The sequence below is a fragment of the Trematomus bernacchii genome, unplaced genomic scaffold (assembly GCF_902827165.1).
Source record: "Trematomus bernacchii unplaced genomic scaffold, fTreBer1.1, whole genome shotgun sequence".
Classification (NCBI taxonomy): Eukaryota; Metazoa; Chordata; class Actinopteri; order Perciformes; family Nototheniidae; genus Trematomus; species Trematomus bernacchii.
The window spans coordinates 781,685-853,773 of NW_022987584.1; the positions used below are offsets into that span (position 1 = coordinate 781,685).

The 72,089-nt window shown below is 41.8% G+C and overlaps 5 protein-coding genes across 7 annotated transcripts in view; 2 read left to right on the forward strand and 3 right to left on the reverse strand.

Annotated features, from left to right (window-relative positions):
* Nucleotides 1–2,329, reverse strand: part of LOC117480787 — a 13,910-nt gene extending 11,581 nt beyond the window's left edge. For all 3 annotated transcript variants that reach the window (XM_034128246.1, XM_034128247.1, XM_034128245.1), the window contains exon 1: nt 2,150–2,329. The gene's annotated coding sequence lies outside the window, so the exon portion shown is untranslated. The remainder of the gene's footprint in view (nt 1–2,149) is intronic.
* Nucleotides 2,330–3,576: 1,247 nt separating this feature from the next.
* On the forward strand, nt 3,577–9,752 carry LOC117480838 (low affinity immunoglobulin gamma Fc region receptor II-c-like). The gene is made up of 5 exons (XM_034128323.1): nt 3,577–3,601; nt 4,347–4,601; nt 7,638–7,880; nt 7,955–8,116; nt 8,704–9,752. The coding sequence occupies exons 1-5, from the start codon at nt 3,577–3,579 to the stop codon at nt 8,814–8,816; spliced, it is 798 nt and encodes a 265-aa protein (XP_033984214.1). The 3' UTR covers nt 8,817–9,752.
* Nucleotides 9,753–15,513: 5,761 nt separating this feature from the next.
* On the reverse strand, nt 15,514–26,192 carry LOC117480815 (polymeric immunoglobulin receptor-like). Its single transcript, XM_034128300.1, has 4 exons — nt 26,071–26,192; nt 23,398–23,733; nt 16,071–16,403; nt 15,514–15,885 (listed from the first exon to the last, which is right to left on the reverse strand). Exons 1-4 carry the CDS (start codon nt 26,138–26,140, stop codon nt 15,770–15,772), a joined length of 855 nt encoding a protein of 284 aa, XP_033984191.1. The 5' UTR covers nt 26,141–26,192; the 3' UTR covers nt 15,514–15,769.
* Nucleotides 26,193–36,311: 10,119 nt separating this feature from the next.
* Nucleotides 36,312–39,802, forward strand: LOC117480812 (Fc receptor-like A). Its single transcript, XM_034128295.1, is given in 7 exon segments — nt 36,312–36,381; nt 36,720–36,755; nt 37,160–37,417; nt 38,055–38,140; nt 38,142–38,298; nt 38,373–38,618; nt 39,205–39,802. Coding segments are annotated over 7 exon segments (894 nt in total). The 5' UTR covers nt 36,312–36,350; the 3' UTR covers nt 39,285–39,802.
* Nucleotides 39,803–47,965: 8,163 nt separating this feature from the next.
* Nucleotides 47,966–51,864, reverse strand: LOC117480809 (CD226 antigen-like). The gene is made up of 4 exons (XM_034128291.1): nt 51,728–51,864; nt 50,190–50,525; nt 48,575–48,907; nt 47,966–48,375 (listed from the first exon to the last, which is right to left on the reverse strand). Exons 1-4 carry the CDS (start codon nt 51,819–51,821, stop codon nt 48,188–48,190), a joined length of 951 nt encoding a protein of 316 aa, XP_033984182.1. The 5' UTR covers nt 51,822–51,864; the 3' UTR covers nt 47,966–48,187.
* Nucleotides 51,865–72,089: the final 20,225 nt, after the last annotated feature.

Below are 72,089 nucleotides of genomic sequence, written 5' to 3' on the forward strand. Positions count from 1 at the left end.
ATAACCGAATCACAACCCCACCTTCACTAGTGTCACATTGACATTGTGTCAGGTGAGCTGAAAGACGTGCCGGTAGCAGCCGAACGCCCAGCGGGGTGGAAAGAAAGAAGAAGAAAGGAAAGGAAGAGAGAGTAGCGGCTGCATTAAAACATTTCCCAACAATAAATAACTTTTTCAAAAAAAGCTAAAAGTGAAGATTTTGGAACAGCAGCCACAAGGACGGTCACGGAGGGTGTTGTTGAGCTAGAGAGCAACGTTAGGATTCTGATGAACTCATCACAGACTTTGCAAAGAAAAGGGACACACACACACACACACACACACACACACACACACACACACACACACACACACACACACACACACACACACACACACACACACACACACACACACACACACACACACACACACACACACACACACACACACACACACACACACACACACACACACACACACACACACACACACACACACACACACACACACACACACACACACACACACACACACACACACACACACACACACACACACACACACACACACACACACACACACACACACACACACACACACACACACACACACACACACACACACACACACACACACACACACACTTGTGTACTTGTACAGCCAGCCAGTCATATTGGCATTTGAAGTGGGGTGCTGCTCTGAGCTTGTGAGTGATATCACCTCGGTCTTCTTGAGCCATACACTGTCTTGAGATCTGTATCTTGGTCTTGTGATGTTTGACTGAGAGGGCGAAAGGCTAGACCTACTTTGGTTGAACGATGTGGCTGCGTCCCTGCTTTTCACAAATAGGTGTGAGATTGACATGCCGGACTGAATGAAAATGTAAAATAGTGGTCATGTTGGGTAGGCGTGTTGTTACGAGGGTTGAGGGACCCTGAGCTCTCAGTGCCCAGGGGCCCCTGAGCTCTCAGTGCCCAGGGGCCCCTGAGCTCTCAGTGCCCAGGGGCCCCTGAGCTCTCAGTGCCCACGGGCCCCTGGAGGCACTAATCCGGCCTTGACAGTGTGGGCATGAAACTGATATCTCCTGGAAACAGACCTGAGATCAGATCAAACTTTATCTAGAGTGCACGAGGTAAACAAAGGAATACACAGGGTTATGAAAATGGTATACAGAGAAGTATATAGTGCTTTATTACACAGGCTAGTAGAATACTGGTTTCTGATTGGTCCATCTGGACATTTCAAAGGTTATTAATACCCAATAGCACACCGCTGCTGAGCTTAATGACTGTTACTAAATGGAGAGAAGAAAGTAAACACTCACTAAACTTTATTCAAATGTATCTCAGACGGTCTAAAGCTTTTTAAATATATAAATACTGGAGGGTCTTTGATTTATTCTGTAGTAAAATGACTTTATTACAGATTTAAAGCTTAATATCAGATCATTTGACAGCAGGGAAGGTCAGTGATCACACCCTCTCTCTGGCATTGGGTTATTCATCCAGTTTAAATCACACCTCAATGTGAGTGCTGCTGTGGGACTAATGGAGGATTTCTGATTTCTACTTTCAGTTTGGGAAACATAGTACTGACCCAGTGAAAGCTTTGTGTTGAGTGTGAGTGTTACCTGCAGCAGGTGAACAACACAGTGACTGAGGTGTAAACAGAGATGTAAACAAACAGATGTAAACAAACACAGATGTAAACAGATGTAAACAGAGGATCTGACCGCATGTCCTTCTCTCTCTGCACCAGAACAAGCTAGCAGAAAGCTAAGCTAGCAGTTAGCATGTTTTTATTTCCTGTTCTCACTTCATAATTTCTGGGTTTAGCTTCTGTGTGTTTCACAGACCGAGGAGGGGGAGGAGCTTCAGGAAGTATAATGTGGATGTTGTGAAGTGATGAGAACACTCAACTCACATCAGAACCTAGTATCTTTTTAACTATTTAGCATTCAAATATAACACTTTCTTTTATAATCTTTATATTTGTGACCTTCTCTTACAACCTGTGTCCTCATCTCTGCACCAGGAGACCCACAGGAGACTCTTTGTGTTAAAAACTGGATAAAAACTCGGTTCTGATTCTGACATTAGAGACAAATACTGGCTGTTAGCCGGTTAGCTCCTGTTAGCTCAGTGTTAGCATGTTAGCTTCTCTGTACCTGATTAGCACCGCTTCTCCGCCCGGTTCTCTCTCTCTTTTCTCCCGGATCTTCCTCCCTCTCCCCCGGGTCTCTCTCCTCCTCCTCACCGTCACAGGCTCCGGTTCTCCGGTCCTTTTCACGCAAATTCTCCCGGTAGAAACGGAGACATTTCACAAACACAGCTGGATCTATAGAGCTGTCGCGGTGGCTGATGGGAAAATGAATTTTTTTGTGTTGTTGGGTCAGAGATCGTGTGTTTGGAGAGATGACGCACTCTCCTTAGTATAATAATCACGTTATTACCATATATTACAATATTAGTATGTTATAACAACATATTTGAATCTCATAACGATATATTTTCATGTTATAACAACATCCTTTAACGTTATAACGAGATATCTTAGTGTTATAACGAGATATTGTCACAATATAAAAAGATATAATGACTTTATACCATATTTTCATCTTAGAACAAGATATTTTAGTGTTATAACGAGAAATCTTTGTTTTAACGTGATAATTTATATATATATATATTTTTTACTAATTGTAAATTAGCGCGCCGCATTTTCGGCTCAGATGAGGCCCCCTCCGCAAGGTGAGGCCCCACGCAGTCTGCATGATCGGCCTGTAGGGAGGGACGGCCCTGAGTGTACCTTACTCTAGGAATTAACATTCACACACCGTTGGCCATCGGGAGCAACTCAGGGTTAAGTATCTTGCCCAAACATCGACATGTTGGCTGCACGGGCAGGGATCGAACCCACAACCTTCTGGTTGAAAGACGACCGCACTCCCTCGCAGCCACAGTCGCCCTATAACAACATATTTAAGCGTATTAACGTGGATTTGTCACAATATTAAAAGATATAGTGACTTTTTACCATATTTTCATGTTATAATGATATATTTTTGTAATAACAAGATGTTTTTGTGTCATAACGAGATATTGTCACAGTACAAAAGATATATTGACTTTATACCATATTTTAGTGTTATAATGAGATTTAGATGTATTCACTTAATAACTTTACAACGACATATTTTTAGTGTTTAGTGTAATAACGGGATATTGTATTGTTATATTAAGATATTTGGTGTTATAACAAGATATCTTGTTGTTATATTGATATCTTTGAGTTATAACGAGATATTTTATTGTTTTTTAAAAGTGTATTATTGTTGTTGTTGTTTTGGTCCAAATTGAAGCTGATAGTTGATAAAAAATATATAGGTTTAATTGTTTTCTGGTATTATAATGACATATTTGACATACAATTGCTAAATAATGACTCATTTCAGTTTCATTTCCGTTTTAACAAACTAAAGGTGTTTTTATCAGAGAGATAACCACACAGCCAGTGAACAAAAGCACAAACAGGAAGTGGTTTCACTGCTCGGACAGAAGAAGAAGAGTTGATCTCATTGTGCCAAGAAGAAGAATGAAGGACACATCTCTCCTGCTCCGTGAGTAACCCTGAACATATAGATGCTTAAAAGTGGGTTTTTGTGTTCGAAAAACTAAATATCATTCAGCGAATAAGAAGATAAAACATAATATTTATGATTAGGGGAATTGTTCTGTAGCAGCTGCAATAAAATGAGAAATTCAGATTAAGTAGGAAAGAAAACATTGAGCCGCAACATTAAAGTGATGAACACATTAATGCTTGAATATCATCATTATTATTATATCACTCTGCACGATGAGTACTTTGATTTTGGGTATATTCAAAGTAATAATTGAAGTTGAAGTGAAGTGTAGGATGCAGGAGTCGTACAGAGTGTTTGCACACTGTGGTGTTACTGCTTTACTGATATCTAGTTCTCTGGTTTGTGTTCAGTGCTGTCCTCCCTGTGCTGCTGCTCAACAGACTCAGGTCAGTACGTTAACCTGCAGCCGGTCAGACTGGAATACATTCAATACTTCATTCAGACATGTTCCCTTATTTTGCCTTTACTGCGATTTGGATATAGCACGAGTCCATATTGTGATTTAGATTATTGATCAAATGCAGCCCTTTTCACCATTATAACCATTTACTTGAATCAGTCAAACTCTATCACTCTGCTGGATAACCAGTTTCTCCTGAGGTTAGCGTGACAGAAGCTAACGAGGCTAAAGGGTTTATCAGTGACTCCATACTGCTGTGAACTTTATTCTGGGACGGGTTTTATAAAGTTTGACTCAGAATCCAATAACTCCCTGCAGCTCGTCTCACGGTGACTCCCAGCAGCTCTCAGGTATTTACAGGAGAACCTGTCTCTCTGAGATGTGAGGACGCCTCTGATGGATGGACTGTGAGGAGAAACACGAGCAGGGAAAGAAGAACTGAGTGTGAAGACTGGGGAAGATCTGCTGGTTCCTCCTGTAACATCAGCTCCATGGACCCTTTGGACAGTGGAGAGTACTGGTGTGAGTCCACAGAGGGATCCACCAGTAACACCATCACCATCACCGTCTCTGGTAAGATCAGCCTCTCTGTTTCCTCATCAATACTAAAAATAATTTAAGAAGTTCATCAGAAAGAGGAAGCTGGACGACCTCAGAGCTGCTAGCTTGTGCTAACCACAGGGTACAAAACACACATTCTCACACAACACACAGCACCACACACACACACACACACACACACACACACACACACACACACACACACACACACACACACACACACACACACACACACACACACACACACACTATCATCCCCTAAAATACACCTCAGTACAGTCTAATTCTTTAGGGACTGGGAAACACTGATTTTATACGTTTTATTGTGTTCTATATTAATTTAAGAGAAAATGCTCTGAGAAAGTCTCTTAATTAGTAAAACTCCAGTCGGTTCTCAGATGCATACAATAACAAGAAGACACAACACACACACAGTACCTGAAAACCCATCATTACCTTGGCTCCGTCTGATTGGCTGTTGCAGGGTTTTTTTAAATGTTGGCATCACTGTGTGACGTCTTCTCTAGTTTCCACTTCAGCAGCTGGAAAGAACAAAAAGGAACAAACATTATAATCAATATAATCTCATTTTTTAATGTGAAATGAGAATATAAAAACATTTTCAAACTCCTTCTTCTTGTCTTTGTTGGAGCTGCTGCAGAGTCTGACCTGTTGGAAGAAACATGAAGATACATCTTGTGTTGCTAAAAGTTTACCTTTAGTGGGTAGAAATATATTATATAGAGTTTATCCTGTCAGAGTAGATGTTGTTTCTGTCTCTGTGTTCAGGTATAGAGTTTATCCTGTCAGAGTAGATGTTGTTTCTGTCTCTCTGTTCAGGTATAGAGTTTATCCTGTCAGAGTAGATGTTGTTTCTGTCTCTGTGTTCAGGTATAGAGTTTATCCTGTCAGAGTAGATGTTGTTTCTGTCTCTGTTCAGGTATAGAGTTTATCCTGTCAGAGTAGATGTTGTTTCTGTCTCTGTGTTCAGGTATAGAGTTTATCCTGTCAGAGTAGATGTTGTTTCTGTCTCTGTGTTCAGATATAGAGTTGATCCTGTCAGAGTAGATGTTGTTTCTGTCTCTGTTCAGGTATAGAGTTTATCCTGTCAGAGTAGATGTTGTTTCTGTCTCTGTGTTCAGGTATAGAGTTTATCCTGTCAGAGTAGATGTTGTTTCTGTCTCTGTGTTCAGGTATAGAGTTTATCCTGTCAGAGTAGATGTTGTTTCTGTCTCTGTGTTCAGATATAGAGTTTATCCTGTCAGAGTAGATGTTGTTTCTGTCTCTGTGTTCAGATATAGAGTTGATCCTGTCAGAGTAGATGTTGTTTCTGTCTCTGTGTTCAGGTATAGAGTTTATCCTGTCAGAGTAGATGTTGTTTCTGTCTCTGTGTTCAGGTATAGAGTTTATCCTGTCAGAGTAGATGTTGTTTCTGTCTCTGTGTTCAGATATAGAGTTGATCCTGTCAGAGTAGATGTTGTTTCTGTCTCTGTTCAGGTATAGAGTTTATCCTGTCAGAGTAGATGTTGCTTCTGTCTCTTCAGGTATAGAGTTGATCCTGTCAGAGTAGATGTTGTTTCTGTCTCTGTTCAGGTATAGAGTTTATCCTGTCAGAGTAGATGTTGTTTCTGTCTCTGTTCAGGTATAGAGTTTATCCTGTCAGAGTAGATGTTGTTTCTGTCTCTGTGTTCAGATATAGAGTTTATCCTGTCAGAGTAGATGTTGTTTCTGTCTCTGTGTTCAGGTATAGAGTTTATCCTGTCAGAGTAGATGTTGTTTCTGTCTCTGTGTTCAGGTATAGAGTTTATCCTGTCAGAGTAGATGTTGTTTCTGTCTCTTCAGGTATAGAGTTGATCCTGTCAGAGTAGATGTTGCTTCTGTCTCTTCAGGTATAGAGTTGATCCTGTCAGAGTAGATGTTGCTTCTGTCTCTTCAGGTATAGAGTTTATCCTGTCAGAGTAGATGTTGTTTCTGTCTCTGTGTTCAGGTATAGAGTTTATCCTGTCAGAGTAGATGTTGTTTCTGTCTCTGTGTTCAGATATAGAGTTTATCCTGTCAGAGTAGATGTTGTTTCTGTCTCTGTGTTCAGGTATAGAGTTGATCCTGTCAGAGTAGATGTTGCTTCTGTCTCTTCAGGTATAGAGTTGATCCTGTCAGAGTAGATGTTGCTTCTGTCTCTTCAGGTATAGAGTTTATCCTGTCAGAGTAGATGTTGTTTCTGTCTCTGTGTTCAGGTATAGAGTTTATCCTGTCAGAGTAGATGTTGTTTCTGTCTCTGTGTTCAGGTATAGAGTTTATCCTGTCAGAGTAGATGTTGCTTCTGTCTCTTCAGGTATAGAGTTGATCCTGTCAGAGTAGATGTTGTTTCTGTCTGTGTTCAGGTATAGAGTTTATCCTGTCAGAGTAGATGTTGTTTCTGTCTCTGTGTTCAGATATAGAGTTGATCCTGTCAGAGTAGATGTTGTTTCTGTCTCTGTTCAGGTATAGAGTTTATCCTGTCAGAGTAGATGTTGTTTCTGTCTCTGTGTTCAGGTATAGAGTTTATCCTGTCAGAGTAGATGTTGTTTCTGTCTCTGTGTTCAGGTATAGAGTTTATCCTGTCAGAGTAGATGTTGTTTTTGTCTCTGTGTTCAGGTATAGAGTTTATCCTGTCAGAGTAGATGTTGTTTCTGTCTCTGTGTTCAGGTATAGAGTTTATCCTGTCAGAGTAGATGTTGTTTCTGTCTCTGTGTTCAGGTATAGAGTTTATCCTGTCAGAGTAGATGTTGTTTCTGTCTCTCTTCAGGTATAGAGTTTATCCTGTCAGAGTAGATGTTGTTTCTGTCTCTGTGTTCACATACAGTTACATACGTTATTTTTGTCAAGTGTATTTTAATGTGAGTAAAGTCCATTGTTCTACTTATTGGACGTGTAAGACTTCAGCATGCTAACGTTAGCTTTTCAGTTAGCTACACAACAGCCTCACTTGGCAGGTAGTGGGTTCATTCATAATCTCTGCCATGTGTAAGTTATTGATCACCTTCATTCTCCATCTGTCTCTGTGTTCAGGTGGATCAGTGATCCTGCAGAGTCCTGCCCTCCCTGTGATGAAGGGAGATGACGTCACTCTGACCTGTAGAACAAAGATGGCCGACCCCCCCTCTGCTGATTTCTACAAAGATGGCGTCTCCATCAGGACTGAGTCTGATGGTCACATGACCCTCCCCCATGTTAACAGGTCTGATGAAGGCCTCTACAAGTGTAGAGTCCAGAATGAAGGAGAGTCTCCAGAGAGCCGGCTGTCTGTCTCAGGTGAGGAGCTTTCCTTTGGTTTCAGGACTCATTCCTTCAGATGTTCACCTGACCAGGTGTGATTCTCTCTGCAGAAAAACCTATGACCACTTCCTCTCCTCCTACATCCACCATGGACCTGCCTCCACCTTGTGCCTCCTACTTCCCCCTTGTGTTCAGGCTGATCTGCCACCTGGTGGTTCTGTACTGCATCTCCACTTTCCTCATGGTGTCTTTATATCGACAGAGGGCCAGAGGTAACACATTTCATCAGTTTCTACATCTAACTCACGGGTGTCCAAACTAGGGCTCCAGGGCCAAATGCGGCCCGCGGACCATTTTGAATCGGCCCTCAGCTAATTCAAAAAGTATAATGGAACATGGCACAAATGAAACGTGCGCTTGTCTTATATTGTACTTCTTAAATATAAATGTAAACATATATCACAGTAGTATTCATGTGTTAATGAAACCACTTTTCAAATACATTCAGTCAATTGAAGTTGGAAACATTTTCTAACAAATCTTAGTTGATAAGAAAAAAGCCCAATGACTTATTTCCACAACAAGCTTGAAATAAACCTTCATATTTCCTCTTATTATAATCAATCTGAGGATCTGCTTTAAGGGATGAGCTAAACACTCACAAGCATCATGTACCTACATTTGATTGATTTTACTAACTGAACTTACGAGGTAATAAACCTCTAGTGAGCGGCCCAGCCCTTCGTATATTTTTCTGTATGCGGCCCTCGTGAAAACAGTTTGGACCCCCCTGATCTAAAGGGATTTAATATCCACCAAAACTCTTAATACATTTTCTACATTTTCTTTCTGACAACAGGAAGTGACCCGTCTGTCTCCGTTGTGATGACTCCGCCCACCCACACTGAGCAGGGATTGGACGATGACTACGATGATGTCATGTCTGCTGTCACCACGGAGCATCAGTTCTGAAACAGTGGAGGACCCAGAACGCTTCCCTGAGGAACGCCATGTTTTGAACTCAGTGTAATTACATTCAATCATGTATTGACTGATATCGTGCCCATGCAATATTATTCCCTTTATTTCTGAAGCAGTGGTCTATTAGCATTAGCAGCTAATGCTCAGTACAAAGAAGAAATTCAGATACAAAGAAAACATTTCCTGAAGTTAAACAATTAAAAAGTTGTAATTTTGGCCATTTTCTTTCACATTTCAGGAAAATCTACTAAACTTTTAAAATCATTGAATTCATTCAGGATTTATCCCAAAAATCTCCTAAAGCTTTTCACAAACATTACAACAGTGATGTATGTATTAAATGTACATCACCATATGTAGAAGTTGGAACATTGTTTATTTGATAGAAATCTTGTAGAAAATCAGCTCCAGGATCTTTATTGACTTATTGACGAGTGGAAGGTGAGTCTAGTTTACAGTTACATTAAATAACTCTGCGTATAAACTCTTATTCATTATCTGTTCACCAGACTCCGTTAGAAACCCTGTTTTTTAAAGCTTGCATCCTCAAAATGATTTGCAGGTCTTCTGGGACGGGTCTGCTTTCTGTCCCAGAACTAAACCTGGAGAAGTTCAGTTATTCATCTCCAAATATCTGGATCAAACCCCCAGAAACCTGCAGGTCCTTTTAAATCCAGACTGAAGACTTCCCTGTTTGCTTTGAACTGAACTATTCTTATCTCACGATGCACAGTAACTGTTATTCATGTGTTGTATACCTGAGTTATTCTATATCAGCTAGTTTCATGGTTATTTTAGTCCCTCTGCTTTTGAATGATCTGCTGCATTATTTCTTAATGTCTTTCAGTTGTGTAACGCACTTTGAATCGCCTTGTGTTGAAGAAGCTTTAAATAAACCTGCCTTACAGGAACACTTGTATTTCATCATTAGGGTTTGTTGTGTTGGGTTTCCTTTCCCTCTCAGAGCAATTATATTAAATACTCCTTCCAAAAAAATAAAGTTTAGCTTATTATTTATTCTGTATTAGTATATTTTCCTTTAGTTATAATAGTGTTTTTTGGAAAAGGTAGTGTATCATATATCCAGTAGTAGGTGGTAATGAAAAACCTGAGCACATTAATCTGAGAGAGATGAGTTATTGTTTTCACAACGTAACTCCTGATTATTTGAGAATCCTTTGAGTGGGTTAAGATCATTCTTAGATTAAGTGAGGAATGGATTTAACTTCTGAATGTCTGCATCAATGGCATTAATAATTAATATCTCATTCTTAACTGTGAATGGTTTTCTTTTATTTAACATTAGAAATGTTTTAGTCTGGCCAAACTTTCTCTGTTGAGATTCCTGGAAAAGGGAAATGACATAAAAGATTTTTCATAAAACACAGAAGAAGAAGAAGCAGAGTGTAATTGATACAGAGAGGCGAAGTCCAGCCCATCTACTTCCGACCCATGGGACCTTATTTCGTAAAAAGTATGCATTGAAGTCAATGGGGAGAGAAAGATTATCTTTCGATCCCGTTTGAATTGTGCCACAAATTACACATATGATGTTTGTCAATCTTAAAAAATCATTTCCATGTCAAAAAAGTCACAGTTTGTCGTAAAACTGTTGAAATATAAGACTATGAAAAATACGCAACTAGAAAGACTACAAATCCCAGAGTCCCGGTCCCGCATGCTGGCTCTTATGAACCGACTAACTCCCCTTGTGTGTATGCACAGCTCTCAACATGCCCAGACTTGGAGTGATTTTCACCTCTTTTAATACTTTCCGCCTCATTCTGAAAGAAAGAAGTGAAACGTGCCAACGTGACGGCCGTCTTGGTGTGTGGTGCGAGACGGGAGATGGAGTTCACACAAAAAAAAGTGTTACTTCACAGTTTTACGACACATTTTAATTTTTTTGACTTCCAAAATTATCTTTTAAATTGACAAACATCATATGTGTAATTCGTGGCTCAATTCAAACGGGATCGAAAGATAATCTTTCTCTCTCCATTGACTTTAATACATAATTTTTCCGAAATAAGGTCCCATGGAGCTCCCCCGGAAAGGGAGGGACTTCGCCTCTCTATTGAAAAGGCTTATGACATGCTCTGGAAGGAAGGACTACTAATCAAGGAAGTTAAAATCATTGGGAATTGGTGGTAAAGCATATCATTGGGTTATGAATTTTTTAGTGGACAGAAAAATCCAAGTAAGAGTATAGGTGCAGAAAAGTGTTTATGCTGTGGAGAATGGTACTCCACAAGGTAGTGTATGCAGTCCGTTGCTATTCAATATAATGATACTGTATTTAGTTTTGGTTTTGTTGTGTGCTTTTGTTGTGTTTTCTTCTGTCTCCCCCCCCCCTTCTCTGTTTTCCTCTGCAGGGCTGGTGTGTGACAGGGAGTTGGCTGGTTCCTCCCAGTAGCAGACGAGGTACACCTGTTTCCACCCACCTCTTCACCTGTTGATATAAAAGCCCGGTCCTCATGCCACTTCCCTGCCAGATCATTCCTTTGTGTTCGACCCTCCGGTGTGTCTCGCTGCTCTCCTCGTCCCTGTGATCTCTTCGCCTGGATTTTTGCCTCCTGTCCCTGACGTCTCCGTGCCAGCCAGCTTCCTGCCTCCACTGCCGTTTACTGTGCCTCTGCTGACTCAACTAACATAACACGTTCTCCTTCTATTTGCAGCCTTGAAAAAGTCCTGGAGGATAAGCAGCCATAAGAAAATCATAAAATCACCAATCAATAATACAATGTGTATTTCATTTCATTTTTCATTTCCATCTTTATTTCGAACAGATTAAAAAACAAATAAAAAATAACAAATGTGAAAAACAGAATACCCTATTATTAGAATACAGTATTCATCAATATTCATAATAATAATAATAATAAATCCTATGTGTCCAAAGAGAGCAGGAGAAAGCAGATGCTTATAATTCCCACCCCTTACTTACTGCTGATCAATGATTATCCTTTAAATCATTTCTGCAAGTTATTCCTACTTACATTTTTACATATTTACATTTATAAATGTACATACATTTCTCATCTTCAATCACCTTTCTTCATTCTCATAGTTTTCCAAAGAAGTGTTTCTGTACATCCTTTCCATTCATATATCATACTTGATGTCTGCAAACCTTTTTTACACATATTGGTGCACATTGTAGCAGAAACCACAAATATCAACAACAGAGGCAAAGTCCTTCGGCGGGACTCGATGACGTAGCATCCTTGAAATAGTGGAGGAGCCTTCCTTGACATTGAGAAACACCCTCTGTCGCTGTTTCTGCGTCAAAGTGATAAACTAAGAGGATGCTGAGCTCCAGCAGACGGGATGTTACCATTACTGTCTTCTCTCTGGTACCGACACTAACGTTAAACTTCACCCGTTAATCCCCGTTATCCGTTAAAATGAAGAGATTAGGTGACCGATAAAAGCTAAGCTAACGGTTAGCCTGTTTTAGTGACTCTTTATAAAGCTTATAGTCAGCGGTGTAAAGAAACTAAAGTACTTTTTAACTCAGAAATCAGCTTTAATTGGTTTATTTGTATGTGTACAGACTTGCTGCTGTTTTTATTTAATCATGTTTGTACTTTTTCCCACCTTTTAAAGATTACAAAATTGGTGCTTTAACATACAATTATTTCACATTTTGGGAAAAATAAAGAACTATTTATCTTTTTACTGAGCGTACACTAAATGAGAAGAGCACGAGTTGTGGTAATAAGTAGAAATAAAAGGGGTTGGGTGATTATTGGAAGTACATTTACTCAAGTACTGTACTTAAATACAATTTTGATATATTTATTTTATTTAGTATTTACATTGTATGCTACTGTGTACTTCTACTCCACTACATGTATTTAATACCTTTAGTTACTTCACCAGCTTTGAGAACACGTTAATGATCAATCATTATAAAACATATCATATATATTATTCTGAAATGGACCAATCTGCACAATGACTACTTTTAGTGTACTTTAACTATATTTTGATGAGAATACTTTAATGCATCAATCATTATAATCAGACTGTAGTTACTCCTGGTGAGCCTGTTTTAGCTTTTCTTTCAAATTAATCTTAAATGAAAATAAAAAGGTTACTTTAATGTTATAACCCTTATTTACTGGGGGATAATTAAGGCTGAAGTGTTTCCATCTCAGCAGCAGCATGGTAAGCAAGGCACTGGACACTATGTGGAAATAAAAACAGTAGAACAATGAACAAATATAAAATATAAACATTTAAAACATTTAAATATATATAATTACATTTATTTATTTAATTTAATTTATTTAATTTATTTTATTCGAGGAGTCGAGGAGTCAGAGGTTATTATACTCAAAACATATAGAGGTATTTCTGTCTTTCTGCTTAAAGTTTCTCAAACTATATGTTGAATATTTCTTCCTGTTTAAGTTTAGGTACTTCATTATGAACATTTAGTTTTGATAATTACACCAACAGATAACGCATGATATCTGCTAGAGGCGTGGAACAAATCTAAAGATAACCATGAAAGCTGCACAATTTGGAAAAAGAGAACGAATGCAGTCATTTTTTACTGATTTTCAATATCAGAGGAAATCTCAGTTTTTGCATCATTATTCTCAACATCATAGAAAATGTACTAAAGTTATCATTGTGTGATTTTTTTAAGAGGTTCTGTAAACTAACAAGGTTTTTTAATTAAGTCTGTAGAATACCTCATTCAGATATTTCACATATTTTGTCTTCACTGCTATTTGGATATAGCATGAGTCAATATTGATATTTAGATAACACTTTGGTTAATTCTGCAGCTGTAGTTACAATTATAACCATTTACTTGAATCAGTCAAACTCTATCACTCTGCTGGATAATGAAGTAAAAAGATATGATTCTAAACTGTATTGAAGTAAACATGTATTATTTTGAATTGTATTTTAGTGAACATGTATTGTTTGAACTGTTTTAAGTAATCACATATATAGATATTATATTCTCACTTACAACTCACTGACCCAGAGATCCTGTTACACACACATACACCTCCTTCACTAAGCACACACACACATATTCTTTTCAAGGTTCTTTCTGGGCATCATTATATTTGTGTGCAATGTTTAATTGTCTGAGAAGGAATAGTTTATGTGAAAGATCCCATGGGAAAGTAAGGGAGTGGATATCGGGGCAGAGATAAGATTGACTTTGCCCTTGAGGAACTTCAGAATCTCACGTTCTGGTCAGAACTCTGATTCGCTGTATTGAACCCGACCAGAAGTGAATCCAACCAGTAAAAACACCTGGGGGATGTGAGCAGCTCACACAGCTCCTCCTCACGGACTCTCTAATTCGCTTCGGAGTAAAATGGGAAGGAAGAAGTAAACACATCTCCGCCCCAAAATATGAATATGAATACTGTTGTTTTTGTATGTAAAATGCTTTCTTGTTTGATGAGTGGTCCCGATACCTGTGTCCGCATCGCATTACAAACCTGAAGTCCATGCTTCTTGTTTGCTGAGTGGTTGGTCCCGATACCTGTATCCGCATCGCATCACAAACCTGAAGTCCGGAGTACTCTGTAAAACTTGTATACGTGTTTTGTTTCCTACCAGTAAACTCAGATAATTGTTATAACTTTTGATTCCGGTGTTTTCAATTCCTTTCTTTATTAAATAGAGATCAGCCTCATCCAACGAACAGCGCGTAGCAGAGGGGGGGGCTCTCAGCCACCACCCTAGGTGTTCTGCTCCAACAATAACCCAGTTTCTCCTGAGGTTAGCGTGACAGAAGCTAACGAGCTAAAGGGTTTATCAGTGACTCCATACTGCTGTGAACTTTATTCTGGGACGGGTTTTATTTTTGAAGTTTGACTCAGACTCCAATAACTCCCTGCAGCTCGTCTGACGGTGACTCCCAGCAGCTCTCAGGTATTCAGAGGAGAACGTGTCTCTCTGAGATGTGAGGACGCCTCTGATGGATGGCCGACCCCCCCTCTGATGATTTCTACAAAGATGGCGTCTCCATCAGGACTGAGTCTGATGGTCACATGACCCTCCACCATGTTTCTGATGAAGTGTTTTAACAATCTGTCATTTTTTCCCTCTGTACTTTTATAAAATGTTTAAGTAACAGAACTTTGATTAAAATACTTTTTTTTAACGTAACAGTACTTTGGCTTCAATAAAATGTCTTTAAATCATTTTCTACGTCACAAGCATTATTATATTTCGTAACTCTGAGGCTTTGGTCTGTTAGCATTAGCAGCTAATGCTCAGCACAAAGAACACATGTGCACAATATACAATAAACACATGAAAACATTTTATATAAAATAAGAACTTCAGTGTCCAGATGTTACAAAATCAGAAACGGGTTTATTGCAGGTTCACACATACGAGGAATTTGACTTGATGTCGTGGTGCATACATAAAATATAAAAAAAGAATCTCCATATAAAACTACAAATCTAATATAAAACAAAGAATACCTAACACAGTACAAAGCAAGCTTTACATTGACAGATTTAGGCACTTTCATGTTCAATATGTTCTCAAAGGTAAGTGCATTTACCTAAATAACATGTATTTCAAGTATATATATATATATATATTGGTGTATTTCAAATAAGTAATAAGATAAGATAAGATAGTACTTTATTGATCCCAAATTGGGAAATTGTTTAAATATAATATAGTAGTGATAGTACTTCAACTTAAATACAATGTATTGATAGTAGCAGTACTTTTAATAAACAAAATGTGTTTTAAGTGCAGTTACTATGGTAACATGTATTTTAAGTACTTTTTCCTGAGTCCAATATATAAACCCTAAATACTCAGAACGGTCTCTTTGGAGTTGTTATTTGTTCAGAAGCAGTTGATGGAGGACAGTCGGGTGTTAGAGGTGCGTGATTGATGAGTGCTTTACTCACTTCTTCAGCAACACACTCATCTGAACTCTACAAAGGAACACTTTTAGGTTTTAGAAAAACAAAAGGTCTAAGAGCAACACCACCAACAACAACACGACAACCCAGTAACAAAGCAACTGCCCACCAAGGGAATGGACTGGAAGCTGAGGACAGAAAGAGAGAGCAGTGAGGAAACGACTGGACCTCCCCTCATGTTGGAGAACAGCTGATCATGAAGGTGATGAAGAACAGAATCTGTTTCCTCTCCAGTCTCATGTCAGACATTATCTACCGATCACAGAGCATCAGCATCATCTTTAAACATCTCAATGGAAAAACACAAACTCACCTTCAGAGACGATCAGATGGACGGAGCGCAACAGTTCTTTTGGCATGGTGGGAATTGTAACCCAACACTGGTACGTTCCCGTGTCGTTGACGGTGACGTTCTTCAGGACAACAGAAACGTCTCCGTTCTTCATCTCTGGATCTTTCAGCTCAACACGACCGTGATAACGTGGATCCTGGTATTTTTCATACGGCCTGTTTTCTCTGACGAAGAAGACAGCATGACCCTTCAGGTCAGGTCTTTCCCACTTTATCTTTGTGATGTCAGCATCTGTGGGACTGTTGCACTGAAGAGTGACGTCTTCTCCAGGCTTTGCCCTCACCTCTCCTGGATCTGGAGAAAAGCAGAAAGGAGAAAGTCACCAACATTTCTTTAACAGTGATCAGCTCACCTCGAACGGTCCTTAGAATATTCTGCTAGTTTGTGCACAAAATCTATTGTTTTACAGGTCACATCTCTTCCACTATACATTCAGATATATAATATGTATTTCATGTGCTACACATATACTCGTATGGTAGTACTCATACTGTGATCACCCTCTGTATAATGTGTGCTACACATATACTCGTATGGTAGTACTCATACTGTGATCACCCTCTGTATAATGTGTGCTACACATATACTTGTATGGTAGTACTCATACTGTGATCGCCCTCTGTATAATGTGTGATACACATATACTCGTATGGTAGTATTCATACTGTGATCACCCTCTGTATAATGTGTGCTACACATATACTCGTATGGTAGTATTCATACTGTGATCACCCTCTGTATAATGTGTGATACACATATGGCGCAGTTCCACTGCAGCGCGGAGCTCGCTTTAAGCGTGCCGTGTCGTGCCGTCCCCTTTTTTGGTTGTGCTTCCACTAGGCCAATTACCGGCGCGGCACGGCGCGGGGCCACTTTTTCACCTCTTTTCTGGCCCTAGAAAATTGTGGTTCTATCGGGGCCAACAAACAGGGCTGAGTCGGGCTGAGTATGCTAAACTAGAGAGAGGAGCGCTGGCAAGAGGGCTAGAACTACAACAAGATGGACATATTTGACCGTGATTTAATTGTAATACACGTTTCAAAATGATGCCGAAGTAACAACATACTGATACCGGTTAGTAAAAACCATGAATTAATGCTTTGTCAAGTCTGCAGACAGACGGCAGGCGAAAAACCTTTTAAAATGCGCGTTGTCTAAATGGAGATTGGCTAAGCTAACGCAGTATATGCTCCGACCGTCCACACTCACAACAACGGCCTATACAGACATAAATAAAGCAGCGACTGTATTCACCATGACACAGGCAGTCTGTGGTTTGTACTTGTTTAACTTTTGTCTAGTTTCTGAACATATATGAGGAGCTGTGAGCTCTGAGTGCTAACAGCTAACGGCTGTGTTGTGTTTCTGGATTTCTCATTGAAGATGACGTCACGGCTCCGCCTACACTGCGTTACTATAGTAACTACCCCAGTTCCTAAACTGTAATGGAAGCGCAGCATGAAGTGAGTCGGCCCTGTTAAGGCCCAACGCGGCCAAGCCGTACCGAGCCGTACCGAGTGTGGCCGAGGCCGACCGTGTAGTGGAAATGCGCCAATATACTCGTATGGTAGTACTCATACTGTGATCGCCCTCTGTATAATGTGTGCTACACATATACTCGTATGGTAGTATTCATACTATGATCACCCTCTGTATAATGTGTGCTACACATATACTCGTATGGTAGTATTCATACTGTGATCGCCCTCTGTATAATGTGTGCTACACATATACTCGTATGGTAGTACTCATACTGTGATCACCCTCTGTATAATGTGTGCTACACATATACTCGTATGGTAGTACTCATACTGTGATCGCCCTCTGTATAATGTGTGCTACACATATACTCGTATGGTAGTATTCATACTGTGATCACCCTCTGTATAATGTGTGCTACACATATACTCGTATGGTAGTATTCATACTGTGATCACCCTCTGTATAATGTGTGATACACATATACTCGTATGGTAGTATTCATACTGTGATCGCCCTCTGTATAATGTGTGATACACATATACTCGTATGGTAGTACTCACAGTGGCGACTGGTCATTAGGGGCAGGTGGGGCACAGCCCCACCGAGTGTCAGCAGAAAGTATTACAAATAATGATTACAAAAATGCAAAAAAATAAATAAAAAAATATATAAAATATATTTTAAGATCATGTTTAATCATCTGATTCGTCTGTACATTGCTGTTTTAGTCTGTGTTCTTCTAGTTAGTGTGTCTACAGTCACAGTGTGTGCCTATTGAGCTGTTTAGAGCCATGTGGGACAAAACCTGATTATGCCCCTTCCTCTCGCTGTGAAGTCAACGGTGACTGTAAAAACTACACTGCGCATGCTCAGAGTATTTTGTAATGAAATGTGTGTGGCAAAAAAATAATGACCAGAGGGGCACGGAGCTACCATCCCCACCATACGTCATCTCACATCATTCAGAGCTGATTGGCTGTAAGTACGTGTGCCGCGAAAAGTGTGCTGTGTGAAGAGGAGACGAGAGAGCTGCAGTGACGCGTCCTAAAACCAGGAAGTAAGCACAAAAAAACAATGAGATTTCTCCAGAGGATTTTAGAAAATAGCTCCAAATAAGATCTGTGGGAAACGTACCTGTTAGATAAATGCACGTTTTGTTCAGCCGGATAACATCCACATGTCTACCCTACTTATATAATTTTTTTATCATAAATCTATGGATTAGATTTATGATAGACTTTTGAAACTACAAGAAGATAAGGAGGACTTTTACAAAAAAGTAATAGAAATGTTTGTCCAGAAGGATAGGCAAATGGACTTCATCTTCAAGTCAAGGTAAGAGCGCCATTTTATTGAAAATGGGATCTTACTAAGAGAGAACAATTCAATATTTAAATGATAAAACGACATTTTTTGGGTATCCTTTTGTTGAACTGTCTGTTTAAAATTAATCGAAGCATCAGACAAAAAAAAGCTTTTGAAAATAATATTATATTTTGGTTTAGGTCAAAATATAATATTTGTAAACCTGAAGAGTCGGTGCCAGTGCCTCAGCAGCCATGAACCTCACTGCACGTCACTGCAGAAGCTTATATATAGACATCTACGTTTTTTGTGCCCCACCACTTTTGTACATATAAAAACGCCACTGAGTACTCATACTGTGATCACCCTGTGTATAATGTGTGCTACACATATACTCGTTAGGGATGGGAATTTGAAAGCAAATGTATATTCGAATATTCGACCCCCCAAAAAACGGTTAACCGAAATGTACATATCCTATAAAAAAAAAAATTGGGTAAAAAAAAGATTCTAAAATTCTTTTTCGAAAAAAATTATTTCAATAACTTTTGGAAATAAATAAATACATGTTCAAATAAGTATAGAAACCAAGACGAATTTGTCAAATGTATTGAACTGGTGATCACAGTTTGACAGCTATAGGCCTACAGCTTTCATGTGCGGAGGCGATTCACAATCAGGCCAGCTGTAGAGAAGACCCTCTCAGCTGGAACGGAGGTTGCGGGTATAGCAAGGTATAGTATGTATATATATAAGTTTAATTTGGCATAGTTTGCACTCTACACCGCACTCACTAACCTGGTCGAAATATTTCCACACATTACTCCTTTTTGACGCCATGTCTGTTGTGTAGGACTCTTCTTAGAGTGTAAATAATTACCGGACTATGACTGGTAAAATATGTTGAATACCGCCAAAACTAAATCTCTCATGTCAAACTGTCTATGTACTTTGCCGCCACACACGGTTGCCAAGCAGCGCTTATTGTTGTTTAGGCTGGCCACTCATGTGTCGAGAGTGTTGACAGGGGGCGGGGGAGCACGCTCATGAACTGTTAGCGCCGGAACCTCGCAACGGCTGCGGAGCGCATTTGGGCATAAGATGAGGTTTGAGTCTGCGTGATCTGCGTGTAGGGAGGCGCAGCAGCCATATCATTAGCTAGAACTAGCTAGATCTGATGGATTTGGACATAAACGCGATTGAAGTACCGGACGCGAGAGAGAGAGATCAGCACCTGCAGCTCTGCCCGCTGTGAGGGACCGGTGAGCGGAGCAAAACACACCTTTAGACGTCACCTAACACATTTAGCTATGGCACTGTCGTATACATTGAATTATTCAATTTGATAATATGTAATCAATTTAGGCATCCCTCCCAAAAAATAAATAAAAATAATAAAAATATTCATAACTCATATTCGAATAATTTCGAATATTCTATTAATCGTTCCCATCCCTAATACTCGTATGGTAGTATTCATACTGTGATCGCCCTCTGTATAATGTGTGCTACACATATACTCGTATGGTAGTATTCATACTGTGATCGCCCTCTGTATAATGTGTGCTACACATATACTCGTATGGTAGTACTCATACTGTGATCACCCTCTGTATAATGTGTGCTACACATATACTTGTATGGTAGTATTCATACTGTGATCACCCTCTGTATAATGTGTGCTACACATATACTCGTATGGTAGTACTCATACTGTGATCACCCTCTGTATAATGTGTGCTACACATACACTCGTATGGTAGTACTCATACTGTGATCGCCCTCTGTATAATGTGTGCTACACATATACTCGTATGGTAGTATTCATACTGTGATCGCCCTCTGTATAATGTGTGATACACATATACTTGTATGGTAGTATTCATACTGTGATCGCCCTCTGTATAATGTGTGCTACACATATACTCGTATGGTAGTACTCATACTGTGATCGCCCTCTGTATAATGTGTGATACACATATACTTGTATGGTAGTATTCATACTGTGATCGCCCTCTGTATAATGTGTGCTAGACATATACTCGTATGGTAGTATTCATACTGTGATCGCCCTCTGTATAATGTGTGATACACATATACTCGTATGGTAGTACTCATACTGTGATCACCCTCTGTATAATGTGTGCTACACGTATACTCGTATGGTAGTACTCATACTGTGATCGCCCTCTGTATAATGTGTGCTACACATATACTCGTATGGTAGTATTCATACTGTGATCGCCCTCTGTATAATGTGTGCTACACATATACTCGTATGGTAGTATTCATACTGTGATCGCCCTCTGTATAATGTGTGATACACATATACTCGTATGGTTTGATTGATTGATTGAAAAGTTTATTAACAGCTTGTATATTGGGTACAGTACAGTACAGCTCAAAACATACAATTGTTAAGGGGATGCAGACCAGAGAAAGACTTTCGTCTTGTTTACATCAGGGTCCCCCATTTCCAATTCATCATATCATTTAAGACATATAAGACATATTTGACATACAGATGGCTTATTTACAATTTACATACAGGTGGTTTTTTACATACAGATGGCTTATTTACAATTTTCATTTTAGATTTCGTTCTAATACATCCTAACCGGACATTTAAGACATACCAAGTCTACAGATATACAGTTAGTAACAGAGTCTAAAATGCGAGTATATACATAGATGGGGGGGGGGAAGCTGTCCATTGTACGACAGGTTGAGATTTGTACCATTACCGGGGCCAGTTTTGCAATGCTTTCCCCCGAAGGTGCTCTTTAAGAGAGGTTTTGAAGGTAAGTATAGTTTTACTTTCCTTTACAGTTGTGGGAAGAGCGTTCCACCTTGATGTGGCATAATTGCGAAACGTGTATTCCCCTTTTTTTGTGCCAAATCTGGGTTTTACATGATTTGTGGAGCTCCCTCTGGTGTTATGATCATGGTATTCCTTGACCTTTGGGAAGAATTTTGACATGTACATGGGTACCATAGAGGTGTAGTGGATCTTGTAGACCAGGCCCATTGCAAGTAGCTGTACTCTGTCGTCTACTCTAAGCCATCCTAGGTTGTCAAAGTGGGCAGAGGTGAGGTGGATTCTAGATGAAAGGTCAAGCAGTAGTCTGACCAGTTTATTTTGCGATGTTTGAAGTTTTATTTTTAGCGCCTTGGAGGTGCTATGGTACCATGACGTGCAGGCATAGTCATAGTACCCTTGAATGAGTGCTCCTGCCAGAGTTTTCAGGGTGCTTTTGTTTACCAGAGAGGAGATCCGGTATAGGAATCTAGTTCTTTGATTGACTTTTTTTATTACATTGGATGCCATTTTGTCACAGGAGAGGTTTGCCTCAAGAATAGATCCTAGGTATGTAATTTCCTTCTTACTTGTGACAATAATGTCACCCACTGCAACTGAGAAGTCGTCGGATTTGCTGAGATTATGTTTCGAACCGAAGAGAATGGACTCTGTTTTACCCAGGTGTAATGATAATTTATTATCGGCGAGCCAGGTGCAGATTCTGCCGAGCTCGGAGCTGAGGGTTTTTTCAACCTGCAATCTGCTCCTGTCAGAGACCAGCAGGGCTGAGTCGTCAGCGAACAGGAACAAGTTGCAGTCACATGCTGATGATGGTAGTATTCATACTGTGATCGCCCTCTGTATAATGTGTGCTACACATATACTTGTATGGTAGTACTCATACTGTGATCACCCTCTGTATAATGTGTGCTACACATATACTCGTATGGTAGTACTCATACTGTGATCACCCTCTGTATAATGTGTGCTACACATATACTCGTATGGTAGTATTCATACTGTGATCACCCTCTGTATAATGTGTGCTACACATATACTCGTATGGTAGTATTCATACTGTGATCGCCCTCTGTATAATGTGTGCTACACATATACTCGTATGGTAGTACTCATACTGTGATCACCCTCTGTATAATGTGTGCTACACATATACTCGTATGGTAGTATTCATACTGTGATCACCCTCTGTATAATGTGTGCTACACATATACTCGTATGGTAGTATTCATACTGTGATCGCCCTCTGTATAATGTGTGCTACACATATACTCGTATGGTAGTACTCATACTGTGATCACCCTCTGTATAATGTGTGCTACACATATACTCGTATGGTAGTACTCATACTGTGATCACCCTCTGTATAATGTGTGCTACACATATACTCGTATGGTAGTATTCATACTGTGATCACCCTCTGTATAATGTGTGCTACACATATACTTGTATGGTAGTACTCATACTGTGATCACCCTCTGTATAATGTGTGCTACATATATACTCGTATGGTAGTACTCATACTGTGATCACCCTCTGTATAATGTGTGCTACACAGTAACTCAGTCCACTATCTCCCACTCCTGGGTGACTTCAGGGAACTGGAGTCTGGTTCTTCAAAATGCCTTTCCTCTGTTTTCACCACAGCTAAAGAACGAGAGCAGAACATTAGTCATTATTCACCTTTACTGACGATCAGATGGATGGACTGCACCGGCACTTTTCTCTTCCTTCGGCTATCGGAGGAGGTTCTAACCTCACACTGGTATGTTCCAGAGTCATCGTAGTCGACGTTCTTCAGGACAACAGAAGCGTCTCCGTTCTTCATCTGTGGATCTTTCAGTTCAACACGACCATGATAACGTGGATCCTGGTAGTTTTCATTCAACAGGTTATCTCTGAAGAAGAAGACGTTACCATCCTTCAGCCCAGGTCTGCTCCACACCAACTTTTCGACAGCAGCATCTGTGTGACTGTTACACTGAAGAGTGACGTCTTCTCCAGGCTTTGCCTCTAAAGCTACAGAAAAACAGAAAGTCAAAAGTCAGCAGCATTTCTTTAACGGTGATCAGCTCAACCTGCACATTTCTACTTCCTGTTTGAAACGGCACAGCTCTTAAACTTTAAAGTCTGATATACTTCACATACTTTGTTCTTTAACTTAAGATGTTGAATGCAGGACTATCACTTGTAGTTCATTTTAAGTAGAATTCCTTTATTCGTCCGACAAAGGGAAAAAAGCCATGCACATGGGGGGGGGGGGTCCGGTGCCTTGCTCAAGGCACCACGGCAGGGCAAGAGGTGAACTGGGACCTCTCCAAGTAGCAGTCCACACTCCATATTAAGGTCTGTTCAGGGACTTGAACCGGCGACCCTACGGCTCCCAGTCCCTACTGACTGAGCCCCTGCCAGGCGGCTGCACGTCGGTGTTACAGCAGAGGGTCAGAGCTCTGCTGGAGGAGGGCTTCATTTAGAAATGAGAAAGACTCTTGGCCTCCATTGGCTGGAGCGAGCAGGGAGTCAGTTTGTGTTTGTTCAGTTTCAGCCAATCACAACTCTCCGTCTCAAATGACATCAGCAGTGTTTTGGAGGGGCGTAATGTACATTTGAATAAGCTCTAAAATGAAATACTTGTTATTATATATGGACCCAACAGTATACAAAACAGTAGTAATATATAGTACAACAATTTTGATAACAAATATGTATTTACCTCTGGACATGACATAACATTCAATGCACAGAGGTGTAAAGTAACTAAGTACATTTACTCAAATTCTGTACAATTTAGAGGTACTTGTACTTTACTTGAGTATTTACATTGTATGCTACTTTTCCTCCACTACATGTATTTAATACCTTTAGTTACTTCACAGATGTGGATGAATGATGTGAAATATAATCAAGTGTTAAATCAGACTTTAGTTCCACCTGGAGTAAATCCACAAGCTACCCTGCAGTATACAAAGTCATTATAGTAGGATATATATATATATATTAGGGCTGTCAAGTTAACGCGTTAATAACGCGTTAACGCAAAAAAAAATTAACGCCACTAATTATTTTAACGCGATTAACGCATGTGTATTTTTTGTCCTCGGCCGCCGTAGTTTCAGAGCGCATCGAGTTTAAAATACCATCGACAAGCTGATGCTGACAGCCCCGCTCCTCCTGCCCGAAGTGTGGCAGACCACACTTCCACGCTCACTGGCAGGCCCGGACTGGCCATCGGGAGGACCGGGAGGGAGTGTGTATGTGTGGCGCGACTCGCGCGAGCGAGGCACACCTTACGTCGTGTTGTTGTTAGCATCTGGTGCTAGCTAGCTGCGCTAACGGATATAAGGAGCTGTTTCAATGACATTTCGCCGACAACTGCGCCGAGCACTTGACTTTATGCAGGTAGCCAGACAGTGGGACATTGTACGAAAAGTCAGCACACTCAGCACGGACAGTACGCGCAACATGATTGCAGCGTCCAGGCAGCTCCCATTCGAGCATATATGCCTTGAGCTGCACATAGCTCCAACGATCCATCACAGTGGTCCACACACACACACACACACACACACACACACACACACACACACACACACACACACACACACACACACACACACACACACACACACACACACACACACACAACACACACACACACACACACACACACACACACACACACACACACACACACACACACACACACACACACACACACACACACACACCACACACACACACACACACACACACACACACACACACACACACACACACACACACACACACACACACACACACACACACACACACACACACACACACACACACACACACACACACACACACACACACACACACACACACACACAGTATTGTATGAGAGAGGTTCCAGGTTGAATTGAGGCGAATATTTGTAATGTTCAGGTTGTTGTGTTTAATATTCATGAGAATATTTGTCATTGTTCAAATGATAATAAACAAACATATAAAGCATAGTTGTCCACTCATATGTTGATAAGAGTATTAAAAACTTGAAAGATATCCCTCTAAGGTACATTTAGAACAGATAAAAAATGTGCGATTAATTTGCGATTAATCGCGATTAACTATTTTAATTGACTGACAGCCCTAATATATATACATATCTATATATCTATATCTATATATAGATATACATATCCACACACACACACACACACACACACACACACACACACACACACACACACACACACACACACACACACACACACACACACACACACACACCACACACACACACACACACACACACACACACACACACACACACACACCACACACACACACACACACACACACCCACCCCCTCACCTCCTGCAGCCACAGAGCCCATAATCCACAGGAACATGAAGACATGTTGGGCAGATGTTAGAGCCGCCATGGCGGAGCGAGTGAGTCTGAAGTTCAGACTCTGAACACGTTTCCTTGTTAACCGGCAGCTAGAGGGAGCGTGTAGCGTTTATCAAACCCACTTCCGCATTAGCTTTCTTCTTCTTCTTTTCTTTAATGGCGAATCGCTTCCACTTGGAGCATATATCGCCACCTACTGTTGGTTTATTAAATGTTTATACTAAATCCTTGTCCTCAGACCAGTGCTTTTGAGGAATTTGAAGATCAGCTTGTTTGCTTCATTTCTTGATTTACTTTCATATATTGACTTGAAATCCATGTCCTTGACGTTGAGTTGTTCCAGTGCAGTTTTCAGAATGAGTCTTTGTCTGTTATAATCCGGGCAGCTAAAAAATACATGATGTATTGTCTCTGGTTGTTGGCAACCATCACAATTGCCATTTGGATGTTTTCCAATCAGATGCAGTGATGAGTTTAAGCTCTCTGCTAAAAAAAAAGACTAAACAAAAAAAAAGTAGAACCCTACTCTCAAACCCACTGCTCACTTTTAAAGAAATTTAGCATAATATGTGTGTTTTACAGTAACTCTATTAACTTCCTGCAGATGTGAATTAAAATGTGTAATGCATTAACAATTCAATAACACTTGTTAACAAAGGTTCAAAGGTCATATTTTGTGACTGAGGTCAAACTTTTGTTTGGTTTTATTTGTGAGATAATATTTACTTTGCTTTTATAGCTCTCGTTGGTATATGCACAGAAACAGTTAGCATCAGTTTGAAGAAGAAGAAGAAGAAGATGGGGGGAAATTCAGTTTCCACTCTGTCGTACACACACATGCGTTTTTATACAGGTACACATGCACATACATATACAAATACACACACAGTTATATGCACACATGCACATGCAGTTGAGAGGTCAGAGCGGAGGCAGGCAGTCTAGCCGGCGCCAGTGAGCAGTTGGGGGTTAGGTGCCTTGCTCAAGGGCACTTTGGCAGTGGCCCAGGAGGTGAACTGGCCCCTCTCCAGTACCAGTCCACACTCCGTATTTTTTTGGTCCGATCGGGGGACGTGAACCGGCGACCCTTCGGTCCAAAGTCCAATCCCCTACAGACTGAACCACTCCCGAGAGGTGACCGTCGTTCATCTTATTTAAAAAGGTGCTTCTCCTCAACTTTGAGACAGATACGGAGCCCTGGAGGGTTCATAGGTTGCGTCTCACTTCGGTTGTTTTTCATTTCCTCGCTCCTCGGTCTCGGTCTCACCGGAAGTTGATTTGTCTGAGCCATCTTGAGTAGCGTCCCAGTGGCCTTATTTTTGCCGGAAGAGCGAGGAGCGAGGAGCGAGGAGCGATAATGGAGGAGCGATAACCGAGGGACTACCAGACCATCCTCCGGTGAAATCCTCAGACACTCGCCCCGCCCCCTTACTGTGTATCGCTCACTGATTGGATGATGCAGCGCATGCACTGATCTGGCTGCTGTCATACGATCAGCTGTGTGGCGTCATCACAAACGGACGTCGCTTCACGTGACGCTCCGGAGGAAACGACGTCCCATTGCTCTTAAAACTAATTTCCCTGCTTCTCGTGGTTTCCTTGCGTCTCTCCATGCTTCCCTGGTGGGAGGGACTAGACGCAGGGAAACAACGCAAGTGAGGGACGCAAGGAATCCATTTAACCGAAGTGAAACGCACCCATAGAGAGAAACATTTTTTAAACGAGGCCACGTTTTATTAATTCGTGCGCACGACATATTAGGCTTGTTTGAGACAAGCGAGACCTGCGCAGACCTGCGCAATTGCGATCAACGTCTTGCTAGTGCGTTGCATGATGGTTAGTCATTTTGTCCGACTTGCTCTGGAGGCTCGCCAACATGAGACGTTGAAATCTCGCGGGACAAAGACGCCCGCAGACTTGAGAGCGAGGCGCGGCGCAGTTTCTCTCCACGGGCTGCGGAAGCGAAATGCTTGATGGGAAACGACTCGCTGGTATCTCGAGCTGAGCGCTCATTGGTGGGTTTTACCCCGTGCTGGAGATGAAACTCTCCATTGGCTCGGCAAAAGTTTGTTGTTGTTTTGTGTCAGTTTTACGTCGCCACTTCCATTCACATTTTTCATCATTGTTCCACAATGTTTATTATCATGACATTAATATCTATATATTTTATACTATACTTGCACTGCTTACCGTTGTCATACTTTATATATCTTAGCATATTCATACACACTGTTCATACTAGGCTAGGCTACTGTGTATAGTGTATTCATACCCCTCACTGTTTATTCATCATTCAATTCATTCTATATTTTATTCTGTAGATTGTGTACATTACTTTTCACTTTACTGCTTGTTGCTCTCCTGGTTAGAAGCTAAACTGCATTTCGTTGTCTCAGTACCTGTAATCTGTGCAATAACAATAAAGTTTAATCTAATCTTGAGCAGGAACAAATATATTTACTTAGTACATATCTGACATTAACGATTAAACACATTTGTCCATTCTTTATCAATCAATCAATCAATGTTTATTTATATAGCCCAATATCACAAATGTTACATTTGTCTCAGTGGACTTCACAGTTTGTACAGAATATCAGTATGACAATACGACACCCTCTGTCCTTACGTTTCACATCATACAAGGAAACACTTCCAGAGAAACCCCACAGTTTAAAGGGGAAATGGGAGAAACCTCAGGGAGAGCAACAGAGGAGGGATCCCTCTCCCAGGACGGACAGACGTGCAATAGATGCCGTGTGCATTTATAAATGCAAACCGAGTCAAGCCGACTCCGGAGGTGGCAGTATGCACCTTAAAGTTGTTTGAAATCCGCCAAAAAAACGAGAGAAGAAGAAGAAGAAGAAGAAGAAGAAGAAGAAGAAGAAGAAGAAGAAGAAGAAGAAGAAGAAGAAGAAGAAGCCGACCCCTTTCACACCAAGGCTTTTCCCCTTCTAGCTCCGTGCTAGAGCTTTTCTGGTTCAGAACCGGTTCTTCGGTTTAGCGCCAGCTCTGTTCACACCGCTCAGAGCCCGACTGGTGCTGCCGCTGCTGCGTCATGACGTCACAGTTTACGTCGCTGAGTTTCTCCCCAACGGAGCTCACCTCACAACAACAACGGGTCGATGACCGTGTTGCTTTTAATCATACGAAGCCAGATTAAATTAAATAACGACTTCTCCAACCTTATACTTTTCTCCAGAGTGCCGTGGTTCATTGTTTATTAATGTGTTTCAGCGGCATTTAGCGACCGCTGCAGTGCTAGCTGCTCTTCAACGGGAGTTTATTCTCCGGGTTAGCTCACACGGCTCTCAAGTATTCACTGTCTGACTGTCACACAAGCAGCTGATACATATCCCCAGTTCCCCTTAAGTGAATGTGTGTCAGTCTGAATTGACGCTGTTTGGTGTCAGTCTGAATTGACGCTGTTTGGCATCACAACGCTGTTATGAAAGTTTCTCTGGTATAACATGGGTGATGTTAGCATAGCAACCGAAGCTAAACTGACTACTTGCTAAGCCGTTTTCTACAGGCACATTTTACCGGCGTATTTTTCATTATGATTCTACTTGTGATAGTCGGACATGACAACCTGTGCAGCCCATGTATTGATTCCATCCGATAGCTGCTATAATAACAAACGTCTGCCTGCTCTCCACAATGATCAATAACAGCGAACGGATGGTCAAAGTAAGGTACAAATAAACAGAATCACACGAAGCCTGGTTAGTGTTGCCTGACTTTATAAAGTGTGTTTTTTTTTTACAAGTGTGTGGTTGCGTTCTAGTCACTTTGCTCAGCACTACTGCTGGTTACAACTTTTATTTGCCGTACTCGCCTTAACTGTTATCTCAGGTTAATCTCGCCCCCCTCCGACGTAAGCGTGACGTATGCGGTTCTTGCTTCTACACGGACAACTTTTTGGTGCTCGAAACGAACCGGATTCCGGAGCTTAGAGGCTGCTCCGCTGCGGTGTGAACAGGAAAACCCGGTGCTTTTCAAGCACCAGTACCGAACCGGCCCCGAAACACCGTTGGTGTGAATGGGGTATGTGAATGGGGTATCCATCGAGCTGTCCGACTTCAGGCGAGCTTTTTGAGACCTCCCCCGGCTGCGATCGGCTATTCTCGTCTACTTTCGAGGCGAGCCGCAGCTCGTCTCAAACAAGCCTACTTTCTCGTTTGCACAAGATACTTTCTCGTTCGCACAAGATACTTTCTCGTTCGCACAAGATACTTTCTTATGGTAAGACACATCGAACTGCCCGATTATTACGCCATATCATTAGTTTTATGAAGAATATGTCCGGTCGCCAGGGCGTGTGTGTGTGGGCATTTGTCTATGATAGTGTCGTTCGTTCCGGTGCACTCCGGCAGTGACATTCTGAGCTTAGACGCTCTGTTATTTATTGTCAAAAGGGTAAAATAAGGACTAACACATCCTGCATTTAGCCTACTCTGATAGGTGGTAAAAGGAATACGATTTTAGGAGGTTAAATAAACTGAATTGAAGAAGAACAGTAAATATATAAATACAATAAAATATTTATTCTTAAAAAGTATTAATTTCGATTTACTAAAAACCTTTCTAATACAATCCTGTTAATTTAATCCACTGAATATTCCTGCTAAAATGGAGGAAATAATCTTTCTTGTTACAAAGAATTCGTTTGATTTATTAAAAACATTGCTAATAAAAACTGGTTTCATTGGTTGAATACTTTCTAAAATGGAGGAAATAATATGTTCTTGTTTAGATATAATTAATTTGATTTGTTAAAAACATTTCTAGTAAAGTCCAGTTAATTAAATCTGCTGAGTTTTTAAAAGAGCTTGGGTTCAAAGAAATGTTTTCATGTTTGGATATTTCTGTGCTTAGTCTGCCCATTTGTAACATATTCAATTAAGGCAGCAGTTGCCAAACAAGTGTATTGTTTACATGCTTTATTTATCTTGATAACCTGCAAGTTCTAAATGCATCTTTCTTGTTTTCAAAGGTTTTTCAGCTACACAAAATGACCCATTCAGCAATTGGACATTTGTTTAAGTAAACTGCTGAAATAAAAGTCTGAAAGAAAAGCTGTGTCATTGGAGTGGAATCCTGTCCAGTAGATGCCTCAAGTCCCTTTCAAGTGGGGAACTCTGCACCAAAATCAGAGGAGACTTGACACATACTGTACACTCTTTATCCGTCTTATGCCAAGGGTGCCGGAAGTGGGGGGGCCAGGGGGCCATTGGCCTCCCCACTTTTCAGCCCTGCCCCACATTTTCGCAGCGGCGGATGCCGCAGAACACTGCACACATCCCGTTTCAATAATTCCCCTCTACTCTAAAGTCGCATCTAAAACGCGATCTGATCTAGCTGTGTGTATTTTGTTATTTTTGATTGTTATATTCAATCCCATTAGCTACAGGCATTTTTAAGCTTGTAAATGGAAGATGACAGCTCTACATCCAACTCACAGATGTAACCTTGCTTTGATAAAAGAAATTATTCATATAACCCTTTTAGAAGTTAAGTTGTAGTCATTTGTTTTGGGCATGTCATTTTCGAGCCTGAAACATGAAAAACAGGCTTGGTGCAGGTTAAGACAATGCGTTTTTAATTTGTTATGTAGGGTTAAATTGATGCAAAACACTGAATATATACTTCATGTTAATTCACAAAGTGACTGCTGATAACTAGATGCCCATTAATTCATCCAATCAGTGAGCTTTTGATCGTTTCACATGATATTTTCTTTTGGCTTTTAATGTGTGTTTTTGTATTGCTTTGTATTGCTTGATTTTAATTTGACTTTAACTATATATATTTGTCGTTCTTTTCTTTTCACTATCTCTATAAAGCGACTTTGAGCACCTGTAAAAGCGCTAACAAAATTAATCTATTATTATTATTATTATTATTATTATTATTATTATTATTATTTTACTGCAGTTTGAGTAAAAAATTGTAGATTTTAAAATGTTACGTTTCACTTCTGTTAAGGCGAGACACTGCAGGTGAATAGGGTAATTTTTTTAACTTAAAGATATCTCCAGTTAATTACAAGTTTTCTGAAATAGCATGTTTAAATTTGCAAATGAGCTATTATCTCATTACATATGCGACGCATATTTTAACACATTTCAGGAACACATTTCAGGAACACAATTCTGAACATTGGATAAAGCTAGGTTCAAAATGCTTGTTTCAATTTGTAGTCATATTAGAATCTAAGGCTTTTACAGAAGGGATTTTGGATATCTCTTTTTATCACAAAATAAATCAGAAAATACTGTCAACAGCCCTAAAATATCCATTTTCGCCATATTTTTAGGTATAACATTTTATATAATTCAGACTATGAATGATATATGAACAAACCCTTCTGTAAAAGCCTTCAGAATATTGATAGGAATATAACTGGAAAGTTTGGTGTATGTATGTGCTACTGAAGTGGACATTTCGGACTCAGAGTAGGAGAAAAAACTCATTTTGAGAAAACGACCTTTAAAGATTGCAGTGTGGCGCTACCTAAACTCTGCTGTTCTTTGGATGACAGCTCGACTCACTCCGTGAAGGTATTTCATGTTCGGGATAATTTGTTTATTGTCTAACATTGATTCGTTTAAGTGACAATTGTTGTTGTCTTCTCTGTGAACGTTTTTTTTCGCTGTTCTTTTGCCATTTTGAGATTTAAATTTCCAGCGGAAAGCTAACCAGGAAGTGTTTTAGCACACCACGTGACGCATCTGAACGAATCACGTTGTCAGAAATTGGCACCAGCCAATGAGATTTCGTTTCTTGGTTTAAGACCCCTTTGTACTTTCACGATTGGTTGCTGATACAAAGGAAATGACCATATTTGGATCCGATGAGATTGTTCAGGAGGGACGGAGCTTTCCAACGATATATCTAATGATATGGTGCAAACAGCGGTTGCGGTACTTTATGTTACGTTAGAATGCTAACTTTTGGTGAATTTAGGAGAAATTTACAGACGCAAATAGACAAACTATAGTAAAATAAACACCTAAATGTGTATTTTGTACATTTTCCTTCCAAAAGCCTGAAAGAAAATATGTTATGGAATCAAAATAGCACAAAATCTCAAAATTGACCAGTGCATGAAAAACGATGTTTTTGCCTGCCGTGTCTCGCCTTAAGAATCAGTAATAATTCGAGGAATATTTATGTGTATTTGTGTTTAATTTCAGCTGTTGAAGTGGAAATGGGAGAAGACGTCACATACAGCGATGTCAAAATATCCCAAAGCCGGAACAAGCCAATCAAACAGAGCTGATGTAATGATTGGTTCACTGGGACTGTGTGTGAGTTCTTGTTCATACATCCATGTGAGGACCATCCGGAAATTAAGAATTTATGAGGACACTTAAGAAAAAGATAATTTTCACTTAAATTAAGATCTTTTAGAAGGGAATAAAATCTATAAAGTCAATGTTTACTGGTCCCTAAGGTTTCAGACTGTAGTGAGGTCTATTTTAGTGGATGATGGCGTGTACTGTGTGAGAATGTGTGTTTTGTAACTTGTGGTTAACACAAGCTAGCAGCTCTGCGGTCATTCCTAAAATATTCCTTTAAATACATATACTGTTTGATATTAACAAAAAGAGTGTTACATAAAAATGTAAACTTTTAATAAACAGAATATAAAAATTAACTAAAAGCCATAAATTAAAACGGATAATAAAACTATAAATACAAGAATTTACAAAAAAAATACAAAAATCAATTAAATATTAGGATTTAAAAAGATTGACAATGTATTACTTAATTATTATTAGCTTAGAATAAAGAGTCTTTCATGACGCTTTTAGTATACAAACATACAAAATAATACATACAACAAATATTTGTTATAAAAATTAAAGTTTTACAAACATGAAATAGTATTTTTTTAAATAAAGATATTTAAAGCAAATTTACTTACTCTTTAAATAACCTAAAAAAAACGCAATTTTGTAATTTCACTAAATAATACCTTAAATGTAATAACTATTATAGATTAAATCAGTTCAGTTAGTTTAGCTCTGCACACACACGCTCGATCCTCGGTCCTCGATGTGCATTTAGAGAAATGAGATGTCCTTCAACATGGCGCGCTGAAATTCAATTCCGGGTCACTACCGGAGGACCGAGGAGTCGAGGAGGGGAAATTAATTAAATGAGGAAGGGCCTGTGTGTAGTTTATATTCTGTATATCAAATCATGATGGAAGAAGTACTCAGATACTTTACTGAAGTAAAACTACAAATACTTTGGTTTAAAATACTTCATCACCAGTAAAATAATTAACCTGTTAAGCCCGAGAGACCCCGGTACCAGGGCACTGCCGCAACATCTTGCAGGAAACAGTGTGTGAGGGCATGTTCATTTAATAAACTATGAATGTTTTATATCCATGTAACGGGAAGAAACTCATCTAACTGATCATTTTTATTTGTATTTGTTTTTAAACCCACAATGCTAACACTGAGCCTCTGAATTAGCAACGAGCGTAAAATGCAAACAGATTACTGCTCCGAAAATCACTCACAAAACCTTATTATTTATCTTTTCTGCACATCCATGACATCGTTTCACATCGTGAGGTGACACAGAATCGAAGGGTACCCTCATTATCACTCAATTATACGAAATCGTGACTTTATAAACAAAAACAGACATCAAAACATGTGGCGCTAGGTAGCTAAAAATGCTAACATGGTTACCTTGTCTCTGTAGTCTTTCCAAAGTGGTCTTCAATGGCATTAAAACGATAAAAACGCTGCTGAAGTTAATCCATAGGTTAATCCAATGTGTCTGTGTCCCTTTGAAATGATTTCTGATAATCCATGAGAAGTAAGACTGCTTTTCCATTTCTAGATGTCAGAGCGAGGGATATCTTCACTCTCATGCAAAACTACATGCGCAAAGCCCCCACCTTTTTGTTTTACAACGTGTGTGTGTGGGGGAATCTCCCTTCGATTCTATTGGCTTTAACGGTCAGAAAGAGGTGTCAACCATCAAAATTGACAAAGGGGGGCCAGAGATATGGAAAAAACCCAATTTCCACCCAATTGACCCCAGAGGTGGAGTTTCTTTTGCTAAACCTCTCTAAAAAGGTCAAATGTCACTTGTTTTGCATCAATCTTGATACAGGGTACTTATTATATCATGTACTTTGGATTCCTAAAGCTTTTAGTCTACCTTACCATCATCCAAGTAAAAAATAATTTTTGGATGGACACTATAATTTACAGTTTTTTGCTATGTAAAATCTGAATTTTCTTTAAAATAAAAAACATCTATATTGTTCTGACTTTTCTACATCCAACTCACAGGTTTATCATTACTTTGAGAAAAAATATTATTAATTTAACCCTTTTAGAAGATATGGTCATTTGTTCTGGGAATGTCATTTTCGAGCCTGAGACCTGAAAAACAGGCTCAGGGCTTAACAGGTTAAACATGTTCAGTATTTTTGAATAATAATAAAATATGGATAAAGAAACTTAAAAAATATCCAATAATTTAATTCTGTCACACAATTTGTTTGACTAAGTATTCAAATGTATATCAAAATATTATATACCATACCAAACAAATTATATTGGTTACATATACAAATAGATTCATGTAAAATGTACACAATAAAATGTATGAACCATGAATGTTGTTAAGACTTATATATACAAAAACACTTTTAACACGAAAAGTGTATTGTTGTTTATTATTAAGATCATTTTACAGGATTATAATAAGAGGAAGTGAGACAGTTTTTTGTTATGGTCAAAATAATATTGCCATCTAGTGGCGATATTATTTAGATTATTTGTGAAGTGCATGGTGAATAAAAGACTACAATTCCCATGTTGCAGCCAAATTAGAGACAGAGGTGGTCAACCTGTGTGGAAGATAACGACACAATTATTACAATTATTTAACGTTTATCATCCAACAGAATATATAAAGAGAATCTTAGTTTGCTTCAATAAAAGCTTTTTTGTTGAGTTGTGCCTCTTGTTGTTGTGTTCACTCTGACTGAAAGAGTATTTTCTGAGTCTTATTTGTGTGGAAGCTATTTTATTTTTTATTAATCGCACAAGCCGAGTAGCCAAGAGTAAAACCTATAACCTGAAGGATTAGTATATGTGTTTTAAAAGGTGTTAAGGTTGAAGGAAGCGGTGACAGGAAGGAAACGCTGCTGTGGGCTACTTTCAGAGAAACAGTTTGATGTCACATCACAAAGAGGTACAATGGATCCAACAAGTCTTCAACGCCTCGTCTGTAAGTACAATCTTTATTCTGTTAGCATGAGGGAAGACGTTCAGGTATCATGAAAACATCTGAGAGTTCACTGACCTTCACAACAAGCATCCAGAGTCTGGAGAGATGTAACTCTCTGTACTGTTTGGTACGTTCAGCAGAAACTGCAAACTAATATGATTGTTGTGGTGCATTCAAGTTCCTGCTAAAAGAGAAGTCTGGTATTTTCTCAGACTTCTATCCAGTCTGACTCGTGCTAACTTTGCACTACATTAATGTGTTTTAAAAGCACCATACAGACCTGTTGAAGTGTCCTGTGTGTCGCAGTAAACTCACACTAACCTGTGGTTTCTCCTCAGTCCTCACCTCCCTGCTGAGCTGCTCCACTAACCAGGGTCAGTACACTTTCTCCGTCTTAGAAACTCAAAGCTGTGTCTCTGTTGACCTGATGCATCACTTTAGTCTCAGAGTAACTGAACTCTTTTCTGTCCTCACATACTGAACTCTGCATCGCATGTTAGATTAATGCTGTTAAATACTCATTGAAACTATGGGTATTTATAAATGTTGATAAGTATGTAAATGTAGCTTGTAAATATATTGTATGATATCCTCTATTGTTTTATGTTGTTTTATGTTTCATGTGGAACCTAATTGCTGCAGGTCTCCCTTGAAAAAGAGATCTATGATCTCAGGGGACAATCTGGTTAAATAAAGGTTTGAAATGAAATGAAATGAATCAGTGAACATATCAGTGGCTTCTTCTTCTTCAGTGTTTTATAAATCTTCCTCCCTGCAGCTCGTCTGACGGTGACTCCCAGCAGCTCTCAGGTATTTGAAGATGAACGTGTCTCTCTGAGATGTGAGGACGCCTCTGATGGATGGACTGTGAGGAGAAACAGGAGCTATGAGAACAGAGCTGAGTGTGGAGTCGGCTGGGGAAGACCTGCTGGTTCCTCCTGTACCATCAGCTCCTCTGACCCTTTGGACAGTGGAGTGTACTGGTGTGAGTCCACAGAGGGATCCACCAGTAACACCATCACCATCACCGTCTCTGGTAAGATCAGCCTCTCTGTTTCCTCATCAATACTAAACATAATTTAAGAAGTTCATCAGAGAGAGGAAGCTGGACGACCGCAGAGCTGCTAGCTTGTGCTAACCACAGGGTACAAAACACACATTCTCACACACACTATCATCCACTAAAATACACCTCAGTACAGACTCATACTTCAGGGACTGGCAAACATTTTATTTTGTTCTATATTATCATAATTTAAGCGAAAATTCACTTTTTTAAAGTGTCCTCTTAAGTTCTACGACTCCAGTTGGTCCTGATATGTACATATGAACAAGAAAACATACACACACACACTGTCCCTGAGAACCAATCATTACATTTGGCAGGTAGTGGGTTCATTAATAATCTCTGACATTTGTAATTTATTTATCACGTTCATTCTCCATCTCGTGTTCACATACAGCGGTGTTCAGATATAGAGTTTATCCTGTCAGAGTAGATGTTGTTTCTGTCTCTCTGTTCAGGTATAGAGTTTATCCTGTCAGAGTAGATGTTGTTTCTGTCTCTTCAGGTATAGAGTTTATCCTGTCAGAGTAGATGTTGTTTCTGTCTCTCTGTTCAGATATAGAGTTTATCCTGTCAGAGTAGATGTTGTTTCTGTCTCTCTGTTCAGGTGGATCAGTGATCCTGCAGAGTCCTGCCCTCCCTGTGATGGAGGGAGATGACGTCACTCTGATCTGTAGAACAAAGATGGCCGCCCCCCCCCCCTGCTGATTTCTACAAAGATGGCGTCCTCATCAGGACTGAGTCTGATGGTCACATGACCCTCCTCCATGTCTCCAGGTCTGATGAAGGCCTCTACAAGTGTAGAGTCCAGAGTAAAGGAGAGTCTCCAGAGAGCCGGCTGTCTGTCTCAGGTGAGGAGCTTTCCTTTGGTTTCAGGACTCATTCCTTCAGATGTTCACCTGACCAGGTGTGATTCTCTCTGCAGAAAAACCTACCACCACTTCCTCTCCTCCGACATCCACCACGAGCCCGCCTACTTCCTCTCCTCCGACATCCACCACGAACCCGCCTACTTCCTCTCCTCCTACATCCACCATGGACCCGACCACACCCCAACCTCATCCCCGCTTCCTCCATATTGTGTTCAGGGTGATCTGCCACCTGGTGGTTTTCTGCCCGTACTGCATCTCCACTTTCCTCATGGTGTCTATATATCGAGAGAGGGCCAGAGGTAACTTCTCTCAGTTTCTACATCTAACTCAGGGGTGTCCAAACTACGGCCCAGGGACCAAATGCTGCCCGCGGACCATTTTGAATCGGCCCTCAGCTAATTCAAAAAGTATAATGGAATATGGCCCACAAATGAAACGTGTGCTTGTCTTATATTGTACTTCTTAAATATAAATGTAAACATATATCACAGTAGTATTCATGTGTTAATGAGAACACTTTTCAAATACATTCAGTCAATTAAAGTTGGAAACATTTTCTAACAAATCTTAGTTGATAAGAAAAAAGCCCAATGACTTATTTACACAACAAGCTTGAAATAAACCTTCATATTTCCTCTTATTATAATCAATCTGAGGATCTGTTTTAAGGGATGAGCTAAACACTAACAAGCATCATGTACCTACATTTGATTGATTTTACTAACTGAACTTACGAGGTAATAAACCTCTAGTGAGCGGCCCAGCCCTTCGTCTATTTTTCTGTATGCGGCCGTCGGGAAAGAAGTTTTGACCCCCCTGATCTAAAGGGATTTAATATCTACCAAAACTCTTAATACGTTTTCTACATTTTCTTTCTGACAACAGGAAGCGACCACGCTGAGCAGGGATTGGACGATGACGACGATGATGTCATGTCTGCTGTCACCACGGAGCATCAGTTCTGAAACAGTGGAGGACCCAGAACGCTTCCCTGAGGAACGCCATGTTTTGAACTCAGTGTAATTACATTCAATCATGTATTGACTGATATCGTGCACATGCAATATTATTCCCTTTATTTCTGAAGCAGTGGTCTATTAGCATTAGCAGCTAATGCTCAGTACAAAGAAGATATGCAGATACAAAGAAAACATATACTAAAGTTAAACAATTAAAAAGTTGTAATTTTGGCCATTTTCTTTCACATTTCAGGAAAATCTACTAAACTTTTAAAATCATTGAATTCATTCAGGATTTATCCCAAAAATCTCCTAAAGCTTTTCACAAACATTACAACAGTGATGTATGTATTAAATGTACATCACCATATGTAGAAGTTGGAACATTGTTTATTTGATAGAAATCTTGTAGAAAATCAGCTCCAGGATCTTTATTGACTTATTGACGAGTGGAAGGTGAGTCTAGTTTACAGTTACATTAAATAACTCTGCGTATAAACTCTTATTCATTATCTGTTCACCAGACTCCGATAGAAACCCTGTTTTTTAAAGCTTGCATCCTCAAAATGATTTGCAGGTCTTCTGGGACGGGTCTGCTTTCTGTCCCAGAACTAAACCTGGAGAAGTTCAGTTATTAATCTCCAAATATCTGGATCAAACCCCCAGAAACCTGCAGGTCCTTTTAAATCCAGACTGAAGACTTTCCTGTTTGCTTTGAACTGAACTATTCTTATCTCACGATGCACAGTAACTGTTATTCATGTGTTGTATACCTGAGTTATTCGATATCAGCTAGTTTCATGTTTATTTGAGTCCCTCTGCTTTTGAATGATCTGCTGCATTATTTCTTAATGTCTTTCAGTTGTGTAACGCACTTTGAATCGCCTCGTGTTGAAGAAGCTTTAAATAAACCTGCCTTACAGGAACACTTGTATTTCATCATTAGGGTTTGTTGTGTTGGGTTTCCTTTCCCTCTCAGAGCAATTAGATGAAATACTCCTTCCAAAAAAATAAAGTGTAGCTTATTATTTATTCTGTATTAGTATATTTTCCTTTAGTTATAATAGTGTTTTTTGGAAAAGGTAGTGTATTATATATCCAGTAGTAGGTGGTAATGAAAAACCTGAGCACATTAATCTGAGAGAGATGAGTTATTGTTTTCACAACGTTATTCCTGATTATTTGAGAATCCTTTGAGTGGGTTAAGATCATTCTTAGATTAAGAGAGAAATAGATTTAACTTCTGAATGTCTGCAATAATCAATGGCATTAATAATTAATATCTCATTCTTAACAGTGAATTGTTTTCATTTATTTAACATTATAAATGTTTTAGTCAAGCCAAACTTTCTCTGTTGAGATTCCTGGAAAAGGGAAATGACATAAAAGATTTTTCATAAAAAAAGTTGATTCAAAAACAAAACTCTGTTATTAGATCTTTAAGGACGTCAGATGTCCTGTTGGGTATTCAGCCCTCCAGCGCCAGGGGGCGGTGTGGAGCTCAGTAAGACCTCCATTAAACCACAGAAGAAGAAGAAGAAGCAGAGTGTAATTGATATAGAGTGGCGAAGTCCCGCCCATCTACTTCCGACCCATGGGACCTTATTTCGGAAAAATGATGTATTGAAGTCAATGGAGAGAGAAAGATTATCTTTGGATCCCGTTTGAATTGTGCCACGAATTACACATATGATGTTTGTCAATCTTAACAAATAATTTCCATGTCAAAAAAGTCAGTTTGTCGTAAAACTGTTGAAATATAAGACTATGAAAAATACGCAACTAGAAAGACTACAAATCCCAGAGTCCCGGTCCCGCATGCTGGCTCTTAGGAACCGACTAACTCCCCTTGTGTGTATGTACAGCTCTCAACATGCCCAGACTTGGAGTGATTTTCAACTCTTTTAATACTTTCCGCCTCATTCTGAAAGAAAGAAGTGAAATGTGCCAACGTGACGGCCGTCTTGGTGTGTGGTGCGAGATCAGAGATGTAGCTCATTGAGCGGGTTCACACAAAAAAAGTGTTACTTCACAGTTTTACGACACATTTTAATTTTTTTTACTTGCAAAATTATCTTTTAAATTGACAAACATCATATGTGTAATTCATGGCACAATTCAAACGGGATCGAAAGATAATCTTTCTCTCTCCATTGACTTCAATGCATAACTTTTTCCGAAATAAGGTCCCATGGAGCTCCCCCGGAAAGGGAGGGACTTCGCCTCTCTATTGAATAGGCTTATGACATGCTCTGGAAGGAAGGACTACTAATCAAGGAAGTTAAAATCATTGGGAATTGGTGGTAAAGCATATCATTGGGTTATGAATTTTTTAGTGGACAGAAAAATCCAAGTAAGAGTATAGGTGCAGAAAAGTGTTTATGCTGTGGAGAATGGTACTCCACAAGGTAGTGTATGCAGTCCGTTGCTATTCAATATAATGATACTGTATTTAGTTTTGGTTTTGTTGTGTGCTTTTTTTGTGTTTTCTTCTGTCTCCCCCCCCCTTCTCTGTTTTCCTCTGCAGGGCTGGTGTGTGACAGGGAGTTGGCTGGCTCCTCCCAGCAGCAGACGAGGCACACCTGTTTCCACTCACCTCTTCACCTGTTGATATAAAAGCCCGGTCCTCATGCCACTTCCCTGCCAGATCATTCCTTTGTGTTCGACCCTCCGGTGTGTCTCGCTGCTCTCCTCGTCCCTGTGATCTCTTCGCCTGGATTTTTGCCTCCTGTCCCTGACGTCTCCGTGCCAGCCAGCTTCCTTCCTCCACTGCCGTTTACTGTGCCTCTGCTGACTCAACTAACATAACACGTTCTCCTTCTATTTGCAGCCTTGAAAAAGTCCTGGAGGATAAGCAGCCATAAGAAAATCATAAAATCACCAATCAATAATACAATGTGTATTTCATTTCATTTTTCATTTCCATCTTTATTTCGAACAGATTAAAAAACAAATAAAAAATAACAAATGTGAAAAACAGAATACCCTATTATTAGAATACAGTATTCATCAATATTCATAATAATAATAATAATAAATCCTATGTGTCCAAAGAGAGCAGGAGGAAGCAGATGCTTATAATTCCCACCCCTTACTTACTGCTGATCAATGATTATCCTTTAAATCATTTCTGCAAGTTATTCCTACTTACATTTTTACATATTTACATTTATAAATGTACATACATTTCTCATCTTCAATCACCTTTCTTCATTCTCATAGTTTTCCAAAGAAGTGTTTCTGTACATCCTTTCCATTCATATATCATACTTGATGTCTGCAAACCTTTTTTACACATATTGGTGCACATTGTAGCAGAAACCACAAATATCAACAACAGAGGCAAAGTCCTTCGGCGGGACTCGATGACGTAGCATCCTTGAAATAGTGGAGGAGCCTTCCTTGACATTGAGAAACACCCTCTGTTGCTGTTTCTGCGTCAAAGTGATAAACTAAGAGGATGCTGAGCTCCAGCAGACGGGATGTTACCATTACTGTCTTCTCTCTGGTACCGACACTAACGTTAAACTTCACCCGTTAATCCCCGTTATCCGTTAAAATGAAGAGATTAGGTGACCGATAAAAGCTAAGCTAACGGTTAGCCTGTTTTAGTGACTCTTTATAAAGCTTATAGTCAGCGGTGTAAAGAAACTAAAGTACTTTTTAACTCAGAAATCAGCTTTAATTGGTTTATTTGTATGTGTACAGACTTGCTGCTGTTTTTATTTAATCATGTTTGTACTTTTTCCCACCTTTTAAAAATTACAAAATTGGTGCTTTAACATACAATTATTTCACATTTTGGGAAAAATAAAGAACTATTTATCTTTTTACTGAGCGTACACTAAATGAGAAGAGCACGAGTTGTGGTAATAAGTAGAAATAAAAGGGGGTTGGGTGATTATTGGAAGTACATTTACTCAAGTACTGTACTTAAATACAATTTTGATATATTTATTTTATTTAGTATTTACATTGTATGCTACTGTGTACTTCTACTCCACTACATGTATTTAATACCTTTAGTTACTTCACCAGCTTTGAGAACACGTTAATGATCAATCATTATAAAACATATCATATATATTATTCTGAAATGGACCAATCTGCACAATGACTACTTTTAGTGTACTTTAACTATATTTTGATGAGAATACTTTTATGCATCAATCATTATAATCAGACTGTAGTTACTCCTGGTGAGCCTGTTTTAGCTTTTCTTTCAAATTAATCTTAAATGAAAATAAAAAGGTTACTTTAATAACCCTTATTTACTGGGGGATAATTAAGGCTGAAGTGTTTCCATCTCAGCAGCAGCATGGTAAGCAAGGCACTGGACACTATGTGGAAATAAAAACAGTAGAACAATGAACAAATATAAAATATAAACATTTAAAACATTTAAATATATATAATTACATTTATTTATTTTATTTAATTTATTTAATTTATTTTATTCGAGGAGTCGAGGAGTCAGAGGTTATTATACTCAAAACATATAGAGGTATTTCTGTCTTTCTGCTTAAAGTTTCTCAAACTATATGTTGAATATTTCTTCCTGTTTAAGTTTAGGTACTTCATAATGAACATTTAGTTTTGATAATTACACCAACAGATAACGCATGATATCTGCTAGAGGCGTGGAACAAATCTAAAGATAACCATGAAAGCTGCACAATTTGGAAAAAGAGAACGAATGCAGTCATTTTTTACTGATTTTCAATATCAGAGGAAATCTCAGTTTTTGCATCATTATTCTCAACATCATAGAAAATGTACTAAAGTTATCATTGTGTGATTTTTTTAAGAGGTTCTGTAAACTAACAAGGTTTTTTAATTAAGTCTGTAGAATACCTCATTCAGATATTTCACATATTTTGTCTTCACTGCTATTTGGATATAGCATGAGTCAATATTGATATTTAGATAACACGTTGGTTAATTCTGCAGCTGTAGTTACAATTATAACCATTTACTTGAATCAGTCAAACTCTATCACTCTGCTGGATAATGAAGTAAAAAGATATGATTCTAAACTGTATTGAAGTAAACATGTATTATTTTGAATTGTATTTTAGTGAACATGTATTGTTTGAACTGTTTTAAGTAATCACATATATAGATATTATATTCTCACTTACAACTCACTGACCCAGAGATCCTGTTACACACACATACACCTCCTTCACTAAGCACACACACACATATTCTTTTCAAGGTTCTTTCTGGGCATCATTATATTTGTGTGCAATGTTTAATTGTCTGAGAAGGAATAGTTTATGTGAAAGATCCCATGGGAAAGTAAGGGAGTGGATATCGGGGCAGAGATAAGATTGACTAGGAATATGTGGGCGGGACTAAGGGACAATGACTGACTACAAAGGAGCAGCGGGGGGTGCTGCGGGAGTGTCTGCGTGCGCATCTCTCCCAGATGAGCTGAACAGTTTTTTTGCACGCTTTGAGAGCAGCCAGGCTGTGGAGGTACAGAGGGACCAGGAGCTACACTGCCCTTTTGTTTTAAATAGGGCAGATGTGTGTAAATCCTTTAAAAGGGTTAACCCACACAAGGCTCCTGGACCTGATGGCATCCCTGGCCGTGTTCTCAGGGTGTGTGCAGTTCAGCTGGCAGAGGTGTTCACAGACATCTTCAACAGGTCCCTGCTGCAGTCTGTAGTCCCCACATGTCTTAAACACTCCACCATCATTCCTGTCCCCAAAAAGACAATAATCACCTGCCCCAACGACTACCGCCCATTAGCACTCACCTCCATCATAATGAAGTGCTTTGAGCGGTTAGTCAAATTATTCATCACCTCCTCCCTCCCTGAATCTCTGGACCCCCTGCAGTTTGCCTACAGAGCAAACAGGTCCACAGACGACGCCATAGCCCTCACCCTCCACACTGCCCTCTCACACCTGGACCCGAAGAACAGGAACACATATGTGAGAATGCTGTTCATTGACTACAGTTCAGCATTCAACACCATTGTGCCCTCCAAGCTGGCCATCAAGCTCAGAGACCTCGGGCTCAACAGCGCCCTCTGTGACTGGATCCTGAACTTCCTGACGGGCAGACCCCAGGCAGTGCGGGTGGGAAACATCACATCCTCCACCCTGATTCTCAACACCGGTGCCCCTCAAGGCTGCGTGCTCAGCCCTCTCCTCTACTCCCTGTTCACCCACGACTGCGTGGCCACACACAGCTCCAACACCATCGTGAAGTTTGCTGATGACACGACCGTCATCGGCCAGATCACAGACGATGACGAGACGGCGTACAGAGAGGAGGTCGAAAACCTGACATCTTGGTGCCAGGAGAACAACCTCCATCTCAACATCAGCAAAACAAAGGAGCTGATTGTGGACTACAGGAAGCAGCAGGGGGAGGGACACGCCCCCATCGCCATCAATGGGACTACGGTGGAGAGAGTCAAAAGCTTCAGGTTCCTTGGGGTCCACATCACTGAGGACCTGACATGGTCTCTTCACACCACCACCATCACCAAGAAAGCTCGACAGCGGCTCTTCTTCCTCCGCAGGCTGAGGAGGTTCAAAATGGATTCCAGGATACTCTGCAACTTCTACAGGTGCACGATAGAGAGTATCCTCACTGGCAGCATGACGGCCTGGTACGGCAGCTGCACCGACCTCGATCGTAAGGCTTTACAGAGGGTGGTGAAAACTGCACAGCACATCACCAGGACGGAGCTGCCATCCATGGAGGACCTTTACTCCCAGCGGCTCAGGAAGAAATCACTACGGATTGTCAAAGACCCCCATCACCCCAGCCACAAACTGTTCTTTCTGTTGCCGTCTGGCAGACGTTACCGCAGCATCCGGGCAAGGACAAGAAGATTCGGAGACAGTTTCTTCCCGCGGGCAGTGAGACTGTTAAAAAATTGAACTGTTGAAACAACTTCAAACATTCATCTGCTACTCAGTAATATGTATCTAATACCTAATATATATATATCATTCCAATAACTTGTATATAGACTCATACTGCACTATTCCACATCATAACTTTATTTCATTTTTATAACTATTATTATTTTTGTATTGCTCTTGCTCTTATTGTTATTATGTTATGTTATTATGTTGCATTGTTGGAGAAGCCTGTGACATAAGATTTTCAACTGCATAATTACTCTGTAGCTATGTCAGATTGACAATAAAGAACCTTGAACCTTGAACCTTGACTTTGCCCTTGAGGAACTTCAGAATCTCACGTTCTGGTCAGAACTCTGATTCGCTGTATTGAACCCGACCAGAAGTGAATCCAACCAGTAAAAACACCTGGGGGATGTGAGCAGCTCACACAGCTCCTCCTCACGGACTCTCTAATTCGCTTCGGAGTAAAATGGGAAGGAAGAAGTAAACACATCTCCGCCCCAAAATATGAATATGAATACTGTTGTTTTTGTATGTAAAATGCTTTCTTGTTTGATGAGTGGTCCCGATACCTGTGTCCGCATCGCATCACAAACCTGAAGTCCATGCTTCTTGTTTGCTGAGTGGTTGGTCCCGATACCTGTATCCGCATCGCATCACAAACCTGAAGTCCGGAGTACTCTGTAAAACTTGTATACGTGTTTTGTTTCCTACCAGTAAACTCAGATAATTGTTATAACTTTTGATTCCGGTGTTTTCAATTCCTTTCTTTATTAAATAGAGATCAGCCTCATCCAACGAACGGCGTGTAGCAGAGGGGGGGGCTCTCAGCCACCACCCTAGGTGTTCTGCTCCAACAATAACCCAGTTTCTCCTGAGGTTAGCGTGACAGAAGCTAACGAGCTAAAGGGTTTATCAGTGTCTCCATACTGCTGTGAACTTTATTCTGGGATCGGTTTTATTTTAGAAGTTTGACTCAGACTCCAATAACTCCCTGCAGCTCGTCTGACGGTGACTCCCAGCAGCTCTCAGGTATTCAGAGGAGAACGTGTCTCTCTGAGATGTGAGGACGCCTCTGATGGATGGCCGACCCCCCCTCTGATGATTTCTACAAAGATGGCGTCTCCATCAGGACTGAGTCTGATGGTCACATGACCCTCCACCATGTTTCCAGGTCTGATGAAGTGTTTTAACAATCTGTCATTTTTTCCCTCTGTACTTTTATAAAATGTTTAAGTAACAGAACTTTGATTAAAATACTTTTTTTTAACGTAACAGTACTTTGGCTTCAATAAAATGTCTTTAAATCCTTTTCTACGTCACAAGCATTATTATATTTCGTAACTCTGAGGCTTTGGTCTGTTAGCATTAGCAGCTAATGCTCAGTACAGAGAACACATGTGCACAATATACAATAAACACAAGAAATAATTATATATAAAATAAGAACTTCAGTGTCCAGATGTAACAAAATCAGAAACGGGTTTATTGCAGGTTCACACATACGAGGAATTTGACTTGATGTCGTAAAATATAAAAAAAGAATCTCCATATAAAACTACAAATCTAATATAAAACAAAGAATACCTAACACAGTACAAAGCAAGCTTTACATTGACAGATTTAGGCACTTTCATGTTCGATATGTTCTCAAAGGTAAGTACATTTACCTAAATAACATGTATTTCAAGTATATATATATATTGGTGTATTTCAAATAAGTAATAAGATAAGATAAAATAGTACTTTATTGATCCCAAATTGGGAAATTGTTTAAATATAATATAGTAGTAATAGTACTTCAACTTAAATACAATGTATTCATAGTAACAGTACTTTTAATTAAACAAAATGTGTTTTAAGTGCAGTTACTATGGTAACATGTATTTTAAGTACTTTTTCCTGAGTCCAATATATAAACCCTAAATACTCAGAACGGTCTCTTTGGAGTTGTTATTTGTTCAGAAGCAGTTGATGGAGGACAGTCGGGTGTTAGAGGTGCGTGAGTGATCAGTGCTTTACTCACTTACTGTAAAAGCAACACGCTCCTCTGAACTCGGCAAAGGACCACTTTTAGGTTTTGGAAAAACCAAACGTCTAAGAGCAAAACCACCAACAACAACAACAACAAGACAAACCAGTAACAAAACAACTCCCCACCAAGGTATTGTACTGTGCTTTTGCTCCAGTTCTTCCTTCGTGGGACCTGAGGACAGAAACAGAGAGCAGTGAGGAAACGACTGGACCCCCCCTCATGTTGGAGAACAGCTGATCATGAAGGTGATGAAGAACAGAATCTGTTTCCTCTCCAGTCTCATGTCAGACATTATCTACCGATCACAGAGCATCAACATCATCTTTAAACATGCCAATGGAGGAACTCTTCAGGAGAAACACCAACTCACCTTCAGAGACGATCAGATGGACGGAGCGCAACAGTTCTTTTGGCATGGTGGGAATTGTAACCCAACACTGGTACGTTCCCGTGTCGTTGACGGTGACGCTCATCAGGACAACAGAAACGTCTCCGTTCTTCATCTCTGGATCTTTCAGCTCAACACGACCGTGATAACGTGGATCCTGGTATTTTTCATACGGCCTGTTTTCTCTGACGAAGAAGACAGCATGACCCTTCAGGTCAGGTCTTTCCCACTTTATCTTTGTGATGTCAGCATCTGTGGGACTGTTGCACTGAAGAGTGACGTCTTCTCCAGGCTTTGCCCTCACCTCTCCTGGATCTGGAGAAAAGCAGAAAGGAGAAAGTCACCAACATTTCTTTAACAGTGATCAGCTCACCTCGAACGGTCCTTAGAATATTCTGCTAGTTTGAGCACAAAATCTATTGTTTTACAGGTCACATCTCTTCCACTATACATTCAGATATATAATATGTATTTCATGTGCTACACATATACTCGTATGGTAGTACTCATACTGTGATCGCCCTCTGTATAATGTGTACTACACATATACTCGTATGGTAGTATTCATACTGTGATCACCCTCTGTATAATGTGTGATACACATATACTCGTATGGTAGTATTCATACTGTGATCACCCTCTGTATAATGTGTGCAACACATATACTCGTATGGTAGTATTCATACTGTGATCACCCTGTGTATAATGTGTGCTACACATATACTCGTATGGCAGTATTCATACTGTGATTGCCCTCTGTATAATGTGTACTACATATACTTGTATGGTAGTACTCATACTGTGATCGCCCTCTGCATAATGTGTGCTACACATATACTCGTATGGTAGTATTCATATTGTGATCACCCTCTGTATAATGTGTGATACACATATACTCGTATGGTAGTATTCATACTGTGATCACCCTCTGTATAATGTGTGCTACACATATACTCGTATGGTAGTACTCATACTGTGATCACCCTCTGTATAATGTGTGCTACACATATACTCGTATGGTAGTATTCATACTGTGATCACCCTCTGTATAATGTGTGCTACACATATACTTGTATGGTAGTATTCATACTGTGATCACCCTCTGTATAATGTGTGCTACACATATACTCGTATGGTAGTATTCATACTGTGATCGCCCTCTGTATAATGTGTGCTACACATATACTCGTATGGTAGTACTCATACTGTGATCACCCTCTGTATAATGTGTGCTACATATATACTCGTATGGTAGTATTCATACTGTGATCACCCTCTGTATAATGTGTGCTACACATATACTCGTATGGTAGTACTCATACTGTGATCACCCTCTGTATAATGTGTGCTACATATATACTCGTATGGTAGTACTCATACTGTGATCACCCTCTGTATAATGTGTGCTACATATATACTCGTATGGTAGTACTCATACTGTGATCACCCTCTGTATAATGTGTGCTACACAGTAACTCAGTCCACTATCTCCCACTCCTGGGTGACTTCAGGGAACTGGAGTCTGGTTCTTCAAAATGCCTTTCCTCTGTTTTCACCACAGCTAAAGAACGAGAGCAGAACATTAGTCATTATTCACCTTTACTGACGATCAGATGGATGGACTGCACCGGCACTTTTCTCTTCCTTCGGCTATTGGAGGAGGTTCTAACCTCACACTCGTACGTTCCAGAGTCATCGTAGTCAACGTTCTTCAGGACAACAGAAGCATCTCCGTTCTTCATCTGTGGATCTTTCAGTTCAACACGACCACGATAATGTGGATCCTGGTTGGTTTCATTCAGCCTGTTATCGCTGAAGAAGAAGACGTACTCATCCTTCAGCCCAGGTCTGCTCCACACCAACTTTGTGACATTAGCATCTGTCTGACTGTGACACGGAAGAGTGACGTCTCCTCCAGGCTTTGCCTTCAAAGCTACAGAAAAACAGAAAGTCAAAAGTCAGCAGCATTTCTTTAACGGTGATCAGCTCAACCTGCACATTTCTACTTCCTGTTTGAAACGGCACAGCTCTTAAACTTTAAAGTCTGATATACTTCACATACTTTGTTCTTTAACTTAAGATGTTGAATGCAGGACTATCACTTGTAAATTCATTTTAAGTTTAATTCCTTTATTCGTCCGACAAAGGGAAAAAAGCCATGCACATGGGGGGGGGGGGGTCCGGTGCCTTGCTCAAGGCACCACGGCAGGGCAGGAGGTGAACTGGGACCTCTCCAAGTAGCAGTCCACACTCCATATTAAGGTCTGTTCAGGGACTTGAACCGGCGACCCTATGGCTCCCAGTCCCTACTGACTGAGCCCCTGCCAGGCGGCTGCACGTCGGTGTTACAGCAGAGGATCAGAGCTCTGCTGGAGGAGGGCTCTATTTAGAAATGAGAAAGACTCTTGGCCTCCATTGGCTGGAGCGAGCAGGGAGTCAGTTTGTGTTTGTTCACTTTCAGCCAATCACAACTCTCCGTCTCAAATGACATCAGCAGTGTTTTGGAGGGGCGCAATGTACATTTGAATAAGCTCTAAAATGAAATGCTGTGAAATAGAAATGAAATACTTGTTATTATATATAGACCCAACAGTATGCAAACCAGTAGTAGTAATATATAGTACAACAATTTTGATAACAAATATGTATTTACCTCTGGACATGACATAACATTCAATGCACAGAGGTGTAAAGTAACTAAGTACATTTACTCAAATGCTGTACTTAAGTACAATTTAGAGGTACTTGTACTTTACTTGAGTAATATGCTACTTCTACTCCACTACAGTTCAGAGGTAAATGGTGTACTTTTCCTCCACTACATGTATTTAATCCCTTTAGTTACTTCACAGATGTGGATGAATGATGTGAAATATAATCAAGTGTTAAATCAGACTTTAGTTCCACCTGGAGTAAATCCACAAGCTACCCTGCAGTATACAAAGTCATTATAGTATATTAGTACTTGAGTATAACACACACACACACACACACACACACACACACACACACACACACACACACACACACACACACACACACACACACACACACACACACACACACACACACACACACACACACACACACACACACACACACACACACACACACACACACACACACACACCTCACCTCCTGCAGCCACAGAGCCAATAATCCAGAGGAACATGAAGACATGTTGGGCAGATATTAGAGTCGCCATGGCGGAGCGAGTGAGTCTGAACATGTTTCCTTGTTAACCGGCAGCCAGAGGGAGGAAGAGCAGGGCGGGAGAGGAGGGAGGTCACGTGTGTCGTTTATCAAACCCACTTCCGCATAGAGTGGCGAAGTCCCTCCCCTTCCGGTGGACCTCCATGGGACCTTATTTCGGAAAAGTTATGTATTGAAGTGAATGGAGAGAGAAAGATTATCTTTCGATCCCGTTTGAATTGTGCCACGAATTACACATATGATGTTTGTCAATTTAAAAGATAATTTTGCAAGTCAAAAAAAAAAAAATGTGTGGTAAAACTGTGAAGTAACACATTTGTTTGTGTGAAACGCTCAATGAACTACATCTCTGGTCAACAACACACGTCACCAAAATGGCCGTCACTACTGTCTTGTCAACAAAACGATTGACTATCCTCACTATCACCACAATGAAACACGTCCTGAAGAATGTCATGCAAAGCTGCCTGCCTGCCTTCCTTTGATTCTCTCTGAACTGCCTGGTCGTTTTAATGTTTAATGTCAACCATTTGTGCAGATAGCATGAAGTAGAGAAGATTGCCGATGCTAACGTTAGCGTTAGCATTTCTCCCCAGGGCTTAAATGGTGTATTATAGAATGATCACACCGGTGACAGTACTCTTCAAAGGGTTCACGAAATATGACTACTACTCTTACTGTTTAACATTTTGGGTTACTTAATGTTACTTCATGTTAAGGCTAATAAAAATGACAAGGCTGTAATGCTAACTAACATGCTAGCTACTAGCTAGGTAGCTAACTTGATCCACACACTCCTCTTTCATCAGACGGGAAGCGAAAGAACGAGCAAGACCCATTGCTGGTATAATAACAACCTGGTACTAAGCACACAGGCATCTTGTGAAAGTTATCTTATCTTAGCCAGCGCCATATAGATAGATTCTATCTATATGGTGCTGATCGTATATATACGGTATTATACGTATATCGTAGTGTCTCAATTGTGACATCACTTACGCGACTCTGGGATTTGTAGTCTTTCTAGTTGCGTATTTTTCATAGTCTTATATTTCAACAGTTTTAAGACAAACTGTGACTTTTTTGACATGGAAATGATTTTTTAAGATTGACAAACATCATATGTGTAATTCATGGCACAATTCAAACGGGATCGAAAGATAAGTTTTCTCTCTCCATTGACTTCAATGCATAATTTTTCCGAAATAAGGTCCCATTACCCGGAAGTAAGTGGGCGTGACTTCGCCACTCTATTAGCTCTCTGCTTCTTCTTCTTCTTCTTCTTATTTTCTTTAATGGCGAATCGCTTCCACTTGGAGCATATATCGCCACCTACTGTTGATTTATTAAATGTTTATACTAAATCCTTGTCCTCAGACCAGTGCTTTTGAGGAATTTGAAGATCAACTTGTTTGCTTCATTTCTTGATTTACTTTCGTATATTGACTTGAAATCCATGTCCTTGATGTTGAGTTGTTCCAGTGCAGTTTTCAGAATGAGTCTTTGTCTGTTATAATCCGGGCAGCTAAAAAATACATGATGTATTGTCTCTGGTTGTTGGCAACCATCACAATTGCCATTTGGATGTTTTCCAATCAGATGCAGTGATGAGTTTAAGCTCTCTGCTTACTGCGTCATGGGAGTTTAAAGAGATCCGCGTTAAGAACTCTGGAGTAAAACGGGGGGTTACGTATTGTAACCCTAGTTATATAAACACAGGCGGAGCCCTCTACTGGACTCTATGGGTACTACCTTATCCCGCGTGCATTCTCCCACTGAGACTTCTATAGACGTAGCCGGCCCAGGGCGGGCCTACCTGAATGCGCGCGCATCACACCGTATAAAAGGAGGCCTCGCCTCCTGACTGCTATCCTATACCTCTCTTCAGCGAGCGGAACAGGACAGACAGTGCCCTGAGTAGAGGGCTCCGCCTGTGTTTATATAACTAGGGTTACAATACGTAACCCCCCGTTATATCTCTCACAGGCTCCGCCCTCTACTGGACTCTATGGGTACAGTGGGTGGAGCCCTGATGTATATGTCGTCCAACACCAATCCACCCTACTGCCCCTGACCGGCTTTTCTGATCAGCAGCTGCTGCCCCCCCCTCTCCTTTAACCCGGTTGTGACCGAGGAGAATTCTGGGCTGCGGCTGACAGAGCACACCCTGCTGCGCTTGCCTCGCAGAAGGTGTGCTCAAAAAACAGTGCCGGGGGACGCCCCCCCCCCCCCCCCCCCCCCCGCCCCTAGACGGATGGGGAGAGCCTCCTCGGCCCCGTATGGGCTTACTACGCACCTGCCTTCCTGAATCCCTAAGGATAACAGGGAGAGCGCCAGCGCCCATGCCTCACACTCAAGCACTGACCCCCTGCAGAGTGTGAGAGGACTAAAAATGTGGGGGGGCTATCCTCCCCCCGCCTCTCGGCAGGAGGGGGGCAGCCCCTCCGCCCGTAACGGGCCAGCGCGCCTCTTGCCTATCCCGGGACCCTCAGAGGGCCCAGGAAAGGTGAAGGCGCATCACGTCCGGGGAGGGGGTCAGATGCCAACTGACCCACAACCCCCCCCTCCCCTACAAATGCTGTGTTGCCCCAGCAAGCACAGACGAGGAGAAAGAGCCAGACATGTCCAAGAGATAAAACCTTATAAAGGGGCCTGGCGTCGACCAAGACGCCGCTGTGCATATATCCTCCACACTGTTGAATAAGGCTGTTGACACAGCTACAGCCCGTGTGGAGTGCGCACGAATCCCCGTGGGGCAGGCTCTCCCTGCCAGGCGTTTCTTGGACAGAGCTTTCCCGATCACCCCGCCCCCGAAGCAACAGCTGTTCGGTGCGTCTAAGGGCAGCCGTGCGCTCTACATAGCATGCTAGCGCACGCACCGGGCAGAGGAGGTGCAGTTTAGCCTCCCTGGCCCCACCATGGGGGGGGAGACTAAAACCCCCTAACTGAATAGCCCTCGACCTGAACGCACTCCTTAGGTTTTTAGGTACAAAGGAGGGGTTCGGTCAAAGTGTCGCGCCGCTCTGGTCACCCCGAATTAGTAAACAACTCGGGTGCACCGACAGAGCAGTTAACTCGGACACTCTTTTGGCTGACGTTAAGGCAAGAAGCAAAGCTGTTTTCCACGACAATGCTTTCAGAGAGGAGAGCTCCAGAGGCTCAAATAGTCCCGAGGCCAGAGCCTCGAGCACTAGGGGCAGGTCCCACTGCGGGGTGGAGACGTGCACTACAGGGCGCAGTCTCCTAACCCCCTGTAAAAACCGCGACATCAGTGGTTGACTAAAGGCTGACTTGCCACCAAATCCCTCATGACAGGACGAGATGGCTGCTGCATACACCTTCACTGTGGAATGTGAACAACGATCTGATGCGCCGGTGAAGATGGCCGCATCATCTTTGTGCTCCTCTCCAACTTTGCCCATTTTCGTATTTTGTACATATTTATTTTACTTTTGCCGTTTTACTTTTAACATGGTTCGCAACATGCTAGCCGACCGCACTCTGCCATACACTATAGCAGAGAGGAACTTCTTCAATTGCGAAACTTCGTGGACAATAATAACCCTCCGACAATGGAGATTCACCATGGCTACCTGTTGCTGTTCTACCTGAGAGACGCAAGAAGAAGACAAAGCGCGGGTGCCGGGCTGCTGGTCAGACTGAGGAAACGAGAGAATCGACCCCCTCTTCCGAGTATTCTTCTGGCTAATGTTCAGTCCATTGAAAATGAGCTAGATGAACTCAGAAGCCGGATTGCTTTTCAACGGGACATTTTTCGTCAGGACCGGACTGCTACCTCGGGGAAAAGTAAGGGAAGCGGTGTGTGTGTAATGAATAACAACAACTGGTGCTCAGATGTGAAGATTATTTCATCGGACTGTTCCTCTCATCTAGAGCACCTCATGATCTCATGCCGGGCCTTCCATCTGCCGAGGGAATTCACATCTGTTGTGATAACAGCAGTGTATATCCCCCCGCAGCCGCTCGCCGACAACAACACGGCACTCGATCAGCTGTTTGGGATTATTGATAAGACCGAGACTTCACGGCCAGATGCGGCGTTCGTTGTGGCCGGAGATTTCAACACCGCCAACATGAAGAAGGTTTTGCCAAAATATTACCAACATATCAACTTCCCGACGCGCGGGGGAAACATACTGGACCATGTTTATTCCCCTTTTCGACATGGATATAAGGCTCTCCCTCGCCCTCCCTTCGGCAAATCAGACCATATCTCACTACTGTTGTTGCCTGCTTACAAGCAGAAACTTAAAAGGGACAGACCGATAACAAGGACAGTACAACGATGGAGCGAGGAGTCAGATTCAGCACTGCAGGATTGCTTTGCATCCACGGATTGGAGTGTGTTTGAGGACAATAACATCAACACACACACGGACACTGTCATCTGCTACATTGGGAAATGCATCGATGACGTGGTACCGAAGGTTTCTGTACGGACATTCCCAAATCAAAAGCCCCTGGATCCACTCGCACGCAGAGCTGGAGATTTGGAGGAGTACAGGAAGTCTAGGTATGATCTCCGGAGAGCAATTAAAAATGCAAAGAGACAGTACAAAGAAAAGGTGGAATCTGACTTCAAAGGCTGTAACACTAGGAATATGTGGGCGGGACTAAGGACAATGACTGACTACAAAGGAGCAGCGGGGGGTGCTGCGGGAGTGTCTGCGTGCGCATCTCTCCCAGATGAGCTGAAACAGTTTTTTTGCACGCTTTGAGAGCAGCCAGGCTGTGGAGGTACAGAGGGACCAGGAGCTACACTGCCCTTTTGTTTTAAATAGGGCAGATGTGTGTAAATCCTTTAAAAGGGTTAACCCACACAAGGCTCCTGGACCTGATGGCATCCCTGGCCGTGTTCTCAGGGTGTGTGCAGTTCAGCTGGCAGAGGTGTTCACAGACATCTTCAACAGGTCCCTGTTGCAGTCTGTAGTCCCCACATGCTTCAAACATTCCACTATCGTTCCTGTCCCCAAAAAGACAATCATCACCTGCCCCAACGACTACCGCCCAGTAGCACTCACCTCCATCATAATGAAGTGCTTTGAGCGGCTAGTCAAATCATTCATCACCTCCTCCCTCCCTGAATCTCTGGACCCCCTGCAGTTTGCCTACAGAGCAAACAGGTCCACAGACGACGCCATAGCCCTCACCCTCCACACTGCCCTCTCACACCTGGACCTGAAGAACAGGAACACATATGTGAGAATGCTGTTCATTGACTACAGTTCAGCATTCAACACCATTGTGCCCTCCAAGCTGGCCATCAAGCTCAGAGACATCGGGCTCAACAGCGCCCTCTGTGAGTGGATCCTGAACTTCCTGACGGGCAGACCCCAGGCAGTGCGGGTGGGAAATATCACATCCTCCACCCTGATCCTCAACACCGGAGCCCCTCAAGGCTGCGTGCTCAACCCTCTCCTCTACTCCCTGTTCACTCACGACTGCGTGGCCACACACAGCTCCAACACCATCGTGAAGTTTGCTGATGACACGACCGTCATCGGCCAGATCACAGACGATGACGAGACGGCGTACAGAGAGGAGGTCGAAAACCTGACATCTTGGTGCCAGGAGAACAACCTCCATCTCAACATCAGCAAAACAAAGGAGCTGATTGTGGACTACAGGAAGCAGCAGGGAGAGGGACACGCCCCCATCGCCATCAATGGGACTACGGTGGAGAGAGTCAAAAGCTTCAGGTTCCTTGGGGTCCACATCACTGAGGACCTGACATGGACTCTTCACACCACCACCATCACCAAGAAAGCTCGACAGTGGCTCTTCTTCCTCCGCAGGTTGAGGAGGTTCAAAATGGATTCCAGGATACTCTGCAACTTCTACAGGTGCACCATAGAGAGGATCCTGACCTTCTACAGGTGCACCATAGAGAGTATCCTGACCTTCTACAGGTGCACCATAGAGAGCATCCTGACCTCCTACAGGTGCACCATAGAGAGCATCCTGACCTTCTACAGGTGCACCATAGAGAGGATCCTGACCTTCTACAGGTGCTCCATAGAGAGCATCCTGACCTTCTACAGGTGCACCATAGAGAGCATCCTGACCTTCTACAGGTGCACCATAGAGAGCATCCTGACCTTCTACAGGTGCACCATAGAGAGCATCCTGACCTTCTACAGGTGCACCATAGAGAGGATCCTGACCTTCTACAGGTGCACCATAGAGAGCATCCTGACCTTCTACAGGTGCACCATAGAGAGCATCCTGACCTTCTACAGGTGCACCATAGAGAGCATCTTGACCTTCTACAGGTGCTCCATAGAGAGCATCCTGACCTTCTACAGGTGCACCATAGAGAGCATCCTGACCTTCTACAGGTGCACCATAGAGAGGATCCTGACCTTCTACAGGTGCACCATAGAGAGGATCCTGACCTTCTACAGGTGCACCATAGAGAGCATCTTGACCTTCTACAGGTGCACCATAGAGAGCATCCTGACCTTCTACAGGTGCACGATAGAGAGCATCCTGACTGGCAGCATCACGGCCTGGTACGGCAGCTGCACCGACCTCAATCGTAAGGCTTTACAGAGGGTGGTGAAAACTGCACAGCACATCACCAGGACGGAGCTGCCATCCATGGAGGACCTTTACTCCCAGCGGCTCAGGAAGAAATCACTACGGATTATCAAAGACCCCCATCACCCCAGCCACAAACTGTTCCTTCTGTTGCCGTCTGGCAGACGTTACCGCAGCATCCTGGCAAGGACAAGAAGATTCGGAGACAGTTTCTTCCCGCGGGCAGTGAGACTGTTAAAAAATTGAACTGTTGAAACAACTTCAAACATTCAACTGCTACTCAGTAGTATGTATCTAATACCTAATATATATATATATCATTCCAATAACTTGTATATAGACTCTATTACACCATTCCACATCATCACTTTATTTTATAACTATTTTTCTTTTGTATTGCTCTTGCTCTTATTGTTATTATGTTATTATGTTGCATTGTTGGAGAAGCCTGTGAAATAAGATTTTCAACTACATAATTACTCTGTAGCTATGTCAGATTGACAATAAAGAACCTTGAACCTTGAACCTTGAATGCGCCAGCCCTCTATCCACCAGTAACTGTAAGAAGGACAAAATAGAGCCTAGCTCACAAGATAGGGGCTCTATTCTCCGCTCCTCACACCATCGCTGGAATCCCAGCCACTTCGGCCTGTAACAGGCTGTGGTGGATCCAGCTCTAGCTGCCTGGATAGACTGAATAACACTGTCAGACAATCCACCCTGTCTCAGCCTGTCCCTCTCAGGAGCCAAGCCTGGAGAGGTTGGCCGAGCGTGGGTAACGCCCCGATTGCACCTGCCCCTTGAGACATCGCCCCCCAGAACTGGGTGATCGCCCAGGGCTGGCCCACCTTCATCTGTGTCATTTCTGAGTACCACGGCGCCCCAACGCGATCCGGTGCCACCAGAATGACTGCCAGACGTTCTCGCCTCACTTTCCCCAGGAGAGGGAGAATGAGACGCAGCGGTGGAAAGGCGTATAGCAGCTTCCTTGGCCATGGCTCGTGTGCAAACGCGTCCACCCCCAAAGGCGGGTCGTCGCTCAGGGCCATGGAGAACCACAGGGCACAGTGGCTGTTGCGCCAGCTGGCGAACAGATCCACTTCTGCTCTCCCGAACTGGGCCCAGACCTGCTTCACCACCTCCGGGTGAAGCACCCACTCGCCTGGCAGGGGGCCGCCCCTCGACATGAGGTCGGCCCCTCTGTTCTCCAGTCCCGGGACATGGAGGGCTCTCAGAGATAACACCACCTCTGAGGCCCATAACCACAGCTCCTCCGCTGTGGTCAACAAGGAGGCGGAGCGGACTGCCTGTTGATATAAGCCACTGTGGTGCTGTTGTTGCTCCTGACCAATACATGTCTCCCTTGAATTAGGGGCATGAAATGCCGAAGGACAAACACTACCGCCCGTAGCTCTAGGAGGTTGCTGTGTTGAGACTCTGTCAGAGCCCAGCGGCCACCTATAGCTCTCTTCAGGCAGGTCCCTCCCCATCCTGTTCTGGAGGTGTCCGTGAACACTGTGATGTAGGAGGTCACCCGTCCCAGTGGACACCCCTTCCGGAGGTGGTCCGGAGACCCCCAAAACCGGAGGTTGCCCTCCACTGAGGGGGGGATGGTCACCAGCCGTCGTTTGTGCCTCTTGGGGTCCAAACGCAGCCTGGAGAACCACCTCTGCAGGCGGCACATATGTAGTAACCCCAGCGGGACCACCATGTGAGCAGCCGCCATGAGACCCAGAGTCTGCATGACAGTTAAAGCTGTCACTGTTGCCCCCTGTCGCAGCCTGTGCACCGCCCTGAGAAGGGACGCACGTCTGCTCTCTGACAGGGTGGCACGCAGCGCGTCTGCATCGAGCACCACACCCAAATACAACGCCTGTTGGCGAGGTATGGGGGTGCTCTTTTTCCAATTGATCGCAAAACCTAATTTGGTTAGGTGCGTGATCAACTGTGCTGTGCAAAACATTGCCTGTTCCCGGGACCCAGCCATGACTATGAGGTCGTCTATGTAAAGAAAACTCTCATGCCGTGTGCGCGCAGCGGTTGAAGCGCTGTGGCCACATATTTGCTGAATGTGCGTGGGGATAGGGAATAACCGAACGGCAGCCTGTTGTACTCGTAGGCTGTTCCCTGGAAGGCAAAACGCAGATACTTTCTGTGCTCTGGAACAATTTCCAATTGGTGGTGAACCAATCGCCTGGCTGCACAAGCCCTAGTAACTGTTTCACAGTTACCATGCGGAATTTCCTGCTGGAAATATGACGATTCAGGCATCGGAGATCTAGAATAGGTCTGAATTCCCCTGTTTTCTTGAGAACCAGGAAATACATGGAATAAAGACCCTTCTCTCTGTGCTGAGGCTGCACAACAGACACAGCCTGTTTCTGCACCAGAGCCTGAATCTCTGCTGAGAGGAAACCCATCTCCTCCTGGGAAGACAGATTTACCACTCGCATGCCCATAAAAGGAGGTGGGATGCTGCAAAACTGGAGTGAATAGCCCCGTTTCAGCGTCCTGTCCATCCACCTTGTCAGTACACAGCTGAGTTTCCATTCCCCATAACATTGTGTTAATGGGGAAGCCCTCAGCTGTGGGGCCGCAGCTATAAAGCTGTGATACTCTCTGATGACCCGCTCCGCCGCAAAATTCCCCGTATGGAAGTATGGAAAACAGCATTAACCGGAGTTCTTACAGGCGTAGTGTGTTTTACTAAGGCCCCTGAACGCACCGCCACGCGCCTCTTTACAAGTGCGGGCGTTGCTATAATGCAGCCCCTATCACTGAACAGCATTATTTGGAGTCTTAGTTTCAGGCATAGAATGTTTTCTAACAGAAAAACGTCGGCCATAATGTCCCTGTACCCGCACCGCACTATAACAGTGCTGCCTGCGGTTTATCACTCTCACCTGCGCACTCCCACTAGCCTCCTCCCTAACGGGAGCTATAGCTGGGGCGGCGAATGGGGAATTTGTACAGTCATCAACATGTGCAAGTGTATTGTGGAAACAAAGGACACTCAGACTTGGATACAGATCAACACCATCTTCATTTTCAAAGGTTTTAACGGGGATCTGGGCATTAAACAGGGAGGATTCGCCCTCGCGTCCCCGGTAGAGGAAATCTCTTCCCCCACCGAGGCGCTACCTCCACCCGCTAGTCAACTCCGGGAAGATGGAGCACCCCACCCGGGCGCTCTCTGCTGCTGCGGAGCCCCCGGCCGGGCAGCCCTTCCCCGTGACTGGCGGTACGCCGGTACCTCGGGGCGGGCCGTGGAAGTGGGGGGCGCCGCCACTCGGCGCCTCTCCCTCCGTTTCACTGCTGCACTGCGCTCCCTCACCTGTGTGTGAGGAGCGCGTATTGGGGCCTGAGGAGGGGCCAGCGGTAGCATGCGGCTAAGCTGGACCCTCTCCTCCTCCAGGCGACTGAAACGCTGGGTGACCGAGGAGATCGACCCAAAGAGCCCCTCCGAAGATACGGGGGCTCCGAGGAGATCCTCTCGGTCCTTTTTGGACAGCGCGGTGAGTCCCAGCCACACGTGACGAGACGCCACTGTGGCCAGAGAAATCACTCGCCCTGCTGCTGCGGCCACGCCACAAATCAGATTATTCATCTGACCCACAGCGCGGTCCGGATAACCACTCTCGTTCTGAGGCGAGAGGGCGGGGGCGTCTGCCGGAGGTTTCGTGATCAGGGAGACGCCCAACACGCCAAGATTATTGGCCGCAGCTGCCATCTGAGTACCGAGCTTGAACATCTTATCGAGATATTCCAGGGTGTCTCGGTCCCGGGGCAGCGGGGGCAGAGGGCGTTTACCCTCCGCCCAACCCGCCGCCCGCGGGAGCAGATGGACCGCCAGGCTCTCATCGAGGGGGGGCACACCCGTGTCCGAGCGATCCACCACCTTAATGATACCCGCCATGGCGGCTACCGGGGCCTTCGTTTTCAATGGCTGGTGCCATGTCGCCTCCACACACCGCCATACCTCTGGCAGCTGGGGCGAAATGAAGGTCGGCTGCGCCGGATGCACCGGGCCATAAACCCCCGATCTCAGGCGGTTTACAGGCCTCGTGGCAGCGGTGGGGGGAGCGGTAAACCTCCCACGCTGGGAAATCCATCCGCGCAGAGCTGAGAGTTGGACCTCCGGATAGTGAGGCGTCCTCGTCGTCGATCATCGGAACCGGGGCCGTCTGGCCCCACGGCAGGGAGAACCGGAACGATGTCCCCTCGCTTCCCGAATCGCCCATGTCCACGACGTCGAGATCCAGCTCCTCCGACTCCTCCTGCGGGGCAATCTTCTCCAGGAAGTGCTGCCCACGATGCTCCCTCGTGCACCGCGGGATCGCCTGACAGGCCGAGCACGCCGGCGTCGAGCCCATACCGTTCATCGCGTGGTCGGGCCCCAAACACGTGAAGCAGAGGGGGTGCGGATCGGCTCCCGAAATCAGGTTCGGACAATTCGGGCAGGTCCTATGGTCCAGTACTGGCTCCATACTCTCTATCACTTTCACTTTAATACGTCTTACGTCTTCGGTGGAATCACTTCCGCTTAGCTGAAGAGAGAAAGGATGGCAGTCAGGAGGCGAGGCCTCCTTTTATACGGTGTGATGCGCGCGCATTCAGGTAGGCCCGCCCTGGGCCGGCTACGTCTATAGAAGTCTCAGTGGGAGAATGCACGCGGGATAAGGTAGTACCCATAGAGTCCAGTAGAGGGCGGAGCCTGTGAGAGATATAACCCCGTTAAACTTTCCACACGGACACTGCTCTCAGTCCGGTGGAGGTGGACTGACTCGTCGCTCCGCTGAGGAGATGAAGAGCAGCTGAACTCCGGAACCCCTCCTCTCCATACACAAGGTGGGAACTAAAAAAAACAATGATACAACAAATAACTCATTAATAAAACAAAATAAAAACAACAATCATATTAAACAAATTAGAAACAGTGAAGAAACACGTGACCCTGGGGAACAGCACATGTATGCACTAAACAAATGTAAAGACTAAATAAAAACAACAACAATGATACACAAAGGTAGAACCCTACTCTCAAACCCACTGCTCACATTTAAAGAAATAGCATACTATGTGTTTTACAGTAACTCTATTAACTTCCTGCAGATGTGAATTAAAATGTGTAATGCACTAACAATTCAATAACACTTGTTAACAAAGGTTCAAAGGTCATATTTTGTGACTGAGGTCAAACTTTTGTTTGGTTTTATTTGTGAGATAATATTTACTTTGCTTGTATAGCTCTCGTTGGTATATGCACAGAAACAGTTAGCATCAGTTTGAAGAAGAAGAAGAAGAAGAAGAAGAAGAAGAAGAAGAAGAAGAAGAAGAAGAAGAAGGGGGGAACTTCAGTTTCCACTCTGTCGTACACACACATGCGTTTTTATACAGGTCATGCAGTACACACAGTACACACTTTTTACAACATGCACGTACATATACAAATACACACACAGTTATATGCACACATGCACATGCAGTTGAGAGGTCAGAGCAGAGGCAGCCAGTCTAGCCGGCGCCAGTGAGCAGTTGGGGGTTAGGTGCCTTGCTCAAGGGCACTTTGGCAGTGGCCCAGGAGGTGAACTGGCCCCTCTCCAGTACCAGTCCACACTCCGTATTTTTTTGGTCCGATCGGGGGACGTGAACCGGCGACCCTTCGGTCCAAAGTCCAATCCCCTACAGACTGAACCACTCCCGAGAGGTGACCGTCGTTCATCTTATTTAAAAAGGTGCTTCTCCTCAACTTTGAGACAGATACGGAGCCCTGGAGGGTTCATAGGTTGCGTCTCACTTCGGTTGTTTTTCATTTCCTCGCTCCTCGGTCTCGGTCTCACCGGAAGTTGATTTGTCTGCGCCATCTTGAGTAGCGTCCCAGTGGCCTTATTTTTGCCGGAGGAGCGAGGAGCGATAATGGAGGAGCTATAATCGAGGAACTACCAGACCATCCTCCGGTGAAATCCTCAGACACTCGCCCCGCCCCCTTACTGTGTATCGCTCACTGATTGGATGATGCAGCGCATGCACTGATCTGGCTGCTGTCATACGATCAGCTGTGTGGCGTCATCACAAACGGACGTCGCTTCACGTGACGCTCCGGAGGAAACGACGTCCCATTGCTCTTAAAACTAATTTCCCTGCTTCTCGTGGTTTCCTTGCGTCTCTCCATGCTTCCCTGGTGGGAGGGACTAGACGCAGGGAAACAACGCAAGTGAGGGACGCAAGGAATCCATTTAACCGAAGTGAAACGCACCCATAGAGAGAAACATTTTTTAAACGAGGCCACGTTTTATTAATTCGTGCGCACGACATACTTTCTCGTTTGCATGAGATACTTTCTCGTGCGTACGAGATACTTTCTCGTTCGCACAAGATACTTTCTTATGGTAAGACACATCGAACTGCCAGATTATTACGCCATATCATTAGTTTTATGAAGAATATGTCCGGTCGCCAGGGCGTGTGTGTGTGTGTGTGGGCATTTGTCTATGATAGTGTCGTTCGTTCCGGTGCACTCCGGCAGTGACATTCTGAGCTTAGACGCTCTGTTATTTATTGTCAAAAGGGTAAAATAAGGACCTATTTTAGTTATAATTTAACATCCTGTGGTGTCTCGTCAAATGTGTTAGTTGTTGTTAAGGAATAATTCTTCTAGATATCTAACCTTTTGCTCTGTGACGTTTTATGATCTACTCTGACGTCTGTTATCTCCTTTAAGGAAAGGCCTTGGTGCCATATGTGTTGTTGTCACCAGTGTGAGACCGGTCAACTTGTCTGGCACGAAGGGTAATTGTTGTGAGAACGCTGAGGCACTTCTTTATCGGTGTTTGTGGACTCTAAGATGTGAAATCTTTGAGGCCATGAGTGTCGGACGCAGGTGGCTCAGTGTTCCCAGCTGTTTAGTCTACTCCTTCAGAGATGTTGATTACTCTCTGTGAACCTGTTAAAAGGTCTAACATAGAGAGAGGCTCTTCAGAATTGACGTGGCAACTCTACCGTGAAGTCAGAACCTCTGACTCTTTGACTTGTGATGTGAATCCTCCGGCCGAATACTCTGAATAAACCCATCAGTGTTTGACATCAAAGCTCCAACTCTCACCGTGTCTCCTTCCTGAGTCGGTGACTCCATGCATTACTACACAGAAGTTTCCCCCACAGTTGTCTTTGTTTTATGTCTGTCATTTCATGTTTAGTCAGGTATTTATGTAGAGTCAGGTTTTCATGTTACTTCACGTCCCGTCTGTCTATGTATGTCTGTCATCTCTAGTCAAGTCCCCGTGTTTCATGTCATGTCTCGTTTTCCCATTTCCTGTTTTATTTAGTACTTACCTCTTGTCTTTCTTTTCAGGCCCTGTTACTTCCTCCCTTTGTGTGTTTTCCCGCCATCGTCAGCATCTGCCCCGCCCCTGATTGTTTCCACCTGTTCCCACTCACCTCATGTTTAAATAGTCCTTGGGTGTTTCTCAATCGCGAGTACGCTTGCTTGGTAGCACATGTCTGCCGAGCATCTTGCTTCAGAAGCGAGGCAAGAATACTTCCTGACATTCGGAAAACAAAGAGTGGAACAGGCTAGCAAGTGTGCAGGTGTGCGTCATATGAGAGGCCCCGCCTCTTACATCTTCTGCCACAGATTTGGGGAAATTGGTCCGTGCGCAAAGCATTGTGGGGATTTTAAGACCGCGAAGTCTACTCATGTGCAGACTCGATATTTCTCCAAACGGAGTACGCCGGACTCGGTAGATTTCCAAGTATGCTGGAGATTGGAACAGTACTTCGGCGGCACTCGATGACGTAGTATGCTTGAAATAGTGGCTCTGAAGCAGCTTTACTCGCGATTGAGAAACACCCCCAGTCTCCCTTTGTCTTGTGCCAGTTCGTCTTGTTTCAGTGTGCTTCACATGTCCAGAGACCCAGCGTGTTTCCAGAGAGGTTGTTAGAAACCAAGAGCTTTATTTTGTCCTCGCAAGAGTGATCTTTTGTTTGAACTTTGTTTATTTTTCTCATTAAAAAGTGAGTCGTTGCATTTGAGTCCAGTATTTTTGTACCTCGTTCTAACACATCCTGCATTTAGCCTACTCTGATAGGTGTTAAAAGGAATACGATTTTAGGAGGTTAAATAAACTGAATTGAAGAAGAACAGTAAATATATAAATACAATAAAATATTTATTCTTAAAAAGTATTAATTTCGATTTACTAAAAACCTTTCTAATACAATCCTGTTAATTTAATCCACTGAATATTCCTGCTAAAATGGAGGAAATAATCTTTCTTGTTACAAAGAATTCGTTTGATTTATTAAAAACATTGCTAATAAAAACTGGTTTCATTGGTTGAATACTTTCTAAAATGGAGGAAATAATATGTTCTTGTTTAGATATAATTAATTTGATTTGTTAAAAACATTTCTAGTAAAGTCCAGTTAATTAAATCTGCTGAGTTTTTAAAAGAGCTTGGGTTCAAAGAAATGTTTTCATGTTTGGATATTTCTGTGCTTAGTCTGCCCATTTGTAACATATTCAATGAAGGCAGCAGTTGCCAAACAAGTGTATTGTTTACATGCTTTATTTATCTTGATAACCTGCAAGTTCTAAATGCATCTTTCTTGTTTTCAAAGGTTTTTCAGCTACACAAAATGACCCATTCAGCAATTGGACATTTGTTTAAGTAAACTGCTGAAATAAAAGTCTGAAAGAAAAGCTGTGTCATTGGAGTGGAATCCTGTCCAGTAGATGCCTCAAGTCCCTTTCAAGTGGGGAACTCTGCACCAAAATCAGAGGAGACTTGACACATACTGTACACTCTTTATCCGTCTTATGCCAAGGGCGCCGGAAGCGGGGGGGCCAGGGGGCCATTGGCCCCCCCACTTTTCAGCCCTGCCCCACATTTTCGCAGCGGCGGATGCCGCAGAACACTGCACACATCCCGTTTCAATAATTCCCCTCTACTCTAAAGTCGCATCTAAAACACGATCTGATCTAGCTGTGTGTATTTTGTTATTTTTGATTGTTATATTCAATCCCATTAGCTACAGGCATTTTTAAGCTTGTAAATGGAAGATGACAGCTCTACATCCAACTCACAGATGTAACCTTGCTTTGATAAAAGAAATTATTCATATAACCCTTTTAGAAGTTAAGTTGTAGTCATTTGTTTTGGGCATGTCATTTTCGAGCCTGAAACATGAAAAACAGGCTTGGTGCAGGTTAAGACAATGCGTTTTTAATTTGTTATGTAGGGTTAAATTGATGCAAAACACTGAATATATACTTCATGTTAATTCACAAAGTGACTGCTGATAACTAGATGCCCATTAATTCATCCAATCAGTGAGCTTTTGATCGTTTCACATGATATTTTCTTTTGGCTTTTAATGTGTGTTTTTGTATTGCTTTGTATTGCTTTGTATTGCTTTGTATTGCTTGATTTTAATTTGACTTTAACTATATATATTTGTCGTTCTTTTCTTTTCACTATCTCTGTAAAGCGACTTTGAGCACCTGTAAAAGCGCTAGATTTGTTTTTAAATATTGAAGTTAAATGCATCAATCTGGTGCACTTTGAGAGCAAAATGAAGAGATCTATGGATACCTCTCTCAACACCCATATGAAGCAGAACTGTAAACAGATGTACTTTTTCTTTATGGATATTTTACTAATCACTCCCCTTTTAAACTCTATTCTTGTTTTACTGCCATATAGTATTTCATAACTGTTTTTCCTTTATTCTCTTATTTTTAATAACTATAATGATCATATGAAGGTGTGCCGCGGAAATAATCTTTTGAATAATTTGTGACCAAACCGTTTGAGACCCACTGAGATAACTTAGACTAAAGTTAAGTATCTAAACACTCAGAGAGTCCTTTAGCTCACCTGAGTCTCTCAGTCTGAGAGGAGAGGACTCTCCTCCAGCTTCTTGTGGAACAAACAGCTCCTTATGTCCGTTAGTGCAGCTAGCTAACCAGATGCTAACAACACGGTCCATGCTGACACCGGTCTCTCCCTCCCCCTCTCTCCCTCTCTCCCCCCCTCTCTCTCTCTCACATGCGCTATTGCCACACACACACACAGAGCCGAGCTTGAATGACACACGTTTATTTCCATGCAACTCTCTGATTGGTCTGGTGTCATGCCTCTGTTGCATTCACTGAACACGGGAAATTACAGTGCTGCCGTCCTCTCTTGTGTCATGATGAGGTTCACGTAAAGCACGGTTAATGTATTATATTATTGAGGGAGAATTGTCCGGGGCTACAGAAAAAACATTCGGGGCTAAAGCCCCGGATGCCCAGGCCAGGCGACGCCACTGGTGGCGCTACCTAAACTCTGCTGTTCTTTGGATGACAGCTCGACTCACTCCGTGAAGGTATTTCATGTTCGGGATAATTTGTTTATTGTCTAACATTGATTCGTTTAAGTGACAATTGTTGTTGTCTTCTCTGTGAACGTTTTTTTCGCTGTTCTTTTGCCATTTTGAGATTTAAATTTCCAGCGGAAAGCTAACCAGGAAGTGTTTTAGCACACCACGTGACGCATCTGACCGAATCACATTGTCAGAAATTGGCACCAGCCAATGAGATTTCGTTTCTTGGTTTAAGACCCCTTTGTACTTTCACGATTGGTTGCTGATACAAAGGAAATGACCATATTTGGGTCCGATGAGATTGTTCAGGAGGGACGGAGCTTTCCAACGATATATCTAATGATATGGTGCAAACAGCGGTTGCGGTACTTTATGTTACGTTAGAAAGCTAACTTTTGGTGAATTTAGGAGAAATTTACAGACGCAAATAGACAAACTATAGTAAAATAAACACCTAAATGTGTATTTTGTACATTTTCCTTCCAAAAGCCTGAAAGAAAACATGTTATGGAATCAAAATAGCACAAAATCTCAAAATTGACCAGTGCATGAAAAACGATGTTTTTGCCTGCCGTGTCTCGCCTTAAGAATCGGTAATAATTCGAGGAACATTTATGTGTATTTGTGTTTAATTTCAGCTGTTGAAGTGGAAATGGGAGAAGACGTCACATACAGCGATGTCAAAATATCCCAAAGCCGGAACAAGCCAATCAAACAGAGCTGATGTAATGATTGGTTCACTGGGACTGTGTGTGAGTTCTTGTTCATACATCCATGTGAGGACCATCCGGAAATTAAGAATTTATGAGGACACTTAAGAAAAAGATAATTTTCACTTAAATTAAGATCTTTTAGAAGGGAATAAAATCTATAAAGTCAATGTTTACTGGTCCCTAAGGTTTCAGACTGTAGTGAGGTCTATTTTAGTGGATGATGGCGTGTACTGTGTGAGAATGTGTGTTTTGTAACTTGTGGTTAACACAAGCTAGCAGCTCTGCGGTCATTCCTAAAATATTCCTTTAAATACATATACTGTTTGATATTAACAAAAAGAGTGTTACATAAAAATGTAAACTTTTAATAAACAGAATATAAAAATTAACTAAAAGCCATAAATTAAAACGGATAATAAAACTATAAATACAAGAATTTACAAAAAAAATACAAAAATCAATTAAATATTGGGATTTAAAAAGATTAACAATGTATTACTTAATTATTATTAGCTCAGAATAAAGAGTCTTTCATGACGCTTTTAGTATACAAACATACAAAATAATACATACAACAAATATTTGTTATACAAATTAAAGTTTTACAAACATGAAATAGTATTTTTTTAAATAAAGATATTTAAAGCAAATTTACTTACTCTTTAAATAACCTAAAAAAAAACGCAATTTTGTAATTTCACTAAATAATACCTTAAATGTAATAACTATTATAGATTAAATCAGTTCAGTTAGTTTAGCTCTGCACACACACGCTCGATCCTCGGTCCTCGATGTGCATTTAGAGAAATGAGATGTCCTTCAACATGGCGCGCTGAAATTCAATTCCGGGTCACTACCGGAGGACCGAGGAGTCGAGGAGGGGAAATTAATTAAATGAGGAAGGGCCTGTGTGTAGTTTATATTGTGTATATCAAATCATGATGGAAGAAGTACTCAGATACTTTACTGAAGTAAAACTACAAATACTTTGGTTTAAAATACTTCATCACCAGTAAAATAATTAACCTGTTAAGCCCGAGAGACCCCGGTACCAGGGCACTGCCGCAACATCTTGCAGGAAACAGTGTGTGAGGGCATGTTCATTTAATAAACTGTGAATGTTTTATATCCATGTAACAGGAAGAAACTCATCTAACTGATCATTTTTATTTGTATTTGTTTTTAAACCCACAATGCTAACACTGAGCCTCTGAATTAGCAACGAGCGAAAAATGCCAACAGATTACTGCACCGAAAATCACTCACAAAACCTTATTATTTATCTTTTCTCCACATCCATGACATCGTTTCACATCGTGAGGTGACACAGAATCGAAGGGTACCCTCATTATCACTCAATTATACGAAATCGCGACTTTATAAACAAAAACAGACATCAAAACATGTGGCGCTAGGTAGCTAAAAATGCTAACATGGTTACCTTGTCTCTGTAGTCTCTCCAAAGTGGTCTTCAATGGCATTAAAACGATAAAAACGCTGCTGAAATTAATCCATAGGTTAATCCAATGTGTCTGTGTCCCTTTGAAATGATTTCTGATAATCCATGAGCAATAAGACTGCTTTTCCATTTCTAGATGTCAGAGCGAGGGATATCTTCACTCTCATGCAAAACTACATGCGCAAAGCCCTCACCTTTTTGTTTTACAACGTGTGTGTGTGGGGGAACCCCCCTTCGATTCTATTGGCTCTAACGGTCAGAAAGAGGTGTCAACCATCAAAATTGACAAAGGGGGGCCAGAGATATGGAAAAAACCCAATTTCCACCCAATTGACCCCAGAGGTGGAGTTTCTTTTGCTAAACCTCTCTAAAAAGGTCAAATGTCACTTGTTTTGCATCAATCTTGATACAGGGTACTTATTATATCATGTACTTTGGATTCCTAAAGCTTTTAGTCTACCTTACCATCATCCAAGTAAAAAAGAATTTTGGACGGACACTATAATTTACAGTTTTTTGTAAAATCTGAATTTTCTTTAAAATAAAAAACATCTATATTGTTCTGACTTTTCTACATCCAACTCACAGGTTTATCATTACTTTGAGAAAAAATATTATTAATTTAACCCTTTTAGAAGATATGGTCATTTGTTCTGGGAATGTCATTTTCGAGCCTGAGACCTGAAAAACAGGCTCAGGGCTTAACAGGTTAAACATGTTCAGTATTTTTGAATAATAATAAAATATGGATAAAGACACTTAAAAAATATCGAATAATTTAATTCTGTCACACAATTTGTTTGACTAAGTATTCAAATGTATATCAAAATATTATATACCATACCAAACAAATTATATTGGTTACATATACAAATAGATTCATGTAAAATGTACACAATAAAATGTATGAACCATGAATGTTGTTAAGACTTATATATACAAAAACACTTTTAACACGAAAAGTGTATTGTTGTTTATTATTAAGATCATTTTACAGGATTATAATAAGAGGAAGTGAGACAGTTTTTTGTTATGGTCAAAATAATATTGCCATCTAGTGGCGATATTGTTTTGATTATTTGTGAAGTGCATGGTGAATAAAAGACTACAATTCCCATGTTGCAGCCAAATTAGAGACAGAGGTGGTCAACCTGTGTGGAAGATAACGACACAATTATTACAA

What these genes read in the sequence shown, in the direction of transcription:
- LOC117480838 (XM_034128323.1), top strand. Translation starts at nt 3,577, where the DNA reads ATGAAGGACACATCTCTCCTGCTCC. An exon ending in GGACACATCTCTCCTGCTCC is followed by an intron (nt 3,602 to 4,346) that starts GTGAGTAACCCT and finishes AACTCCCTGCAG; the next exon opens with CTCGTCTCACGGTGACTCCC. An exon ending in GAGCCGGCTGTCTGTCTCAG is followed by an intron (nt 7,881 to 7,954) that starts GTGAGGAGCTTT and finishes TTCTCTCTGCAG; the next exon opens with AAAAACCTATGACCACTTCC.
- LOC117480815 (XM_034128300.1), bottom strand. Translation starts at nt 26,140, where the DNA reads ATGGCGGCTCTAACATCTGCCCAACATGTCTTCATGTTCCTGTGGATT. An exon ending in CCATCTGATCGTCAGTAAAG is followed by an intron (nt 16,404 to 23,397) that starts GTGAATAATGAC and finishes GCTTTTCTCCAG; the next exon opens with ATCCAGGAGAGGTGAGGGCA. An exon ending in CCATCTGATCGTCTCTGAAG is followed by an intron (nt 15,886 to 16,070) that starts GTGAGTTTGTGT and finishes TTCTGTCCTCAG; the next exon opens with CTTCCAGTCCATTCCCTTGG.
- LOC117480809 (XM_034128291.1), bottom strand. Translation starts at nt 51,821, where the DNA reads ATGTTCAGACTCACTCGCTCCGCCATGGCGACTCTAATATCTGCCCAA. An exon ending in TGGCTCTGTGGCTGCAGGAG is followed by an intron (nt 50,526 to 51,727) that starts GTGAGGTGTGTG and finishes GTTTTTCTGTAG; the next exon opens with CTTTGAAGGCAAAGCCTGGA. An exon ending in CCATCTGATCGTCTCTGAAG is followed by an intron (nt 48,376 to 48,574) that starts GTGAGTTGGTGT and finishes TTCTGTCCTCAG; the next exon opens with GTCCCACGAAGGAAGAACTG.